Consider the following 72,089-nt stretch of genomic DNA (forward strand, 5'->3'; position numbering starts at 1 on the left):
CAATCATGTCAGAGATCCAAAACGATGTAATCCAGAGCATACAATCTGGCATGGTTTAAATGCTTCAGAACCCACTTCTAGACACCTTTCTACACACATCATGTAATTTCTGCCCAGTCTAGCTACCTCATTCAAATTACATTTCAGTCCACTGATAAACTCCACTGGTACACTCATCATTAAAACTGAGCCTTATGTTCTTTTGATCAGGACTTTCAAACAAACTTGTATAGCCTGCTTCCTTGGGAGGAATTAATGATATAACTAGACTAAACAGCTTTTACTCTTGCCCTAATCTGCACAGGTTAGAAACAGGTATAAATATCAGTTACACACGTTTTTTAGCATTTCGATGTATGTTGGTAGAGAACAATTGCTTATTATCCTCCAGAATGGGTGGCATTTATCAACCTCATAGGGAAAGTAAATTACAGATGCTTTGGGACTCACTATGTTACAAGTGTTCCTATCTGTACATTTTTCGGTTCTGGAAATTTGGATTTGCTTTACTTGGACTGAAGCGCATTACAAGAGTGTTTTGTGGAAGGCATTCCCTGGATAGGAAATGCAGGATGTAATTGACTGGACCCATCTAGTCATTCTAAGGTACGGAGGATCATAACTTGTCAAATCAGAGATAATGAATGCAAACAAGTGAGCCACTACTTACGTTTTTTGGAGAACATATGTTACATCTGAATATTGTAATAATTTTCAGAAAGACTGTACAGCATTTCTAGTTTAATGAAACAGCCCAATTTAAGTTTGGCCGCAAGGAAAGATAGTGGGCATTATTATTGTAGTAAATCAAACTACACTGGAAGTAGGTTCAAGTAGATGTATTCATAAGAAGAACAGCTTGACAACAACAGGTAGCAGGACATGTCTTCATCATCAGCAAGCTAGTAACAGTCCCCAGTCAAGGGAAAACATTCTAAGTTACTTAAACAATTCTAAGTGACATAAGAGGATTCCAGATGACATCAAGTCATGGAATAGCACACACCTCCCCCCCTTAATTAAAAAAAAATCAAAAAACTAAAACCCCAAGAGAAACAAAGTAATACAACAAGAAGTTAAGTTCTAATGTAATCTTTAAGCTTTGAAGGAGCACATTTCACGCGCTCACTGCGTCTTAAAGGAACTTCTTCACACTCTACATTTGATTCAATTTCGACACACGGAACAGGTCGAATATCAGGATTAATCACAACATGAGAATTGTTTACAGACTCATTTTCTAAATGATCAAAAGCTTCATGCATACCAGAAAAACCATTTGAATTATAGTCTGAAATAAATCTTTCTGGAAAAGAAGTTTTCTGAGTGGAAGAAGGAACAGAAGCTTTCTGAGTGGAAGAAGGAACAGAAGACTTGCATAAGGAAATCCTTCTCAAATTCCAGATTCTGCCTCCTTCAACTCTGACAGCTTTGCTAAAAATTTCAATTACTTTGACAGGATCGGACCATCTAGAAACTTTTTTGTGAAACAAACCACCCATCTTAACACGAACTAGGTCACCTATCTTTACGCTGCAAGTATTGTACTTCTTTTTGGTTGAATGTTGGATCATTCTCTCCTGGTAGTTCCCAATTTTATCCTTCAATTCTTTAAAATCCACCTCATAAGGAGTATTACCTTTTAACCACCAGGGAAAAAGTCGAGAACCAGGTTTCCTCCCTCGTAATAACTCAAAAGGAGACAGACCAGTCACTGAATTGGGAGACAAGTTGTTTGAAGAGCTTTCTTCCACTTCAAACCACTTCTTACAGCTAATTGGCAAGATTCCTTGATGACCCTGTTGAACCTTTCAACTTGGCCGTTGGCCTGTGGAAAATAATTTGAGGTTCTTTTATGAGTAATACCACAATTTCTAAGAAAATCCTCAAACTCATTGCTAATGAACTGTGGACCATTGTCTGAAATCAGTTCCTCCGGTAAGCCTTCCCTAGCAAAAATCTCATCAAGGAAATCAATTACTTGCTCTGAAGAAGTTTTCTCAACAATTTTCATTTCAGGCCATTTAGAGAAGTAGTCAATTAGAACTAGTGCAAACATTTCTTTACCAGATTGGTAACTGGAAGGTCCGATAATATCAATACCTAACCTTCGCCAAGGACCATTGGCATACTCGATGGGAGTAATGTCAACAGACACACTCTTCACTGATTTGTCACTCAAAGAGCATGGAGAACAATTTCTGACCCAACGGTCCACCATAGCATCAACACCAGGCCACCAGTAGTGTTCCCTGATCCTTCTTTTGGTGGTGGACATGCCCATGTGCCCTTCATGTGCTAATTTGCAAATTGTTTCTCTCAATTTCATGGGGGAATAATTTTATCAGATCTTACAATGATGTCCTGACATAACATTAAATCGTCCTTAACTTTATAGAATGACACCAAATTACCACAAAGCTTCCTTTCTTCAGGCGAACCTCTAATCAAGAATTGTTTAACTTGATTAAAAATAACATCATTCTCCATGGCTTCTGACCAATCTTTTTCTGAAAAAACCAAAGAACTCTCTTGATCTGAAATTATGTTCACATCTGCAAACGAGTATGCAACATCACAATCAACACTATTCCCTACATCTACACTTGCTGGAAAACGTGACATGCAATCTGCATGAACATTCAAACATCCAGGAATATACACTACCTCACAACGAAATTCTTGTAATTTGGCTGCTAGCCTCGCTAAACGAGCAGTAAGAACTCTTCCACCTTCTGCAGCTAGCATAGTGATCAAAGGTTTATGGTCAGTTCTCAAAGAGAATTTTGTCCCCCACAAAAATTGTCTGAAGTGCTGAGAAGCCCAAGTACAAGCAAGCAATTCCCTCTCAATAGTTGAGTAGTTCTTCTCAGCGTCACGTAGAGCTCGAGAAGCATACGATACAACAAATTCACCAGATTTAACCTTTTGCATCAAAACAGCACCTAAGCCAACATTGCTTGCGTCAACATAGACAATACACTCCTTACCCACTGAGTAAGGTTTCAAAAATGGTGCTTCATCAATTTTACGTTTCAAAATTTCAAAGGATTTCTCTTGTTCTTTGCCCCACTCAAACTTTGCATTTTTTTTTAACAGAATCCTCAAAGGATGCACGATATCCGAATAGTTTTTTACAAATTTACCGTAAAATTCAGTCAAACCTAAAAAGGAAAGCAGTTGTTCTTTAGAGTTAGGAGAAGATGCATTGACAATATTGTGGACATGAATAACTTGGGTTTGATGCCATACTTTGAAATTTCATGTCCAAGATACTCAACCTTGTCTTGTCTAAACTTACATTTGTTATATTTCAGTGTAAGACCCTTAGATCGAACTTTTCCCAAGACACAAATTAAATTCTCATCATGTTCAATATAGTCTTTCCCAAAAATCAAAATGTCATCCTGGAAAGCTATGGCTCCCTTACAATCTGACAGTAATTCTTTCATAAGGCGCTGGAAGACGGAGGCTGCACTCGCCAACCCAAAAGGCATGCGTAGATATTGAAACATACCTTCTGGAGTGACGAAAGCAGTTAATTTCTTTGAGTCTTCATGCAATTCTACTTGGTGGTAAGCGCTAGCCAAGTCAATTGAGGAGAATACGGTAGCACCTGATAACGCAGCAATCAACTCATGTATGTTTGGCAAAGGATGTTTGTCTATCCATATTTCTTTATTAAGACTGCGAAGATCCGCATATAAGCGAAGCTCGCCTGAGCTCTTAAGTGATATCACAATAGGCGAAACCCAAGGAGAGGATTCAATTGGTTCAATTATGTTTCTTTTCACTAAATCATCTAGTATTTCTTTTAATTTGGGCCTATAAGCTAAAGGAACATTTCTTACCCTATGCCTGACAGGAACAGCATTATCATTTAAAATAATTTTGTGTTTGAAGTCAATGTATTTCCCCAATTTGTCATTAAAAATTTCAGGAAATTTTTCAAGTACACCTTTAGTGAAACAATCATTGCTAGATGCATCTAAGGTTGAAATAACCAAAGAGTCGGTAATAGGCTTTGCAAATCGGGGCTCATCAACATAAACTGGTGGAATTGCATTAAGATCTAACTTGATTCCTAAGGCGCGTTGATGAGGCCAACTAAGAATAGACACACCCTTGGTGAAAACAATGACGAGAAATGATGATTAAAAACATTTCAACAACTTAATGTTTTGGAGGCTTATTTAAGCACCCACGGTGTGCACAGAAGACAGGGATGTCCCCAAGTTACATGGGAACACAATAACCACTTACATCTACAAAACGCACGTTGGACGGACGTGCCACCTGCATGTAGCACCCAACCCTCAATAAAGCACAAGAACTTTTTTGAAACCCCAATCAAAAACAGCTGTGCGCTCCCATCCAATCCAAAAGTCAATTCCATTATCCACCCAGCGGAGAGCTGCACGCAATATGCAATACGAAGATATAGCCAGATCCACGGAAGCAAGGGCCGATACTCTTGCGTTTGATGAAGAAGAAACCACGCGCATCTACGCGTTAATCAATGAAGACATAGCGACCAACACCTCCAATCGTACCAAAGAACAGTGTATTCGGCAACTAATGTACCTATCCAAACGAGAAATCAACCAAAAACTCCACGCCACCACGCTGTTAAAATACCATAGATCAATGCGGATTCCCAGAGGGTTACGGCTGGCGTTGAAACCATCACTCTGTAAGAATTCGAAAGCCTTCCAATAAAAATGGAACGCCATTTTGAACAAGTGTAGCCTCGACCTAATTTTGCTTATTGTCCAAGAGCTATCAAACATCATTATTGAACTCAACAAGGAAATCAAAGAAGTAGAGGCCGAATTAACAAAAATTATCACTACTGAGGAGTTAACACAGATCCTGGAAGACACCAAAATACAAATAGAGAAACACGCTAAAGAAATAAATGATCGGAAAATCAGAAAATTCAAAAGAGACACACAGGACTATAAACTTGGGGAGGTATACACGTGGGCAGACGTGTATGCCCAGAGAAGACGTAACAAACCCTTTAACCCCCAGACGGACACATCCTCATCAGAAAGTGACACATCCAATCGACCACCTAGGAGAGAAGGACAACCACGAACCCAGGAGACCGCACAAACAACTGATGATACCACGACTGAACCACCCTCTGCGGTTCCTTTTTTAGTGGAAGGCCAAGACAACCAAGACGACCCAGGAGGGGCCTCAGGAAGAACAATAGAAAAAGAACCTCCACAATCCAACACGAGAGGCTCAAAGAAGACCAAAAAGAAAAACACCTAATTATTAACATCTCTGACACTATTATGAACCCACATGAGATTGAACTATTATCCAAAGGCACATCATTCATACCAACCACTAAAACCAACCACCTGGAACTCCAAGTAAGCACATACAAACTCATAAGGAAGCTCAAGTTGAGACATTTCTTTGATCACATCACCCCACCAACCAGCAGCAGGACCGACCAACTCATAGGATTAAGACCACCCAGTACTTTTGAGGCTCCCACAAGCCATAAAAGCATCGACCTATTTGAGACATTGATAAAACAGGACATATCTAAGTTCAACTACAACAAAACCACCAATAGGAACTTAACACAGAAAGACTTTGACACACTACGCAGGATTTCACAGAACACCAAGATTAAGTGCGTGAAAGCTGATAAGGGAGGCACACTAGTTGTGATGAACTCCAGCATGTACAAATTGAAAATGGACGAACACATTAATGATGAACAATTATACCTGAAACTACCGAACAATCCCACCAACCAATTCAAAGAGGAACTGGTCCAAATTATCAATAAAGCACATGAGAGGACAATCATTGACGACCGGACTAAGAAATATTTGATAAAAACATTTCCCAGAAGCCCGACTATCACAATGATCCCTAAGATCCATAAGAACCTGATGGATCCTCCCTGTAGACCCATCGTCTCAACAAAAGGCTCCCTCCAAGAACCGGTAGGGAAATTCATCGACAGATATCTCCAACCGATAGTAAAGAACATGAGCAGCTACATTCAAGACACCACAGACTTCTTAAAGAAATTGGCACAAATAAAAGTGGGCCCCGGCCAACAATTTGTTCTATGTACTGCGGATGTACGATCACTATACACATCCATCCCCCATGACGGAGGGATAGAAGCAATGGAGAAGGCCATTCTAGAAAGCAACATAGAGAAAGAGATGCAAACATTCCTAATGGAACTAATAATTTTTACGCTATATCACAGCTACTTCCGACAAGAGGACACCTGGTACCTGCAACGGTCCGGGACTTCGATGGGCAATTGTGCCGCACCGACCTATGCGAACATTTATATGAAGCTCTTTGAAGAGGAAAACATCTATAACAACCCTAACTGGACAAATCACCTTGAAATGTACGCTAGATACATAGATGACGTTTTTATTATTTGGAAAAGCACTGAGGAATCTTTAACACAAGCATTAACAACCCTAAATTTGAGAAATGACAGAATGCAATTCACGTGGGAAACCAACCAAAGGACTATCACCTTTTTGGATGTAAGAATCACAATGACAGAAACTGGCTTTGACACGGATCTATTCCGTAAGCCCACAGACAGAAACAACACACTGTTATACTCCAGTTTCCACCAAGGATCCCTCAAGCAACACTTGCCAACATCCCAGATGTTACGAGTAAAAAGGATTATCTCTAACCCCGCAATAGTTGAGATGCAACTGAACGAGATGGGCAAAAGATTCCAGGACAGAGGTTACCCAGATAAAATCATACAAGAAGCCATGCAAAAAGCTCGGAATACCCCAAGAGAAAACCTACTGGCCTGAACCACCAAAAAGCAAGAATACAGGATGGTCGTTGTATCAAGGTTTTCCACACTCAGCACAGCTTATAAAAAGACCATTCTAAGACACTGGCCAATTCTAGCAGCAGAACAAGACTTTGGTGACACATTTAAAAATCCCCCCATCTTTGCCTACACTCGCAGTGCAAACATAAAAGAAATCCTCAACAACGACACACCAACCAAACCACAATACAAAGGTACCCAACCATGCATGGACTGCGGCAATTGTAACTGCATCATCAGAGGTCCTTCCATAAACCATCCAATGAAAGGAAATAAAATTAAACTGAAGGTCAACGCCACGTGTGACACACAGAATGTCATTTACCTAATCAAATGCCCATGTGGCAGCACATATGTTGGAAAGACTGAGAGAAAAATAAAAATTCGTATCAACGAGCACAAGTCAAACATAAGAACAAACAATACAAGATCCAATGTAGCAGTACATTTCACAGAGTCTAGACACAACCTGTCACAACTCAAGTTCCTGATACTTGAAGTTATTGAAAAACGAGAGGGCATAGACAATCACAAAGAACTTCTCAAACGAGAGATGGCATGGATTTACAAATTACAATCAATGAAACCAACAGGATTGAACGATCGTTTAGAATATTCATGTTACCTATAGAACACCTTCTGGTGTCTGGTGTCTGATGCCATATACTGAATGCCCTGAAGTACGATTGGCCAACCACGTGATAATATAATCACCAAACTTTATTTTTATTTCTATGTTGCCATTATTATCTTTTCAACATATGTACTTATGTTTCTCAAATGTCTCTTATTGTTCTTGACGTTATGCCTGTTAAGTGTTCACATTGCACTCGCCCCACACCACACACGCCCCCGTGTAGAATTCACTCACTTAAGATGGCCGCCACCCGCAGTCCACTTTCTATTTTTATGCACCTCCGAAGCAACCCTCACTCACTTCCTGGTCCGCGAGGAGCAGGGACGCTGAAGTAGATCACCCGCATGAAACGGAGCACACCGACACCCCGTAAGTACTGCGCCATGACCCGCGCTGAGAGGTGCCTTACGCACACATTTGACCAACGCAAACTGATAGATTACTAAAACGAATCTGTATCTGTATTTCGCAGAAACCGCAATTTTACCGGTCAATCGTGAGTTCTCAGTACCCCAGTTCAGCACAGACCACTATTCATACCCATAGACCACACGCCATCCGCATGCCACACCTACTATAAAGGAGCACGCCAACCTGGCATTTTATATGCATGAACCTTTCCGCCCCGTTATTTTCCCAGACACACTTATAAACCGACCCGAAACACCTAGTGTAACTCGGCAAACCCACGACATTACTTACCCTCCCCGCATGCTACGACCGCCAGCATATCAGAATATATTTTCACACCCCGCTATGTCTCACTGTTGTTTTCAGAAGCTCCCAGATGAAGGGTATACGACCCGAAATGCATTGGAGCCATTTCAAAAGCGTTTAACTTACGTGAAACTTTATTGTCATGAAAACAATGACGAGAAATGATGATTAAAAACATTTCAACAACTTAATGTTTTGGAGGCTTATTTAAGCACCCACGGTGTGCACAGAAGACAGGGATGTCCCCAAGTTACATGGGAACACAATAACCACTTACATCTACAAAACGCACGTTGGACGGACGTGCCACCTGCATGTAGCACCCAACCCTCAATAAAGCACAAGAAATTTTTTGAAACCCCAATCAAAAACAGCTGTGCGCTCCCATCCAATCCAAAAGTCACACCCTTGGTAGCAACATAAACATTTGCTCTAATATCCCAGCTTTTGAAAGATAACTTGGCCCAAAAAAAAACCCTCTAAAGCAATCTTTCGTCCCGTGTACCCACCAGGATATATGTCTGGACTCAAAAGTTCTCTTTGATGCCATAATTGTTCAAAGATATTTTTACCAATAATGGTGTACCACGCACAAGAATCAACAAAAATCTCAATAGGTTTGTCATCCATGAAAATTGTACAAGAAGGAAAATTCTTTTGAAAACTCTCATCAACAGAAAGTATGCAGTTCAGGCTATTAAGAACTTCCTCTTCTTCAGGGGAAACGTAATTAATTCTTTGACCAGACCTGCACACATTACCAAAATGCCCTTTTTTCTTGCATTTAATGCAGATTTTATCCCAAGCAGGACAACCTTTGTAATTGCCAACATGGTTGGAACTACCACATCTATAGCAAAATATAGTACTTTTCTTAGCAAAACTCTTATTGTCGTTAGCATTTCTTACATATTCTTTTTTAAAGTTGGATTTAGTGTTGAAGGTACTTGAAGTGGGAGGACTGATTTGACTTTTAACAATGGCTACTTCAACCTCAGGAACATGTGTTTTTAGATTTTTCCCTCTGATTTCAGATACAAATATTTCTGAATGTTCTATACCCTTGGCTATATTTACTACTGCAGCTAATGTAGTCTCAGTCCCTAACCAAAGTCTTTCTTGGATCTTTTTACTTTTTGTCTTCATCATAATTTGGTCCCTAAGAACTTGCTCATATGATATGGTTTCGAAAGAGCAAGTGCAGGCAAGTGAACGTAGTGCAGCAACATAATCCTCAATTGTTTCATCGGTTTTCTGTTCGCGAGAATAGAATTTGAACCTTTCCATCACTGTATTAATCCTTCTACCAAAACGAATTTTCATTTGTTTAGAAGCTTTGTTAAATACATCCATGTCACCAGCATCTTCCAAAGGTGGTAGATTATCAAATTCTTTTATTCCTGCGCCACCAAGACAATGTCTTAAAAGGGCAAGTTTTCTTTTTGGCGAACAATCATCTTTTTCCAAAACATCCACATATGCAATAAACATGGGGAAACAAAGGTCCCATTCGATAGGAGGATCACCTGCAACTTGAAGAAAATGAGGTGGTGCTGCAATATTAGACATCCTGTAAGTAAAATTTTAATGTTAGTACACAATAAACAAATTTTAGAACAATATAAATAAATAAACTAAAAAGTCTATATATTTTTTTTTTTAGAAAGGTGTGCAAATCACCGTGGAGATTTGCAGCAAAATATTCCAAAGAGGTGTGCAAATCACCGTGGAGAAGTGCAGGAAAGCGTTTAAATAAAATTCGAGTTGGAAATATTTCGGAATTAAAAATTCTAATGTGCACGTTAAATCGAAGAAACACGAAGTTATTGCTTAGAAACACGAAGCTATTGCTTCAAACTGCACCAAGATGGCCGCCGTGAGCGTGTAGTCATGCGCGATGACGTGCGCGATGACGCTCGTGTCCCAGAATGCACCGCGAATGATCGGTAGAGTAAACGAACTCCGGGATGCTCGAGACGGAAGCTCGAGGTGAGTTCCTTAATGTGTTTACTTTCAAAAACTGAGCGATGATAAAAGCGTACAAGCCTAAAATGAAGGATTTTAAAGTACTGAACGTGAAAACCGCTCGATGAATGTGGTCGAGGAATAGAAATTAGATGCTGAAAAGGTGGATGCCTAAAATAGCGATAAAAATCCAGAAAAAACTTGAAATAGGCTCACTTACGTTTGAGAAGCAATGTCCAACAAGTTCTTTAGAAAGTTCACAGGTATATAGATGGGGTTCCTCACCGCAGAAGAAAACGAAGTTTCTTGTAGTTCGCAAAAGTAAATTTTGCATGAAATTGAAGAAAAGGAAAATAAGTGAACGCTGTCTTCATAGATCCACTGCTCCCAACGTCGCCAGTAATTCTGTAGTAAATCAAACTACACTGGAAGTAGGTTCAAGTAGATTTATTCATAAGAAAAACAGCTTGACAACCACAGGTAGCAGGACATGTCTTCATCATCAGCAAGCTAGTAACAGTCCCCAGTCAAGGGAAAACATTCTAAGTTACTTAAACAATTCTAAGTGACATAAGAGGATTCCAGATGACATCAAGTCATGGAATACCACAATTATTATTATTTTTTAGTTCAAGGCACGAACATATGTTTATGAACAATTCTGTTCTGAGGAGCCATTTGCGTAGCAGTTAAATCAATTAAAAGTTTTGATTAAACTTTACAACGCATGCTTGCCAGTTTCCATGTAGCATGCAGCACATCATGCCACTCCATTTAGTAAAACGTATTAGCGAACGGAGTTGCACTGAGAGCAAGCACAATCTTCTAAGATATAATTAAAGTGCAACAACACAGTAGCTTCCCAAATACATAACACATATTTGAAGTTTTAAGTGCCTAATTACTATATGCAATCGGAGCATTCGGTGCTGCAAGTTGTCAGAATCTCTCTGATGTGCCATGTACCCCGGGAGCACTGCCGGATCTAGAGAGCTGCCCCTTGCCTTCAATGTAGAAAAAAATGGCTCCATTCTCTCCTGGTGCTCCCTCTGCGTTTTATCAAGCAGCTGCCAGTTCGCAAATGGCTGTACGGGCTCTTCTTCCTTTTGCTTTTTCCCCGAGAGCAAAGTGCGAAAAGCAAATCAAGTAGAAAAAAGGATCAATCTGTTTTTATCCTGCCTTTAAATAAGATGTAGATCCTGTTCCTGCAGTGTTTCCTATTTTTAGGGGGTTGCTCATAGCATTAATGCCTTTACCTGCAATGCACTGATGTCTTTTAAGTAACCTGCTCTCATTAGGGGCCTTCGCCTACATTTTTTGGGGGAGTTTTATATAGCGCAAACTAGACCCGGAGGTATCAGAGCGCTTTACATAAGCACCAGTTGAGTTATATACGGATAGACGTATTCATTTTATTAATCTCTGGCTCATAATTACACAGAGTAATTAACAGCCATCAACTGCCAACAGGTGCTGCGATAAGAGCTTTTATATAGCTTTCATCCTCGAAAGCTCAAAAATATCATAACCCCCACAGATGCTTAGGAAGAAAACACCCACGCAAATGCTGAAACGTGATTAAGTTAGTACAAGGCAGTAGCATAACAGGAAGTACTTAGGGGCATATTATCAAGGACCGGTAGTAAAATTATTTTTTCCTGCCGATAAAACGGCGATAATGGGCTTGATAATACGCCCTTGTTAATTCCCATAGAAGCCCATGTTCTGATGTTAACATGGGCTTCTATGGGAATTAAAAAGGGTGTATTATCAATCCCATTATCGCCGTTTTATCGGCAGTTTCCTGCCGATAAAACAGCGATAATTTTAGCACTGGTCCTTGATAATATGCTCCTTGGCACGTTAACCAACTGCTTACGAGTTGAGGCATACATAATGTGGTGAAGCTGATAAGTACAAGCCTCAGCAAGGCCCGTTAGTGCCAAGGGTTCGCCCTTCTGCACACAAAGTCCTCAGACTATAGAAAGAAATTGGCACGGAAACTGAAAATACAAAAACATAGTTTAATAAACCTTTAAAGGTGGTCCTACAGCCTACACAACACTCTACAGCATTGTACAGGGTAGCACAAAGAACTCAGGCACATAGGCCCCTTTTATACACAAAGAAGGGGTTCATAAGTAGGCGGATACAACTCAGAGCATGATTTACGACCATACATGGACATTTCTGAACATGATCAATACATGGGTGGAGTTAACGGTTCTTGAGACCCGCGAAAAGCACATTCCTATCTACGCTGATCAAAGACAGATGTGATTCCTACTGAGCATGTGCTAGACGCACAAAGGGGCTTATTTATAGACTGTTGCTGGGCAGATCTTAAGGGCGACTAATGAAGAGGTAGGACTCGTCGCATGGCGGGCATATGGCAATATGTAGCATACAAATGGAGGACAGAAAAACAATATGGAGTCCGAACATTACAGGGTATGAGTGGGAAAACGCACATAAGAGATATCATATCATGTCTTTAGCTAATGCTTAACATTATCGCTGTTTTATTTACAACAAAGTGGGTATGAACCAGAAAGGAAGAGGGAGCATGAAAAGTATTGCTTTCGCTTTCATGCAGAAGTGGGGAGATCGATGTCACTTTTCATTCCCCATCGGTGTTGGGTACGTTGCCCCTGGTTATTGTCAGACTTCCCTGGAGTCAAGGGCTACCTACTGTTCGGTTGTGCATTGGATTAAGAGGCTACTTCCAACAGACTTGCTTCTCCTGTTCTATGCCTCACGAATCAGCCACCCACTGCCTTCTGTGGCCTCTTGATCCAGGTTGCTTAGGTGGAAGAATGCTATTGAGGCTGTATCCCTGATGCCTTCCTACTTCAAGCTGGAATAACATCCTTCCTTGGGTACCTTTGTTCCTGTGTGTTAGACTTCCTTTTGAAATAACCTACAGGTGCATTGACAACACTGAAGATGCCTCCCCATGAGAGAAAGTTCACGTTTTCCAGTTACCATTTATCCTCATTAATATTTATACTTTGTAGGCGGGCTTTCTTCAAACGTACCGCAGACTTGTTTTGCTGTCTTGTTTCTAAGCCTTTTAAAGCAATAGGGTAGTGGAACTACCGCTATTCATTTCCCCCGAAGGAACTTTCTCGACTTTGAAGAACTCAGTGGAGCATGGTAATCCCTGATGGGATGATAAGTCTTTCAGTTATTTCTACTACTGTTGTTGTATTTCAGGATGGCAGTATAGATCCTTTCAGAGCAGATGAGTATGAATGTTCTGCCTCTACGGCTTTAGAGTTGAAGCCTATTAGAAGTATCATGAATTAAGCTTAAGCCATAGATGGTGGGGTGCTTAAATTACATTTACTCTATTGATTCTTTCTCATATGAATTCCTAATTGTATGTAGACATGGATCTCCACAAGGCTATGAGGAATAATTGGAACTTCCTTAGTTGTCCCCTTCACTGAGTAACACCAAAGCCACATGATTTTACATTGAGAGGAAATATCAAATTGTTTATGATGCCCATAGTAGAAAGTGTTAGACAATCTGTGTACTTTCCATTAGGACAGCATTATCAGCATACAAGTTGGCATTGGAAATCTACCAACCACAGTAAGTTTTGTAAAACATTCATTGTTGGACACGTTATGTTTATACAGGATGAACAATAATGGCTGCCATGCAGGCATCTCTTATGGTATCAAAAGATGTGCTCAGTGTTCCTCTTTGCATGACCCTCACTTCCTGTTAGGTTATTCCAGTTCATAATATCATTAAAATTGACAAAAATGTAAGTCATCTTCACATTTTTCAACTTTGTCCACAAGGATACCATTTCGAATTAGGGATATTCAAAATGAACATTATTTGCTTTTGTGTAATTATGTGAAATTCAGCGAAAACATGCAAAATATACACTTACAAAATAATGCAAATCTGGCATTTAGCACTATATTTTAGCGTGGAATCCGTTGTCTAAAATGTACATGAGGACGCATTTCCTACTAAAAACAAATATCTAAAAAAAACACAAGTGCTGCAAACAACAGGCTCTTTGTTTGGTTATTCATGTTGTTCCCGTTCTTGGATGCCAAAGGTTTGCTGTGAACATGGTGCAGTTACACCCTATGACATAATGGCATAATTACACAGATTAATGTGATAAACGCAGCACAAAATACATTAAGCTACATTTCACAAGTGCTGAGTTCAAATGTGGGCATGAATTTCCGAAATTCTCTGAATACACACATTCATTTGAATGCACAATAAAACTTGCCTGTTGTTGACTGGCTAGTGAAGAAGTAACTTTTCATATTGTGTACATATTTTTACTCTTCTACCCTAATCCTCATAGAGTTCTGGCCAAATTTGCAATTGATAAGTCAATTGGCCTCGAGGATTTCATTATGTCGCATTAGACAGTTTTATGTCACTGGACCAGAAAGCTGTTTTGCCATGACCCTTTTCAAAAAGTCTGATTCTGAAAATATCTGGAACGTTCTGAACAAAACAAGAAGCCACAACCTGTGTAAGTATTTTTCTAGGGACTAAATTGAGGGTGTGGTTGGTCCATTCTGACAATGTCTACAGCACATCATATTTGTCAATCTAGAGAAACCTGTATTGATTGCGGTGGTCTTCCTCATGCTACAGCAAGTAATACTGTGAGTGCTTCTGTGCAGTTTTGAAATGTTGGGAGGGGAATTTACCCTTCATGGTATACTGGTTATAGACCTTGGAAAGCCAAGGTTTATAACTAGTTTGTGACTTAGGAGTACAGTAATCATACCCTCTTTAGTGACATGAGAATACCGTCCATGTCTCAGGTTGTGAACATACAACAGTAGTGGCAGCGCATCAATATTTGAGGATTAACAGCCCTTGGCAGAGCTTTTGTGTCTGTATCAGAGAAGTGCAGCATGCTGGCTCACTCATGTAAAGTCCAGCTAGGAAGAGACAAAGGACCCGTGTTCTGGCATAATATGTGTGTGTAGAGTAGATGTGCAGCACATGTTATAGAACGACTCAATGTGAAGCTTGAGTGTGGGTGTTGTGACCAGTAGGATACATTTAGGATTTCCCCTGGTTTAACAAGCCACAGGGTGGAGATAGTTGCAGTTACATAGACAATGGAAATGTATTGTCTGCATTCTTGTCACTGGAAGGTGGAGGCAGGGACATTGACGTGGGACATGATGCATGGAAATAGGGCTATCCTTAAATATTCTTTGAGGCAATTTTAGAAAAAGGCTGCTACTAGTCCTTCCTGAGCATTTTCTTTTGGTGGTTGATAGAGGAGAAGGTAGATCAGTAGATTCTGGTATTATAAGCTAATAACGTTCTAGGCAGCCGATACATTTTGTCTGTCCCTGATTACTACTACAGGAAGATTGATGACAGTCAAGATTTTTGTATCTGTGTACTCCTGCTTGGAGCCAGCATCATTCCTACCTGCAGTGAGAGCCATCACCTTGCACAAAGGGTGTGTCTTCACCTCATGTTTGAAAGGTTGCCATCCCAAATCAGATCCAGAGTCAGTGGATCCTCATCCCTATCTGGAAAACGAATATAAAAGTGCTAACCACACAACCCACTATGACCAAGGAAGGGAGTGCTCTACAAAGAAATCAAACAACTGTTCTGTGACCAGGATTGACGGTTTCCTAACGACAGTCCCTCAAAGGTGAGTGGGCATTATTTGAAGTCTGCACACCTTACTGGAAACGTCGTGAAAGTGCCTAGAGTCTGGAAGCAAGCCTGCCTGCACAGAGAGGAATAAAGAGGGCCTTGTCCTGATAGGGGAAAACCTTCCAGAAGGATAAGCCGAGCCATGTTACAGTTGGGATGAACACGCAGAAGATACCAAATTTTGAGCTTGATTGTATTTGGTTCCGACCCAGTGTAATGGGTGGTTCCCCAGCCTCATGGTGTGGTTTATTTTGTGAACTACCTGATACAACGTCATGTTTCCTTATTTGTGTGTGATTTGGTATCTCTCTCACTAACTGAGGATTTTGCCTGCTGCTGACCTGTGTTGAGATATCAGCGCCACTGCAGCTGAGAGCTCCAGAAAGCATGTGGGCTGCAACCACAAATGAGAGACAATCACTGATGCAGGCCTGTTGCTCAGCATTGCTGTCATGACTTGAGGGACATGCCTGCCACCAGGGATGATTTTATCACTACTGTAGCTGAGGACATCTTCGACAACCCAAAGGCTACAACTGCCAAGGATAGATGGCTGGTGAATCTGGTCTCCTATACCATAATTCCAACGTGAGCTGAGAGGAGGCACCTTCTCCTTAACAATGCTGCCCCTTCTGAAGGAGTCTGCAGCGTGACCATGAAGAGTGCAAGATGACCGCTACAGTGATGGTAAGTGCTTTATACAGGTTGATAACAAAAAACTGTGCCTGATAGACCAAGAGACTGTTTCTTACCCTTCAAGTATGCATTTAAATCTGTCTTGAATTTTTAGCAAAATAAAAGACTGAACAGACTTATATGGCCCCATAATGTACCATTGATCATACAGCTATAAAAATGTGCTCTCCCCTGGGCTGATTCTTGCCTGAGATTTCCCAGAAGTAGATGACATGCATAGGTAGGTTGGAGCTACAGCCATAGCGAAATAGTGTTTGAGTAGGTCAATGATCACCACCCCTTATTAGAACCCCAATGTTTGCGGACACAATATGCATTGGTTACAGCCCAAAGCTATAAAAGAACCCTGAAACAGAAACCCTTTACTGCCTGCATTATTATGTTTTGTTGTGTTATTAACATCTCTTTTCACAGTAAAACCCTGGAAAGGGCAGCATTTCATTGTGTCTGATGGTTGTTTTGTCTTTGATTGCTTGTGCTGCCAACCCCGTCAGGTGCAGAAAGGGAGTACTTGGCGTAGTTCAGAGCCATGGTAGGATGGGTCCCAGAACACAATAGCCCACAATCATTGTGGTTGTGGTCATGTAGCCCCTTCCTTTCCTTGCCCCATGGATTGGGTGTGACACCAATGAATAAAAATCAGGTTGTGCAGGTAGTGATGATATTAATCTTAATCATGTAAGATTTTGAGCTGTAATGCAGTGTCTGTGTGAAAATGTTGCCATATGTTTTGTAGGAGATTACTGAGGATGATTGTGATGAATGTCAATGCAGTGTTGGGGTGAGGGCATTGCGAAGAGCCTCACAGATCCAATTGGTCATCAAGTATTACATTAAACTCACCACCCATAATATTGATCCAGAACCTAGGCCAGCAATCAACCATCAAACCTCCAAAAAGAAAATCGGGTCATCAGCATTGGGTAATAGACTGCAAGTTAAAGAAAAGGGTGAGGGACCAGGGGCAGATAAAGGTCCATCACACAGGCCCCCACAAGAACTACACACAAATAGGGTATGCAGTTCCTATCAAGAGAGAATATCATATTTGCAGAACCAATACTCACTGGTGTACCAAAGGTCAAATGTCAGTGAGCATGTCTAGCGGCCGACCAACCTCTTGTCCGGTACCTACTGGACATGGGGTAGGCCGCACACTAGACACACTCGCCAACATTCGATCTTTGGTATACCAGTGAGCGTTGGTTCTGCCAATATAACTGTGGCTCCGCCCCCTCTGTGATTTGGTCGTATTTTCCCCTTAAGGTATACTGTATACTAGTATGGTCTATCTAGGATACGGCATTTTTCACATGTACTTTTTTCCGACTCTTACGTAAGTATGTTAGGACTTTGGTCTTGGTGAAATGCCATGATCTTCATGACAGTAATAGGGCATTAAACATGTTGACCTTCTTTTAAAATATCACTTTGGGTTGGCTTGGATCATTGATTATATCCTTCTCTAGCCAGATCATGTTATTAATTATAACAAAATAACCAAGTTAATAAATAGTATTTTGATTTGTTTTATTTATTTTTACTTCACACTTTTTGACCAATCTACTCCCTTTTCACACATACCATCACACCTCACTTTTCACATCGGCAAAAACAAAAGAACTCCAGCAAAGAGACCCCCTGCTGTGAGCGTTGGGCATTGTAGCACCAGCCCAAAGAGGAGCTGCCCGATAATGAAGCATGACAACATGGGGTATCTGAGGGCCCTTACTCCTAAGGGAACATATCCACTGCTCTGCCTCTTTGACAGCCTTCGAGCTTCTCTTCTGATAGGAACTGCATACCCTCTTTTCGTAGGGCCTTTGACTGCAGCCAGGATTGTTGACTATCCCCCAGATGCATCAAGAACCCATTTTGCTATTGCTTAATAGCGAAAAATAACGATTCGCTATTAAGGAATAGCAAAATGCAATGCATGAAGAAATCACAAAAAAAATAGCGATTTCTTAAAATTCCTTAATTGCGACTCGCAAATTGCGAGTCGCATTTAAGGAATACCTCTCCATTCATTTCTATGGGCCTAGAGGCCCATAGGAATAAATGGGAAGACATTCTCAAGTTGCGAATCGCAATTAGCGAATCGCAAATAGAGAATGCGATTTCAAGGGTGCCACGGTGTCCAAAGGACACCCTGTTGTACCCGTGAAATTGATCTGTGCACATATGTCGCGCACACACATGCCCTTTGGCCATGTGTGTGCGCAACATGAAACTTTGAAAAATGCTCTTTAGTGTTCAACTTCATGGTAATTTGCGAGCCCTATTAGCGAAATCTCTATTTTTTAAACTTTAATTCATTGCATTTAAGGAATCTCAATTTGAGATTCCTTCAATGCAAGTAATCGCAATTTAGCGTTTTCTTAATTAGTGATTTTTGCATTTGGGATGATGAATCCCAAATGCAAAAATACCGGTCCTAAAGTGGCAGATTCTGAGAATCTGCCCCTTTGCGAGCGGATTTTACCTTGATGAATCTATGCCCAAGTTTTGTGCCGGCAAGATTAGCATAACACCCTCCATTATCATATAAGGCACAGTGACGTTGCCATTTTATGCTCAATGTATTAAAACGACAAAGCCACAGACATATCCCAACTGCAAAGAGGAATAGGAGTAACAGTCCCATCTGGCACGTAGCCCCAGGTCAGAGGAATGTGTTAGGTGGATCTCCTGAAAAACGCTGATGTTAGCCTAGTGTTTGGCTAAATATGTATGAATCAGGCATGCTTTCCTGCGGTCGCTAAGCCTGCAGATGATCCATGCCAGACATTTGGTGGTTGTCATGGCATTTTAGCGAAAGGATGTAACGAGTAAAGTTTGGTCAGCCGAAAAGTATATGACGTGCAATTGGGTAAGGAAGGGGACATACTCACAGTATATGTCCAAGGAAGGACACACTGCAGTATTAGAGAGCAGTAGAAAGTAACAAACCAAATCCACCTCCCTCCCACTCCAACCACCGAACATGGCTGAATTTCACAATCCCACCCCCAACTGTCATATAGCTACTTCTTTTCTATATATTGTGTTAAGTTAGCATGAGTTTATTAAATGTTTGCACGCCGTTTTTCATTCTTGTTTCACTTTTGCACACGACACATAATTGTTGATTTAGCTTTCAACCCAGTAGAACTTCGTGATTTACTAGAGAAATAATATGTTATTGCTCTGATATCAGTTTGTTCTGCACTCTGTCTGCACACTGACTGCTGAAGACTACACGGATAACTTAACCCAGTGTTATTGTAAGGTCTGATCTTCGCACCCTTATAGACATAATACACATGCTGCTGCCAAAATCTGGATCTAGGCGAGTTTTATATTGTGATGCTGCACGCACAAAAACACACTTGATATGCTTCACATGCAGAGAGCTGGTGGGAGGTGATGCGATCGTCCTGCCACTGAGATTTTAAGGTATGGGCCCGCCCTGCTAAAACCCAAATGAGACCTTCATAGATACAATATACTATGCTAACTATGGAGAGTGTGAATTAGACATTGTTAATTGCTATTCATTTCAGCATAATTAGTATTCTCTCACCATTTGCCTTTTATGGACTGATAACTATGCTGATAACTTTGTTGCTTATAGTATGTTTGTTAGTATTATACAAGATACTGCGTTTGAGAACCTTGCATTAGAAAATAAACATTTCAAATGTGCACGTGTCCTCTTTTACTCCTCGTTCTGGTTTGTGATGATTATATAACGAAAGAGTGTTCATGTTTTCCATGATTTCTGAGGTACTCTAAGTTCATATTCTGGTCTGTCTAAGCTTTGGGAGTTTGTTATGACCAATGAGACACTGTAGCTAGCTCGGTAAGGGGATTTTGGGTACTGAGGTGAGTTTTGGGCCATCCTAATTCGCCGAGGTTCCAGGTCTCTATGCACAGTTCTGTAGGAGAAAGGAATTTCCGCTACACAACCCCAGCATCCCAATATGAAATTAACAATAAATCTAGTTGACATCCATTGAGGTGGAGAAGAGCCAGGTGAAGTACATCTTTGCTTGCTGACCTATCCACTCTTGGTTTAGATCAGCAGAATAGCTGACCCACACACACAGGAGGTCACTTCCTAGATTTGCTCTTCTCCAACTGCTCTAAATTACGATGTTTGCCCACTGTTCAAATTAACTGGTCTGACCACTTTATAGTGGAATTTTCTCTATTAGGAGTGGATAGACCCTTTCAAAAAAACACCCTCCCTCCTATTTGGCGTCGACAGTGGAAGCAGCCTATTCCTCTAGAGAAGGACAGTGTGGAGTCCGCACTGGTAAAATTTAACAACTCTCTCACAGAGGCAATCGACAAACTAGCCCCTCTGAAGCTACATAAACAATATCCTACTGTCAAACAGGAAGTATGGTATACTGAATCACTCAGAATAGAGAAGCAAGGATGCAGGAAGATAGAAAAAAATGGAGGAAATGCAAACAGAGGAAAGCAAGAAAGCATATTGTGAGGCCCAAACTAACTATTATAAAAACATTAAACTTGCGCGGAAGAACAGCCTCACTCAGCAACTTGCAGAGGCGGGTAATTGCTCTAAGGAATTATTTAAAATTCTCCAGGCATTTGTAAAACCAGTCGCATGCGAAAGCCCAGATGATTTTTCTCAATCATTATGTGACGAAATCTCTCTGTTTTTTTAAAACAAGATCAACCTGATCTATGAAAAAATTCTGAAAGCTTCCAGCCAAAAGAGTAATATTCTCACTCCTTTTACTCTGTCCACACGGAGAGATAGCTCGCTTATGGCTTTCCCAGCAGTCAGCAATTAAGATCTACCCTCCCTCAGGAGTCACATAAAATCGGGGTCTCCAGATGATTTTCTGCATGCCAAAATTGTTGCCTCTCTGAGAACCATTCTCTCAGGGAAGGACATGTGCCCATGGAGTGGAAAAAAGCGGTGGTGAACCCTATCCGCAAGAACGCAGCACTTCCATGGACGGACCTCTCAAACCTCCGACCCTTCTCCCTCTTGCCTTATCTTAGCAAAATGACCGAGAGACATGTGAACACCCATTTGTCTAAGTACATTGAGGCAGCGGAGGGTCTAGACTTTTCTCAATATGGTTTAGACCCAATCACAGCAAGGAATCTGCCCTCCTCTCAGTGACCGGATGGAGGGGGCTCCATGATTCTGGTGCTGTTAGATTTATCCGCTGCCTTTGACACGGTGTCACATGAGATACTTCTTGGTCGTCTGAGGGAGATGGGCATAGGAGGCATGGCGCTATCCTGGTTGGAGAGCTTTCTTTCGGGGCGCCTACAAGGTGTCAGATTGGGCTTCCATCACTCCATCTTAAGGGAGCTCAGCAAGGGAGTGCCACAGGGCTCATGCCTAAGCCCCACACTTTTTAATGTGTATGTGGCATACTTGGCAGACATAGTAAGAGCACATGGGTTCACCCCTGTGTCGTACGCTGACGACCCTCAGCTCTTGTTCCCCTTTCAGACTCCGACGCCCACAATACAAAAATCTTTTGCGGACGGAATGAGGGCAATATCGGACTGGATGGCTTTAAATTGCCTCCAGTGCAATGTAGGCAAGACAGAGGTCATGCTGTTCGGGGAGGCCACCCTTCTGTGGTCTCCAGAATGGTGGCTCCCGGATCTGGTCAAGCACCTAGTCCCAAACAGACCGTAAAAAATCTCGGTGTGCGGCTAGACAAGGATCTTTTGCCTAAAGAACATACAAATCAAGTAGCAGGATCCTGTTTTCGGATCATTGGACTGCTACGACGTGTCTTTCCATTTCTATCCGACACCTATAGGAAAACACTTGTCCAGACGTTGGTAATCAGTAGACTAGACTACTGTAATGGCTTGCTCATCTCGGCCAATGAGGAACAACTACAGAGACTACAAGTGGTCCAGAATACCGCAGCAGGACTTGTTCTCAATGCTCAGCCAAGGACTGCCTCACGTCCCCTCCTGGACAAACTCCATTGGTTGTCTGTTAGGCAGCGTATAAAATAAAAAATCTGCTGCACAATACACAAATGTCTGCATGGCAATGGACCTAAATACCTGAAAGAAAAATTTGTCCCCTATAATCCCAGTCGCACCCTGTGCTCTAGTAGTCAGCAACTGCTCCAGGTCCCAAGGATTAAAAAAGCTAGACAGGGAGGTTGAGCCCTCTTTTACAAAGGTCCCATTCTATGGAACTCACTACCCCCCACCTTGAAACAAATCACCAATTTTCAATCCTTCAGGAAGACCCTAAAAACGTATCTATTTCCGGCCTGTTCAGATATCACCACACTGACTCCCTCACAGTTCATGATCATTTCTAGGTTTCCTTGTTAAAGCATAAGCACTGAGATACCCCTTCGGGGGTCGAGTCCTGCGCTATACAAGAATATAAATACATAAACGACCTAGTCATGTAATGGCGAGGGAGTTGAGGGTATAAAACACACATCTATAGGACAGCAGTCGATCAAATCTGTCTAGCATGTCCATGAGTGCAACAACCTCTGTGGGGTGCAACCAGCTAGCTCGAGTCCAAGAGTGTGAGTAATAAGAGGAGACATGCAATGGTCATCATGAGATGATATCTAGCTTCACATCAATGGTTTTGAAACTGGTTTTGACATCCACAAGGAGTTCTTTGAGGTCGATATCATCTTGGGTGGCTCCTCCCATGTGGGCAGGCACATCTACCGGTGGTGATTCTGTTCAGCCTGTTGAGTGTATTACTTACCATCAAAAGTAAGCTTAGACTGGCTTGTGTCCTGTTAACCCATAGTTATGGTGCAGTTCAAGAGAGACCAGGAACAGCAGTATCAGCAGTTCAGTAGATGGCAGAGGCCAACCGGATCTCAGTGATGCTGGGGTCTACAATAGCAACCAGTTCAGCAGGGTGACTGTAGCACCCCTCCAGCAACAAAGAGCAGTCTGTGATAGTTTCTGAGCCATACCACTTCCCAGAGGATGGTCACCCATGGGGGGTACATGCAGGTCCCAATTATGCAGTCACACGTGGGGAGATTAGAAGGTGCTGCAGGAACAGCTACTAGGATGTGATCTGCCCTGTCACAGTACAAGAAGGGGCCCACTGGGAGCGCAACATCAATGGCACTGTGGTCTGCAGGGTATTAAGAGCAAAGGCGGTGGTGATGTCCATCACAACCAACAAAGAGTAGTCTTAGGGCTCCAGTCATGTGGAGCACAGGAGTCAGATGCGAAAAAGCCAGAGAGAAACAGTGTTGCACACTCACCTGCGGCCAGAGGGTATTCAGGCTTGTTGCACACGGTCTCAGCCCCAGCGGGCCAAATTCGAGGTCGATGTGGCGGTCAGCAAATATGGCATCCAGTAAAGGAGGTAGTTTATCACCTATGCAGGAGGCGAAGTGGGGCCTGACTGGAGCTGTCCACAGGACCAGGAGACAAGGCCCAGGCCAAGACAGGCAGGGCTCGCTGCAGCGGGGCCCAGCACCTGGTCTGCCAGTCACGTAGGCTGCACCCTGCCCAGTGAGTCAGGTCGTCAGAGTGCTGTGGGTCAGCAGGGGCCAGGCAGTAACCACCATGTCCTCCCCATCTCACCGCCACAGCCAGGTTATTTACAGCAGTCCAGAACTGTCTGTTGAGGTCCCATCTTAGAATGGGCTGGGTCACAAGTTTTGGGGTACTGCAGCAATCCAGGGCTGGAAGACTTGGCCAATAGCAGCCCCAGCCGATTAGGGTGCCCATGGTGGTAGATGACTGGTGTGATGATCTGGGGTGACCTGCATTAATGCAGGATAAAGGATTCAACTGGCAGAGCCCTCTCAGCAACTGGTCATCTTGCACCCCGGCTAAGTTCCACCTCCAGAGGCATATTCTTCTTTAGTGTGAAGGATGACACATTGATGTCCTCCGCCTTATTGAGGTGTTACAGTGGATGTCAGCATGTCATCTACAGCGTTAAAGAGAGTAAAATACCAGTCAGCTGACAACCAGGCATGTACATTATCTTAAATTAGCACTTCCCAATCTCACTTTATTGGAACAATTGATCCGAGGTGAGCAACCTGCACCTTATACCAAAGTATACTGAATTTATTGCGTGCAATGATCATCACCTATAAAATTGGCCGCACAATGTGGACTTGGGTATTGCCCCCACCAAAGTATGCATGTCCCACTGTCTACTAGACCTCTAACCCTAATAAATATTTTTTATAGAACCCAGTATATACAGTTGTATGATAAAACCGCAAAACTCAAAATTACATTATGTAGGCATCGGACGTTATCAGGCCATTCGTAAAAAGGGTCTTTGACACACATCAAGCACACAGACAGACACGTATATACAGACAAACACACCATTATAAACTTTGACCATTCAGCTATACCATATTTAAATACCTATGACGTACGAGGCAATTATTGCATAATATTGCAATTGTTTTAATTTCTAAAGGCAAAAGAAAACTGAGGAAAATGTAAAACATTCAGTGACTTATTTTCTTTGTTTGAAATGAATGGCCGTTAAAATAATGTAATTGCTGCCGCCACTATTGAAAAATGCATGTCCTGGAACAGAGAAAAAAAAGGCGTGTTTCGCTTATCTGCTAAATGTAATCCTAAAATAGTTGCAGCAATTTTGTGTCGTTCTCACTCATTGCAGGCGATTTTATTGGCAATGGCAGATGCCGTCAGCCATTCCACTCATAAACCAGTTTTTTAAATAAAAGATTAAGTACGTGATTTTGCTACAATGTTTCCTTTATGCATTAAATTTAGTATTCTGCAGTTGCCACCACAGGAGCTGCTGAAAAACCCACCCGTATCTATATGCCTTTCTGTAACATCTGCTATATTATTCCCCTCAGAAACTTCATTTTGAATCTCCATTGCTGCTATCTATATTTTTCTTCAAGTGTACAAATAGCCATGTAAATAATAAATATCTTCTACCAGGTGGGTATGTCACATAAGACTGAAAAAAGTTGTCGCGGAAGTGGAGTACATTATTTTTGTTTTCACAGCAAGATCTACAGAATAGGCAAATCTGTGTAAACATATGCGCTGCAATCGCTCATGATTGCGCATTGAAATATGAAATCACATTAGTAAAAAAAAGCACTTCCAGAGCAATAAGTCTGTTTTTCAGGTTCTAAAATATATTGAGTGCGAAGTAGTGCTCATGTCTCGTTGGCAGGGAGCATAGAAGCAGCAGAGGAGTGTTAGTATCAGTGGTAGTTGATGGCATGAAGAGGACAGCGGCATGACTGATATGATGGCATGCTATGTTAAAGATAACTGTATAGCCACTCATGTCCATCAGTACTACCTTGCAGCACTTTCTGGTTCTAAAGAGCGTAAAATGGAACTTGGACTTTGTGCAGTGATTAAAACACATCCTCACTATGGTGGTGTGAGTTAGTAAAAGGCTAGTATGAGGTGGAGTACTGGGGATGTAAAATGTGGTTTTGGTCACAGTGTGGTTCTTTCAGAAATGGCGCAATATTGGGCCATGTGAGTGTGGTGCTGTGAGGTAGTAGGGCAGTGTTGGAGGTAGCGGACTAATATTGGTAGTGCAGTCGCAGCAGTAATGGGAAGTGAAAGAGTGGCACTGAGAGATGTTAGGGTGATGGTAAGTGTTAATATTTGGGGGGTGGTATTATAATGCTGGTGCACTATGATGAGTTTTGTGAGGAAGCAATTTGTTACCTGGGTTTTAGTGAAGTGTTAAGAGTGGGAGCATTGCCATGGTTGTTGAACTGCAATGCTGTGGTGTGACTAGAGTTTCAAAGATGTTCTGGTGCTTGAGCTGGAATATTAAAAATTTATAGTAGTAGAGTAGCGTCCACTGGATTTGAGCAACGAGAAACAAACCTATCGTGTTGGCTTTTGCTGTAATTAAAATAAGGCAACAATGTAAGACGTGAAGGAGTTGAACACTCATATACATGATGATGTACTAAACAAACTCTGTAAGCCGATAGAAAAATGGGGTGTTTTAATATATAAAGAGAAACCCTGAGGAGTTGGTTACTTTTATATAAGACGATGGTTCTAGACTAACTCTGCAGAATATGAGAAAAATTAATTGTTACAATGTATTACCTGTTTGAGAAACTGAATATATTGGTCAAAATGTAAAAAACTGGTGACCAAACAGCTGTCGGCAAGTGAGAAAATATCGGTGTCCCAAGTTGGAACTGGATATCTATAAAGATATAGGAGTGTTCATATTAGCTAACATAGCACAGTATTAGCCAAAAAATAAAAATATAACAATCGGCGACTATTCAGATATAGGCACATGACTTACTTCTAATAGTTCATCATGGAAAGGCAGGAATAGAATGTCCTGAATGACTGGTATTCTGCGGACTTCTGATATATCTTCAAATTATCTAGAATAAGATCAAACCCTAGACGAGTTGCACTCAGTATTGTAATAGATAATGTGGAATGCTGGAGTGAAGCTGCTTCAAACACTGCATCATCCACTAGTATATGGTCTTCGATCAAAGTGTCCTATAACAGGAAACCAAAGAGTAATATATTTTTATTTTTAAACCAAGTGATAATAGATATGCGAAGAATGAAAGACGCACATAGGTGTTGGGAGTAAGAGCTATATCTAACTGAATATACAAAGAGATGCAAGCACCTGAGAAGCTGAAAATGGCTTCAATTTCGAGATCCCGGATAGAGGGTGTCTTGAATGAAACGGCGTCACAAACTGCAAAGCCCCATTCTGTGTATTCTCTTGACGAGGTATCCTGTGATAGGAAACCAGAGAAGAATGTTTAAAAAAATGTGGTTTAAGAATACGGGCGGTTAGAGACAGCCACCGGGAGTAGTGGTGATGGAAAGCAGAGCTTACCTTTGTATTCTAAATCTGCATGCGATAAGAATGGAAAGGGACGACCATTCGGTCCCCCCGAACGTATGGCAGGGTGCCCAGATCCCCCCGGGAAAACATTTTGGGCGGGGGCGTGTCTCGGCTGGTATGCCCGAAGCGGCGTAGCCGGGGCGCGCCTTTTCCCGCCCAAGAAGGGGTTGTCCTAGACACCTACACCGTTGGTCACGCCCCGGAGGCTTATCAGAGGAGGGTACACGCCCTCCCAAAGAGGAATAAAAGGAGCAACAATCCAGAGAAGCATCCTCTTGTTCCTGTGCTTGGAAGCTGCACCCCTCGTTGCACGTGAGCCCTAGACGGAACAAGGAGCAATTTTTCAGAACTTGTAATTTTTGTGTTTCTCTTCCAGGAGCCTTCTCTCCCAGTATCGGCGGACCTCTGGAGCCAGGACCTCGTCGAGCAGCGAAGCAGCAAGGGTCAAATCTCTGACAACGATGCCTGGCAAGAAGGTCGGAAAGAAGGCTGGGATGGAGCAGATGCTCCGCATGCTGGTGAAGGACATGGCGAACATGAAAAAGAAAATGGCGGCAATGGATAATACGGGCAGACCGAAGAAGGTTATCGGACCAGCATTGCCGGGAGTAGTACCTGCAGGGAGAGGTAAAAGGGCTAGGAATAGGGCGGCAGGGGGGGAGTCCCCAGTTCCCGAGTCACCCCTGGTAAGCCCAGTTAGTCCAGTCGAGGCCCCGGTACCTGTACCGATCCCGGATGCAGGCCAGCCGATTCCGGTTGTAGTTACGCCCACCAGCGGGGAGGACATGCCTCCGGAGTTGGCCGCCCAGTTGGCCGCGTGGCTCGGAAAGAATTCTGAGGGTGCAGCAGCGCCCGGAGACACGGCCAAAGAGGCTAGGTTATTAATGAAGCAGTAGCGGCAATCGCGAGATGCTGCGAAGGCGAATGTTCCTTTTGTCCCCTCACAGATCCCCACGGGAGAACCAGCGGCTGGCGGTGGAAAATCAGCAGGACCAGCTGTGGAGTCTGGTAAGAAGCCTTTGCCAATGGCAAACGGGGGGTCTTTGCCCTCAAGGAGGGAGAAAGTAGTTCAGCATATTCCTCTGGCCACGAAAGAGATGATTTGGGCTGATAAATATGTAAATATGTTTTCGCTCCTGACGGATCATCACGAGATTGAGTATGTTAAGGCTCAGAAGGATTTGTTGCATCCGAGTGTGTGGCGCGCCAAAATGGCGGGCTTCAGGGTGGATGAGACGATCTCTAATTGGGCCAAGGCCTTTGGGATGTTTACTGCTATTATGGGTGAACGTAAGCCAGAGATTATGACTGAATTAGCCTGTTATCAGACACGTATAATGGATTTCTATGAAACATATGAGGGCGATCAATGGAGGGGTTATGATAGTAAGTTTCGTAAGGCCAAGGAGCACGATTCGTCTCCGACGTGGGACTGTCTCGACTCCGTTACTTGGCAGAAGCAGCTGTTGCCGGGCACGACGAGATCGTCCTCGCTTGGTGAGTATGGGTCGGCGCCTTCCCGCCATCAATCGGCGGCGCCCTTTCGAGCAAACCCCGCAGGGGATCACCAACCCAGGAGTAGTGGGAATGGGGGTAGAAAAGGAGTTTGCTGGAATTTTAACAGAGGCAAGTGCACCAGGCCACATGGGACATGTAAGTTCAGGCATGAGTGTGCAGGTTGCGGACATTCTTCACACCTGGAAAGTTCGTGCAGAGCCAAGAATGGGGATACTGGGGGTAGAGGAGGTACCAAACAGGTCTAATATCGGCCAAGGGGTACCACTACCTACCCCCGTAGATATCATGGCAATGATCCCCTGGCTAAACGAATACCCTGATCATGTCTCCGCTGGGGTGTTACGGGACGGTTTTTCGAATGGTTTCCACATCCCGGCGGGGGATTTTCGGGGGGACTCACTGTGCAGAAATCAACTGTCCGTTCAGCAGCACCCAATGGTGGTGGAAGGTAAGATTGCGAAGGAGGTTGCTCGGGGCCGGGTCGCCGGCCCATATAGGCACCCGCCGGTTCCCGATTTCATTTGTTCACCGCTGGGAGTGGTCCCCAAGAAGGACCCAGGTGAATTTAGGTTAATTCATAACTCGTCGGCTCCTAGGGGTCTTTCGGTAAACGATGCCTTTGACCCAGGAGTCTGTTCGGTACAGTACGCATCCTTTGATGAGGCCGTCGCCATGTTGAATCGCCTGGGGCCCGGGGCGCTGATGGCTAAATCGGATATTGAGTCAGCGTTCCGGTTGCTCCCGGTACATCCTCAGGATCAGCGTCTGTTGGGTTTTGTGTTTCAAGGACGCTATTACATGGACAGATGTATGCCAATGGGTTGCTCCATCTCTTGTGCTTATTTTGAGAAATTCAGTTGTTTTCTGCAATGGGCGTTCACCAGAGCTACGGGCTATACGCAGGTTATGCATTATCTAGATGATTTCTTGTTCTCGGGGCCAGCCGGGGACACGGAATGTGCACAGGCTTTACTTGAATTTTGCAATCTCATGAAACGATTCGGCGTGCCATTGGCACCGGGGAAAACCGTTGGGCCATCTACTTCACTCGAGTTTCTTGGAATTGAGCTCGATTCAGTGGAGGGATGCTTCCGTTTGCCCAGTGACAAAGTCATGAAATTTAGGGCCTCGCTAGAATTATGCATTAGCAAAGAGAAGGTAACGCTCCATCAGTTGCAGAAAGCGGTGGGCCAGCTTAACTTCGCCCTCAGAGTGATACCAATGGCCCGCCCCTTTTCCCGCTCTATTGCACAAGCCATGGTCGGTCTCAAGGAAGGACACCACCGCACAAGACTGTCGACAGAAGTTCGCCAGGATATGTGCATATGGCTCGCATTTCTGGCGGGTTTCAACGGTCGAGTGGTATGGAGCAAGCCACCAGCGTCCTTGGACGAGCTGGGTTTGTGGACCGACTCGGCAGGGAGCGTGGGATTTGGCGCCATCTTTGGTAATCAATGGTCGGCGCAGACATGGCCGACGTGGTGGCACACCAGTGGGCTAACAGGTAACATTGGTTTTCTCGAATTGTTCCCCATTTTGGTGGCCCTGAAGGCATGGCCGGACGAGTTCCGTGATCGGTCTGTGGTATTTTGGTCCGATAACATGACCGTGGTGGAATGCATAAATAACCAGGCAGCACGCTGCAAGTTGATTCTGAGATTGCTGACGGAAATTGTACTATTGTGCATGAGACTGAACGTTCAGTTTAGGGCAAAGCATGTGCCGGGTGTACTAAACCAGGCGGCTGATGCACTCTCTCGTTCCCACATGCAGGCTTTCAGGGGTTATCTACCTTCTGCGGATCTAGTGGCGGCACCATTTCCCGAAACTCTCGGGTCACTCGGTGCCCTGGATTACAGGACCTCGTGGGAGCCAGCTTAGCCCCCAGGACAAGGAAGGCATACGAAGGAGCGTTTCGTTCCTATTGTGCATTTTTGGGTCCGGCAGGAGGGGATAAGTGGGGAGAGGAAGAGTATGTGCTGAAATTCTTAGTAGCACTTCACAAAGCTGGCCGATCAGCAGCGACGGCCAATATGCACCGGGCCGCCATTGCATTCATGGTGCAGGCGTACGGCATTAAGGACCCTACATCGTCCTTTTTGGTTAAGAAGGCATTACGAGGGTGGCAACGCCTCGAGGGTCATAAAGTAGACGAGAGGCGCCCGATTGGCTTAGAAAGACTGTCCCTGTTGATGGCAGTGCTCCCCGCGACCTGTTCCTCCCAGTCCGAAGCAGTGCTGTTCCGGGCCGCTTTCGCATTAGCGTTCCATGGAGCTATGCGGGTGAGCGAGCTGGTGGCAAGAAATAAGAAGGATGTGGGGGGAGGTCTATGTCGGGAACACGTTCAGATCAAGGGTGATTCAATGGTAATCACAATAGCCAGGTCTAAAACTGACCAGAGTGCGATGGGGGACAGTATTGTAGTCCAGCGCATGCGAGGGTCCCCCATGTGCCCGGTGCAGTGTGTTGAGGAATACCTGGCGCAAAGGGCGGCAGCATGGGGGGGAAGCTTGCTGAGACACACCGACGCCACCCCACTGACAAGGTTTCAGTTCCAGCGGGTGTTAACGTTAGCAATCGCGGCAGCGGGCTTGGACCCGAGCGATTTTGGGACCCATTCCTTCAGGATAGGGGCTGCTACAGAAGCTACAGCCAGGGGTCAGAGTGTGGAAACGGTGAAACGATTGGGACGATGGTCCTCGAACTGTTATAAAAGGTATGTGCGGTTGCACATGTTGTGAAGCTAATGTCATGCACTCACGCTTCTTGTCTTTTGTTTGGTTTACAGTTTCGCGAGCTTGCGAGGCGGGGCAGACTGTGCAGTTGACCCGACACCTGGGAACCAGCGGTCAAAGATCACCGGCTGAGGAAAGAGTGGTGTGGGTCGTTGGCCACTCATACGTGAGGCGTGCCGCGGACGTATTCAAAGCAGGTGACATGATTCACGCAGCTGGGGAATACGGGTACAGGGTGACCTTCCATGGAAGGGGCGGGCTCTGTATTGACCGGTTTCAGTGTTTTGTCGAGGAACTGTTAGGGCGGACAAGGTCACCGCCGTCTATAATCATAGTGCATCTGGGGGGCAATGACTTGGTGCCGCTTGGTCGGCGAGTACTCCTCGAGCGTGTTCTATCCACTGTTAGCTGGTTGGCGAAGAGGATTCCGAGGTGCACGATAGCATGGTCACACATGATTCCAAGAAAGGTGTGGCGGGGGGCCCTTTCTGTGTCAGCTTTGAATCATTCAGTAAAGAAAGTTAATAACAAGCTGGGTAGATTGTTTCGTTCAGGACAGTTGCACTGTATTCCGCATGGATGTATCCGGGGGGATAACATGTATCTCGAAGACGGGGTTCATCTGTCCCGGGAGGGGAATGTCTTACTCATAGGAGACTTCACAGTATGGTTACGGGGTTTGTATAGTCATGACCTTTAGTAGGAGTGTGGGGGGGCCGGATAGCCGGTCAACTATCCGGCCTGTGGCGGTAAGGTCATGATCGGTGAGCAGTAATTTCAAGATCCCTAGAGGGGGCGCCACCCATTATGGATGGGAGCGCCCGGGGGGGAGGCGGCCATTGGCCCCTCACATTGGGGAGGCGGCACCCATTAAGTATGGGGTCGCCGAAGGGAAGGTGGTCATAGGCCCCTCCCAGGGGAGGAGGCGGCTCGATGCCCCTCCTAGGAATTTCCCGGGGCCAGGATATCCGCGACGGCGGATATGGTGAACAGTGTGGGGTGGGAGGGGGGTCCACGCTACCTTCTAGACACCTCACACGAGTCCTCGGACGACCACTAAGATGGCATCGAGTTAAATAAGGGGCCCCCGCTAAGACAAGGGAAATTGGAAGTTGGCACTGAGGTACAGTCCTCTGTGCGACCGCCCCTCACACCGTGAGGGGGGAGTTCTGGTTGTAGGGATCTGACACCGGTTACGACCTTGCCGTTGGCCCGTAATGATAGGATGTACAATTTTTAGAAAGTATACATTTGCAGGATGTTTAGACTCGGCTAGGAGAACCTTTGTATTAGAGATTTGTTAAGGTTAGCCAATAAACGTGACTGCAGTGAAATGTATAAATGAAAATTGTACATGATATGAAACTGTTAATTTAATGTTTTAATTTTGTTTCATATTTTTAATAAATACGGCCGGGAGGGTAACTCCCTCCCGCCTTCCAAAAGTTCAGAACTGTGTCCGTCTTCCCATCCTTGGGGATTGTGTTGGGAGGGGGTGATAGGCATCCCGGCCATATGGAAAGGGGCGACCACTCGGTCCCCCCGAACATATGGCAGGGTGCCCGGATCCCCCCGGGAAACCATTTTGGGCGGGGGGCGTGTCTCGGCTGGTATGCCCGAAGCGGCGTAGCCGGGGCGCGCCTTTTCCCGCCCAAGAAGGGGTTGTCCTAGACACCTACACCGTTGGTCACGCCCCGGAGGCGTATCAGAGGAGGGTACACGCCCTCCCGAAGAGGAATAAAAGGAGCAACAATCCAGAGAAGCATCCTCTTGTTCCTGTGCTTGGAAGCTGCACCCCTCGTTGCACGTGAGCCCTAGACGGAACAATGAGCAATTTTTGACCCACCCACCAGCCCCTTATGGCAACGTTAGTAAATGCAATAAAGTGATTTACGTTGATAATATCTTTTTTCCAAGGTTTTCTAGTGTGTAATAAAGATGTCATTGTTTGAACTGCAATAAAGTGATTTGCTGCATAACAATGTTCTCATCCAGTTGAGCGAAGTATCACAGTCTAATTAAATGTGCAGCATGTGTAGATAAGTGGATGAATAGTACAATGTCCAGTTTACCGCTTTATCCTCTCTTCATTAGGTCAAAACGTCGTATTTATTTTGGTCGGGCGGTAAGGTCATGATCGGTGAGCAGTAATTTCAAGATCCCTGGAGGGGGCGCCACCCATTATGGATGGGAGAGCCCGGGGGGAGGCGGCCATTGGCCCCTCACATTGGGGAGGCGGCACCCATTAAGTATGGGGTCGCCGAAGGGAAGGCGGTCATAGGCCCCTCCCAGGGGAGGAGGCGGCTTGATGCCCCTCCTAGGAATTTCCCGGGGCCAGGATATCCGCGATGGCGGATATGGTGAACAGTGTGGGGTGGGAGGGGGGTCCACGCTACCTTCTAGACACCTCACACGAGTCCTCGGACGACCACTAAGATGGCGTCAAGTTAAATAAGGGGCCCCCGCTAAGACAAGGGAAATTGGAAGTTGGCACTGAGGTACAGTCCTCTGTGCGACCGCCCCTCACACCGTGAGGGGGGAGTTCTGGTTGTAGGGATCTGACACCGGTTACGACCTTGCCGTTGGCCAGTAATGATAGGATGTACAATTTTTAGAAAGTATGCATTTGCAGGATGTTTAGACTCGGCTAGGAGAACCTTTGTATTAGAGATTTGTTAAGGTTAGCCAATAAACGTGACTGCAGTGAAATGTATAAATGAAAATTGTACCTGATATGAAACTGCTAATTTAATGTTTAAATTTTGTTACATATTTTTAATAAATACGGCCGGGAGGGTAACTCCCTCCCGCCTTCCAAAAGTTCAGAACTGTGTCCGTCTTCCCATCCTTGGGGATTGTGTTGGGAGGGGGTGATAGGCATCCCGGCCATAAGATCTTTATGCGCCAACCGTCCGCGTGATGGAAAAACGCTGTCTACGACGCGAGATGGGGCAGCCTAGTGCTACTTAACTGAGAACAATTTCGCGCCAAATGTTTAAAAAAAAACAGAAAAAGAAAGAAGTGCCGAGTCTTAATATCAGGTAAGAATAGAAAGAGGACCGGGTAAAACATAGAACTACCATATACGTTTGTCGCGTGAAACTGATAGGTAAATATAAAGAGTAACTATTATGGATACAGATGCATAATCTTGTTGTAAAAAGTGAAATAGGACTCAAAAGAGCCTCTCATTAAACACGAAATGGCACCCACTAGCCACTATTAGTGTATGTTAATAAGCCAGTACTAAAGTTTTCACTGGTGTTCAAACATGAATGATCAATAAAATTGGCAATTCTGGAAATGAACCACATAATGGAAAGGAAACTGAACTATCGTTTCATACGTTTGCTGTATATACAACAGTGTCAATGTCTTTACTGTGCAGCAAAAAGGTAATCAATATTGGCATACGTTCTCGGTTGCTCAACTCCAGGAGACAAACCAATTCTACATGGATAGATTACGCTGCCCTAGAAAGTGGGAGAGAAAAAAACAACAATCATAACATAAATATGACCATCTTTTTGAACTGAGTTCAACAATACAGTGACTGAATATTAAACTTAAAATGTGCCATATTTACATAACTGGACCTTTTACTTCACATTATAGGTAACAGGGAAACGAGACATAACAGTTTTAATTAATTACAGCCGCAAATTACTTGCCCTTTTCCCATAGTGTTTTTTATCAGATAATTGCCTGATCCGATGGTATTTCTGCATTGAGGCCAGTCTTTTACAGTATCTAAGCAGAAAATATAATAAACCTCCTGCTTCCTTCTAATTTTGTCTATACAGATCCCTGGCTTAGGAGTGATTTTTTCTAAAATAAACCATTTTATATCATCTGTAGAGTGGTTGTATTCAACAAAATGGGAGACCATTGGTGAGGTGAGTTTTCTGGTTCTGATAGCTGATCTGTGCTCAGTTAGGCGCACATTTAGGGTCCGCGAGGTCTCACCTACATAGCCTTTATTGCAAGGACAGATTAGCAGGTATACAATATTTTTAGATTTGCAATTGCTGATACCTTTGCTTACAATAGTGTGTCTATTGTAGCTTAGTTCTTTGGACTCAATGGTTAGTGGGCATATTTTACAAGTTCCACATCTAAAATTTCCGTCCACTGAATTGTTACCTACAAAGCTGCGCTGTGTTGGTTCTTTCATTTGGGTGGGCATCCGAGATTTGACAATAATATCTTTGATATTTCTATTTTTGCGATACGCAAACATTGGTTTCGGAATTGCCGCGCAATTAGATTTTTGAACATTTAACAAATGCCAGTTAGAGCAAATAATCTGGCGAATCTGTTTATTTAGAACTGAATGTCTAGACACAAAAAATAAGATTTGGTTGTGGCATAGTGGGATGCACACCATCTCTTTAATAGCTCTATCATTCTACTTCATTTCATCATAAACGTACTCTCTCAATTAAACTTTGTCGGCGTGCAAGCTTTCTTCACGCTCTGTACACAAAAATAAGATTGTCATCTTGTTTTTTATTAGTGCCCTGAAGTGAGTGCTGACCGTTGTAAAACCTCGCACGTTTGTATGCCTCTCTAATCACTCGGTGAGGATAACCTCTATGGAGAAACTTGTTCTTCATCTCCATAGATTGTGTGTCATAATCACTGAGTTTTATGCAATTACGCCGAAGGCGCAAACATTGCCCGAAAGGAATGCTGTTTTTTGTTTCAACGGGTGGAAACTATCATGATGTAGGATAGTGTTACGTGCTGTATGTTTAGTATAGAAATCTACATATATTTGGCCGCAGTCACGTTTGATGGTCAGATCTAGAAAGTCGATTTGTAAATTGCTACAGTGTGAAGTAAATTGTAGGTTGGAATCACAAAGATTGAGCCAGATAATGAACTCTGTTACGGTGTCCTCATTATCGTCCCATATAAAGAGCACATCGTCTATATATCGCGACCAATTTAGGGTACATTAAAAAAAATGGGGCTACTTCATTAATTACAAATTTCTCTTCAAATTGGGCTATGGTCGGAGCGCATGAAGCGCCCATGCTGACTCCTTTCGTCTGTCTGAATAGGTCCCCATGGAATTGCAGCACTATGTCTAGACAGTCAATGATAGTTAATGATAAAATCAATATTACAATCGACATTGTATGTGTCAATGAACCATTTGACTACAGTGAGTGCTCCTTCGTATGGTATGTTGGAGTATAAACTCTCAACATCCAATGTCACAAGCCATTGTCTGTTCCAACTGTAGGGGATCCCTTCCATCATTTTGATCACCTGACAAGTGTCTTTTATATATCCAGGGATGTTATGTTATGTACATAGGGACGTAGGATGGCATCTAAATATTTGGAAATGGGTTCGGTAACTGAACCAACAGATGATACGTCTTTGTGTAGTTTGGGGGTACTGTATAAGCAAGCCAATTTGGGATTGTCAATGTTAATATAATGGAATTCTTTTTCACATATGGTGCCATTGTGAAATGCTTTAGCAGTCAATCGCAATATCTTCGTTTTAATTTTATTAGTAGGGTTAGTTGAGATTCTGGAGTAAAATATTCTTTGCTGGTAATGTTGTAAGGTGTCTTAGGTAAATATTTAGTAGCAAAAGAGAGTTTATTATATACAACTTGCTCAAATATTTTTACTTCAGGTGCTATTTGTTCAGTTGTTGGCGTGAAGGTGGATTTTAATGCCAAACCTGATTTGTTTGTTTCTGGTATGTCAAAGTCCTTATCTCCAAAGAAAAATTGAAGACGTACTTTGCGAAAGAAAGCCATTAAGTCATTGAATAGCTCAAATGTATTTACCCCTGAATGCGGTACAAAGGATAGCCCTTTCAACAATAGGGAGTGAGTGCTTAAATTGAAAATGGGGATCTGCGTTACTGTCTCCAGTAACGTGCATTCCTGGTCTTCAGGTATTGGTTCTGATTTACCTCTGGAGGGCCCCGATATTGTGGCTGATAGTGGGCACGTTGTTGATATTGCCCTTGTGGTTGGTAATTGGGGCGAAACGGTGGCTGGTAACGAGGTCGCCAATTGCCTCTCTGTTGGTTGTGCCTCCCTAAAAAAGGGGTGTAGACTTGAATGAACCGAGGAGTACATCTCATGCCTCTCTGATCTTGTGCATATGAGCTTCCTTCACTATCGGAATCAGAAGTTTCAGAGAAAGTTGTAACTTTTTTATGAAAAGGCCTCATAGGTGGTTGATAGGACATGGTATTATACCCGGAGTCATCAGATTGCCTGTAATAGCTGTCTGTCAGATATGGATAGATTTGCTCCCTACTGAAGTATCTGATGTCTTTTTGTAATTTGTCAGTCTTGCGTTTTGCAAGATAGTCATTATATGAACTTAATTCAGATTCAATTTCATCTAGGGCTTTTTTAGCATCTTCTATAGCAGTTGAAGATTTAATTACACTTTCCAATTCTGAGATTTCCTTTAAAAGCTGTAATAAGAGGTCTTTGGCTGTCTCCACTGTAAGCATCATTAGGTCTCTGGAACAGCAGTTGGCTATTTGGGATCATCTTTCTAGAACCTATTTGATGTGTGTAAATAGGCCAGGGATATTTTTAATTTGTAATCCCTGTGGGATTATTTTAGCACGTATGTACACAACAGACTTGACTAAATTGTGTGGGAAGAAAATGCAAATAATGTTATGTGATACTGCGTTATTCTGGGATAGAATTGCTTCATTATTTTGAATTTTGTTGTACACAGTAACACTGAGGAAAGATTTCACCTCATCAGTACCAGTTTAAAACCAAAATACAGCAATTAACATCAGAAAGATGTCTAGTCAACCTTTGTGATGGGCCTTCCACTCCACAGGAATACGCGCTGCCACATTAGAAGCTCACCTGGACGGGAGCAGCAGGGGTCCCTTAAAACCCTGGTGGTCTTGTGCAGAGTTAAGGAATTTACCCATGCTGCTTTCAGCTCACCCCTCCTTTCCATCCCTCTCTCCTCTCCTCTCCCAATCCCGGATCCCTCTCTCACTTTGCAGGCCATTTTCTTTCACCCCTTTTTACAACCTGTGACCTCTCCCCATTCAACTTCTCACTTCACCCTTAATCACCTCTTGCCATTCTGTCTTTTCACTGCCCTCATCTCTAACAGTCTCTCGCATTTATCTCATGGCCTCCCTGGCCCTGTCACCTCCCGTGCCCATCTGCACTTCTCATTCACCTCTTGTCTCTCCATTCAAATTGTTGTCTATTTGTATCTTACACCTCTCCAGTCCCCCATTCATCTTTCACATCTCTCCTTTGTTCTTCCACACCTTCTTGAACCAATGCCCCTCTTCCCTGTTACCTCAGCACCAGTGCTTAATTTGAGCAGGTGGTTTCCGGTGCTCCGCACTGGCACCTAATTGTGCACATTGGCACTATAACTGTCTGGCACATGGTGACTCTGTCTGTGTAATTTAGAGATGAGCAGAACAGCTGTTTATTAATTCACTATACATTAAAAATGATAAACTCTTGACATCCATGGCATTCTGATAGCCTTGGAGGCTTGAAATAGTACAAGTGTTATGATTGATAGTTGCATAGGTATTGTCATTGGCCGCACTGGCAAGGCAATGGGTGGGTGGTTAAAGTTGCAGTAGCCTACTGGTGAGGTCCCTGGTACATGTGTTGTTACAAGTTAATCACTGCTCAGCACCCACCCCAGTACTCCCTCTCTTCCCCGATCTCTGCGGTCCCTCACCCATGTCGCATCAAAATACTTTTTAGGTCACAGATCATCTCTCAGCTATCTTCTCTCACAGTTTAACAGTAGCCCTCCTCTGTCCCCTCAACTTTACCTCACACTCACTTCTTGCGTGTCTGCACTTCTCTTCGGCACTTCACATTTCTCCTCATCCCTGACCTCTTCAATCGAATTCTCTCGCTCCCTTGCATTGCTTTCTCATCTTCTCATCTCTCCTCACTGAACACACTTGTTGGACCCGTATGCTCCTCTTGGCCTGTTCCACTCAGCTTACTGTTTTAATTCAGGAAGGCACAAATTGTTGGTCATGCTGTTTTGGTGCAAGACAAACAGTTATGGAACGTGCACCCTCCTTTGCTTTGCTCCACCAAGAACCTACTATCCTTTAGGAAGATATACAAACCTGGCTCTATGAACTGTAGGTCACCCTATTTGGCTGGTTCGCCTTCCCATTCTGTGTGTTTCTCATTTGCCTTCAGGCAGTAGATGGCTATTAGCCCTTGGACACCTTTTGGTAACAGTAGAACACTACAAATGTAAAAAATAATAGTAATAGGCAGAAGCAGGGGAGCCACAAGACCCAAACTTCGCGCAGGCCTACAGTCCAAGGCGGGCCTGGCCCTAGCACTTGTCACACACAGTGCAACAGTCTTTTTTGGTGCCCCCTCCCCAGTTTCCTCCTCCATAAATTCCCTCACTACCTATCCCCAACAATGCAGCTCATCTCTCTGTAGCACCTTTCTGACAAACATTAATTTTTATTTATAGCGCTACTCATAGTTTACTCACACTCAGTTCTGTGATCTGCATAGTACATGTTCTTTGTAGCAGGCACATTAACCCTCTGCACTCTGTGGATGACAAGAGTGACCATGTGAGTGCACGGTGAGCGATGCAACAGTGTGAGAGTAGGGAAAAAGGAGTGACTGCAGGGTGAGTGAGGTGACCATATGAATTTGGGTGCAGATGTAAGTGCAGAGTGGGACAATGAATGCATGGTTAATGATGGGCTTGTTTGAGTGAGTTGCAAATTGAGCAGTGAGGGGGCAGGTGAATAAGGTGTCACATTAGTGCAGGATGAGTAGTGTGACTGCAGGGTGAGGTACAGGGTGAACAGCGCAAGTGCATTGTGAATGTAGAGTTATCGCTGTGAGTGCAGGGTGAGCGGGTGAATGATGTGAGCGCATGGTGATCAGTGTGAGTGCATTGTGATCGCTGTGAGTGCAGGGTGAGCGTGAAAGTGAAGTGTGAGAATGAGAAGTGTGTTCTATGAATGCAGGGTGCATTTCTAGACACTTGAAGTAACTCAGCATATTATTCACAGTGGGGTAGGGTTTCAGATATAAGTTAAACTATTGCTATATGGAATTGCTCAGGGTTTGAGGGTGGAGGAAATAAATAATATGCTGATCGGGCAACACACTTCCAGTTCTAAGGTGGGTTGCCTGCTCATTATTTTGATGTCCCAGATGGTACAAACATAAGCAGTCACCTAAAGCTGTATTTTTCAGCACTCATCTGTGCATATTTTGGATAGCAAATATGAATAGAAAGCACTTTTAATTGTGTTCTAGGACTGCCTCAATGATCCATGACTGATTAAAAAAGGGAACAAAGACAGAAAATTCACATTAGGAATGAATGCTTATGATTTTATTTACAATCCTATTTAGTGTCAAGAGGAAGCCTTTCTTTGCAGGCTCTTTAAACATCAAATGGCTGGTATTTTTTTTGGCAACCCTACTTTATATCTCTTTTTATGAAATACGTTCTCATACTACTGCAGTAAATTTAAAATGCCTATTCCTTACATTTGTAGAGTGGGTGCCCATGGGGTACTGGAACTAGAAAAACAAGCATTGGCATAGCCAATAGGTCTCGCTTTTGGGACCTTATAAGTATTCAGTTATGCAGCACAAAACCATAGCTACTGTGTCATGGGCCCTGGTGAAAAGGAGGAAATATACGTACTGACTTCTGCCTGAATTATGAAATTCATAAATATTCATGGTTCTGTGTGCCCTCAGTCCTCTGGGCCCTGGTTCACTACACCTGCTGTACCAATGGAAGCTCCTCTTCATCTCTATGTGTCCTAGTGCTTTCTTACTATCTTGGACAAATTATAAAAAATCAGGTGCCCACTGCATTATTTTATTATCTTATGCAAACTGAAAAACGTTGAAAATTATTTGATAGGTGATAATAATTCTGGTGTGACCGGTGGAGGCCAGATCTTTGAGGACATGGGTCTTTCTTAATGGCATTCTATCCTCATGTGTGTGAACTGTAGACACTTCTCTCTTAAATCGTAAATATGCTTCTTGAGTGTTTACTAAAGTTTGAAGTAACGCATCCCTCTCCCCTCACTCATCACACTAGCTCTCTCCATTTCTTTCCTTTCACGCATTCTATATACAAGACCTCTATCCAGTTCTCTCCCTCATCCAATTTCCACCTTAGCATTTCCATTCTGTCCTTCCTCAGAGCTGTCCCTTACGTTCAATATGAGGATGTTAAGAAAAAGCCCCAAAAAAGCTTTAAACCTCCAGCTTAGGAAGAGATTGAGATATTTTCCACTTTCCCTGAGTACAAACTCATGGACAGAAGGATTTATCCGCGAATTGCAACAGGCAAAAGGAAAGACCAGTGCATTTAAATGTACGATGCATGTTAAAATCACAACTATTATTGTTCAAGTAGCTTTAAGCCTGAGTCTAAGATGAGACGCCTGAGCCCACCCTTGCTGCCCTCCGGGTGTCAGATCTGTGGCATCAGAGATTCCTTCTTCCTATTCTTGGAAGCAGGACCCATCCCCCAGTCTGGAGAGTAGAGTGACTTCCCCGGCTTTCAGCACTCGGACCTCCTGACGTGCTCATGGCACTCTTGCTATGCATAGGTGCGTCTGCGTGAATGTGGCTGGCAACTTGTGTGGGTTGCCTTCTCGAGTTTCCTCTCAAGTCAGATGAATTTAACATCCCTGCTGCTGAACTGAGGGCGAGGCTTCATTTACAGGATGGGGGAAATAGATTTAGCTTAAATTGCTCCTAAAACGCAATGTGGGGGAAAATGAATTAAGAGGAGAGGAGGAGGCAGCAGGGGGAGAGGAGATGGGAGGAGGCCTGCGCCTGTTTCCCTTGCAGGAAAAACTAAGCCTCAGTGACCAGTTTACAAAAGGTATGTAAACATGCAAATGGTCTTTAAAGACCTGTGAAAAATTCTGGCGTGCCGTGCTGTGCTGGAGATAAGACTGCAGGCACAGCCCAGTGGAGCCCACAGCAGCTAGAGCTGAGACACACTACGGGGGAGGAGGGGGGCTGAATCCCTTGTAGTCCTATGGGCCTGGGCAGAAGTGTGACCAGGATTAAGCGACCCCCTTTCCATCCATTCATGCCCCCCTGGGGGTCACAACCCACACTTTGAAGAACCCTGGTGTAGAGTGATGCAGATAATTTGACATTGTGCCAGTTAGAAGTAGTGGGGTTGTGTGATAGTGAACATGCCGTAGTGTTGAGAAGAAGTGTAATAGTAGGAGTGGTAGACTGGTCCCTGGGTTGTTGGTGCTGTCCTGAGGTGAGATATTTTACCCGGGGTCGGCCTGTAAGTGCAGTGGTTTTAGTTGTTAGTGTGATGTCTAGCAAGAATAACAGGAAAAGGGACAACAAAGCTGTGCTAGAATGGCAGTGTGGCCCTGGGTGTTGCAGTGTTTTGATGGGTGGGATAGTACAATGGTGTAGGAATCTGTGCAGTGGTAAGGGGGGACAATGAATAGCTGTGTGGATGATGGTAGAAGATGATAGCCTGGGAGAATGTAGTATGATGATGGATAATGTTGCAATGCTCTGAGGTGGTTTCGTGATTACATGGCTTAAGAGCAATGTGGGGTATGGTAGTAATAGTGTGTTGGGTGTGGCTGGTATTGAGGTGTTATGAGACACCAGCTTGATAGCGTGAGGTGGCTGCACAGTTGCATTGGGTCATGAGGCAGTACAAGGGTGTGTTAGTAAAGGAGACGAGGGGCAGTACTTTGTTAAAAGTAATAGTGATACATGGTTTCATAGAATGTGGTAGGTGGTTGTGAAGTTCTGTAGTTATGTAGTAGGTCTTTTAAGTGGCTGTTACTATGAAGGCATAGGATTGTGATGAAATGTTATGCATTAGAGAAGTCTCAGCTGCTGTTGAGTAGTAGTAGTAAATAGAGATGATTGTATTAATCACTTGATCACAATTGAATACTATTCAAAATAATAATAGTATAAAACATTTTGCAATTAAAACTTACAAATCTAACTTACAACAATCAAGTTCAGTACAAACACTACAAAGTATAAGATTCTGTATCTTCCTGACTTATGCAATGATCTACATACATTATTCGACCATCTCCCACTGCATTACCATCATCTTTAGTTCGGTCTTTTATCTTATAATAATAAAGTGCTAATGTGCCAAATGTGCAAGGTAAGTGCATCTAGCTTCCTGCAAACTGATTCAGTACATACAGCTCCTAGTATTAAATGCTATTTGTATTCCAACTTCTAAAGTCATTTACATATATTGCTCAACTATCTGCCACTACATTAACGATCTTTTTTATCTCAGTCTATTACTTTCACTAATATTCTAAAGTGCTAATATGCCCGATGTGCAAAAGTGCCTACAATTCATTGCATTTGTGCAGCTGGCCCTTTGTCTCTAAATGAAGGTCTAATTCTATGTTGATTAAAATCTGTGTTGCTTCCCATTGTATATAAACAATTACACAGATAATGCTTTATAGTCCTGATATAAACATGTGATCATAATTATTATTGCACTGTCTTCTCTCAGCTTAAAACAGTATCGACAGCATTGATTGTTGATCTTATTTTAGCATTTTTAAACAGGGAATATAAATATATCTTTGGTATAGACAACAGGTTTTGGCAGATACATATAATGTGTATAAGAGATGCAAATGTAGTTCCACAGAGGCAACAGGTTGGACTGCGTTCAAGAGCTGGGTCCCATTTCCCTTCAAACTCCCAGATCGGAATGTAAAACAGTCTAAACATCAGAAATTTTCTTTTTACATGGCCAGGTAGATTTAGACCGAAATATTCTTGCCACTGTGTAGCATAAGTGTCAATTACTAACAGCCTGATTCATCAACGGGCCGTTTTGCGAGCCCCTAATAGCGAATCATAGCGATTCGCTATTAAGGACTCGCAAAACGGTAATCATGCAGGAATCGCATAATAAAATGCGATTCCTACTGATTCCTTATTTGCGATTAGCAAATTGCTAATCGCAAATAAGGAATAACTCGCCATTCATTCCTATGGGCCAAAAGGCCCATAGGAATGAATGGGGAGTATTCCTTATTTGCGATTAGCAATTAGCTAATCGCAAATAAGATTGCGATTTGAAGGGTGCCAGGGGTGTCCACAGGACACCCTGTAGCACCCCTCAAATGAAATTTCACACAGGTGTTGCACACACACATGTCCAAAGGATATGTGTGTGTGTAACATGCAACTTAGAAAAATGCTTTTAAAAGCATTTTTCTAAGTTTTCTCTAATAGAGATTCCTTAAATGCTATTCCTTGCAAATTTGCGAGTCTCTAAATAGCGATTTTTGCATTTGGGATGATGAATCCCAAATGCAAAATTTGCACTCGCAAAGGGCCAGATTCTCAGAATCTGGCCCTTTGCGAGCGCAAAAAAGATTGATGAATCAGGCGGCAAGTCCGCATGAATGTATTTTATATCTTGTAACTGATCTGAGGCCCACTGCTTGGTAGTGCATGCGTTGCGAATAAGATTTTTTTATTTGGACATAACATTTCATTTGCCCAAGCGCTTGTAGATCAGGCAAGTCATAAGATCCCATTATACAAAACATTGGTCCCTACATATGGACAGGATAAAGTACAAACCAATAATCAAAACACCTAATAAGTGTAATGTCTTTTGTCCAGCCGGACAAGAAATTTTTATTTTAGCGTTCTAGTTGGTAAAACAAAAATGTAAAGACACTATAATAACAAGTGGGCACAGCCGTGACCCACAACATTCAAGACAAAACAACGAAAGGAATGGCCAAAAGGGCAAAGCTAATATAAGTCTGTGTACTTGTATTCAGTGTTACAGACGCGAATTTTCATAACCACAACATTGCATTTTTACAATATTTCAATATCATATTGCATGAGGGGTTTTTTAAGGTCGACGACGTTTCAATGCCTTATTTACATATGGAGCATCATCACCAGGACAAAAAAATCATCTTTGTTGCCTTTTTTCAAACATTATTTTCACTATGCCTTTCCGCCTTACTTAACATGTAAGAATTACAAGGGGAAAAAAGGAGGGAAAAAGAACAAGTGATGCATAAAGTTAGGCATGTTGATTCAAGAACTTTCATCTTCATAAGTTGTTAAAGCCGAGGTGTTTCTAGGACAGTGCCAGTGAGGGCTAAAAAGTTATAAAACCGCGCATTTAACAGTGTTGTTGTGAGGGCAGGATGCGGTGAGAATGAAGCGCAGTGCCAATTAGGTCAGGACGACCAAAGGTGGATTTGTGGCTTATTCGCTAGAACCTTATTGCGTCGAAAATTCAATTGTGAACTAGTTGATAATGACAAAGTGAAGCGAAGCCGGTTGAGCCACTGGGCGTCAATTAATCACAGTAACGGTGAATAAGGAATAAAAATTGCTAAGGCTGTGTGCTAGGGTGTGGATGGAGTGTTGGACACGGCGCAAATTTTATCTTGGCTGAAAATAGCACATGGTGAGTGAAAACATGCACAAGTGATTAATGCGGCACGCGATAACACCAGTCATACCTGCGTGCATGGTTGAAACGGGTCCAAAGATCTATTGAAAGAATAATATTGGCTGGTAGGAATATCTGGGAAAAAATTAAAGATTGAGAGGCAATGTAAAAAGATCCGGAGTGACCGAGGTGGCGGTCGAGAGTGCGCAGTGCTGGAGATAACTATATTTACCCAAACAGCCACGTCCAGAGTGTAGGTTGTCTAGATCCGAGGGCCGGGCTGAGCGTGATAGCTCGATCTATAGGAGAGGGTGGAGGTATATTAGCGGGCTCCGTGGGAGTAGGTCTGCAGAAAATAAACTCATTTAAACCGGATCGGCGCTTGGCTTACTTGTAAGGCTGGAGGCTCTCTGGCGGGTACAGCAGTCTGGTGGTTACTGGCAGTGTACCGGGAAACAGTGTTTCTAGCCCACGCGGGCTGTGGACAGCAAAGAAGGACTGCGCTCCTGCATGTCATGTGATCGACCTGCACAAGTGAAGCGGCCATCTTAAGGTGGTGATTTAGTGAAGTGGCTCTGATTACAAAGGGGTGCTGGGTGCAGTGATTAAAATAACGGCGCAAGGGATTTCAGAGAATTGCATTTAAACAATGGCATATGTACAAAAATCACAATAAGGAGGTCCAATCTTCAAGGCGGTTAAGGCCATTTCTGATGCTGTTAGTTTTGACAATCCAGTAGAGTTCTTCTTTATTGAGCAATTGCGAAATGTCTGCTCCCCTAGGAGGGGCTTTGATGATGGTCAAAACTGTCCAGAGTAGGTCCTTTTCACTGTGGCCTTTTTCAGAAAAATGTTCCACAAGTGGTGCATTGGCCGTTTTGCACCGGATCCTGCTTCGATGTTGGCCGATTCGTAGTTTTACTTTTTGACTTGTCTGACCTATATAGATAAGCATACAGGGAAATATAATGGCATATACCAAATTTGCAGAATTACAGTTAGAAAAATATTTTCGCTCAAATTTGATGGTGTCATATTCAAAAGTTTTGCCTTCAAGAGTCGCAGCATACACAGTTTCCGCATTTTGTATGGCCCAAAAGGGGACGGAGGCCCCATGCATCATTTAGTGTCGTCTTGAGAAGAGGCTGTGGCAGGGATGCTCTTACTAGGTGGTCTTTAATGTTCTTGGCCCTTTTAAATGCAAACATTGGGCGGTCTAGTGTGAGTTGACCTGAGTTAAGGACTGGCCAATGTTTAAGCACACTTTTTTTAACAGCATTTGAAGCAGGGGAAAACGTGGTCACACAGATAAGTCTGTCTTGTTCTTTTTTTTGTTTTGGTTCCAGTAGGGCTTCCCTTTTGAGAGAGCGGCGCACCAATTTTGGCGGATAGCCTCTATTTCTAAGTTTTTTGCTGAGGGTTTTTGCTTCAATTAAATAATCCTCTTTGAAATAGCAGTTACGTTGGATATGCAAAAACTGGGAGAAAGAGAGAGAGTCACTCAAAGCCCTAGGGTGGTGGCTGCTGTTTGCCAACAGAGTGTTGCGCTCTGTGGGTTTCCGGTGCAAGGAGGTAGTAAGGCGTCCATCAATGTGTCTTATTTCTAAGTCAAGAAATGGTATTGATTCAGTGCTACTGGACAAGGTGTATTTGAGACCCCCGCTGTTGTTATTCAGCCAGTGTTGGAACAAACGGAGATTTTGCGAGGTTTCAGTCCATAGAAAGAAGATGTCATCTATATATCTTTTCCACAAGGCAATGCCAATGTGGAAAGGATTAGATACATCTAGAATGGTGTTGGTTTCCAGATGGTCCATGTACAGGATAGCCAGGTTAGGGGCAAAAATTGCTCCCATGGAAGTACCCCTTACCTGGCCATAGAACTGTCCTGCGAAAAGAAAAAGGTTTTTCGTCAGGCAAATTTCTAGTAGCTGGAGGATAAAAATGGATGGGACATTGTGTGGGCGTATTCTTGTTTCTAGAACCTTTTCAATGACGCTGAGGGATTCGTATTGTGGAATGTTGGTGTACAATGATTCCACATGAAGCGTACACATGGTGCTGGATGTGGGATCAAATGGGTGTTCCTCAATCATGTTAATCATGGACATGCTGTCCTTGATGTAACATTCAGTCTCGGGTACAAAGGGTTTGATAAAAAAATCTATGTAGTGGCCCAGTGGTTCTAACACAGAGCCGCAGCCAGAGACTATGGGGCGGCCAGGAGGGGATAGTGGGTTTTTATGGATTTTTGGGAGACAGTAAATAACCGGAATGCAAGGACATTTGGTATTGAGAAAATCAAACTCTTTTTTAGACAGGAAACCTGAGTCAAGTCCTTCAGTGGTGACTTTAGTGATCAATTCTTGAATCTCTGTCATGGGACTGCGGGGGAGTTTGCAATAATGCTTGGTGTTGCTAAGTTGGCGTAGTATTTCTTTTTTTATATAGGTCAATATCTTGAATCACTATGCCCCCTCCCTTGTCGGCAGGTTTTATTATGAGGGACGGTTGTTTTCAATATTGTATGCAATTCTGTATGGCTATGTATACGTCACCCCAGCTCTTCAAATATTAGATGATTCAGGTAAGATGGATTGGCCTTGACACATTCAACAATATAATTCACACTACTCCTGTAGTGGAAGGATACCATGCAGTGTAGTTCCTTTATCCCTAATCGGCTATGCGCATTGGAATAATATACACTATAGATTTGACTTAGTACTGAGGTCAGTATGTCTCTATCGAGTACATTAAACTTAATTGTGTGTGCTAGATTAGAGGTCACTAGAAACTTTCTCGAATGAACAAGAAGGGATTAGTCTCTGACAACTGCATAAACATGACAACTTTGTTTCCCTTAGAGTCGGAACAATATTTTCAGAGTTGTGGCAACAATAGATAACTATTTCACTCAGTCAATCGTGCATGCTTCATTTCTACAGAGTTGCACAGAATTAGAGAGACAGGCGTTTCAATAAAAAGAGTTCATTGAACAGTATTCTTTCTCATGCAAGAGATATGAACTGCTACAATCGTAAGACAGAACATGAAGTATTATGTGTACAGCGTAAACAGTAATATACAATAATACTGTAATAGCATGGTCTGTTGCCATGACATATATAAAAATACATACATAAATAACACAGGCTAAAATACTCAACTGGTGCTTCTAAAATACGCCTACCCCAATATACCTAAACTAGGTTTAGTACGAGGGAAGAAGTAGGTGCTGGTTTAGCATAGGTTTAATTTTGCCAAGAATTGCCAAAGGTTTCTCTAGGTTGTAATCAGCTCCATACCTTAGAATGAGAAGGTTGGTATCTCTTTCCTGGGACTTGATTCCCAACACCCCCTAAAGGGAGTCAGAAACACTGAAGCTGGATTCTCGGCAGGAGGATGACATGAAAGCAAACATGAATGCATCATAAAAATATACATTTATGAAATGGCTTGAAAATACAGAAGAAAAGGGCAGAGACCATTTCATCTCAGATTACATAGAACTGTTTGTTTGTGGACAAGGTCATATATTGTCTCTGGAAGTATTCAAAGAATTTTTGTTCTCTATGAAAAGTTCTACTTTGAGCACATTACTTTGTGCCAAAGAAGAAAAAATACAAATTTGTGAAAAAAAATTAATCATAGGAAAAAGTTCTTTGTTTTCTAAAAAATAAGGTCAAATTTAAAGTCTCTCAGAACACTGTGGGCCAAAATCAAAAGTCAGTGTTAGTGGTGGAAGAAAACATGAAATCTTCTATGTCTGTTGACAAAAAGTTGTCTACCATTGTAGGCCATAGTTGGATTACCTCATTCAGAAGATTAACAGCTCATAGATGTAAAGCATCGCCTTCAGCATTGGTCGCATCGCCAATGTTCGAATTGGATGGTACCTGCATGCCTCTTATTTCCTCTTGTACCTCAGCATCAGCTTTTTGCATCTGTGAGATCTCAATGAATGCCGTCATCAGAATTGGTAGCAGCTGTGAATAACACAGAGCATGGGCCGTTATGGGGTCCAGCAAAGTGTCAACATCCGTTGGCATGACTGATGGAAGTGTCAGACAGGTGTCTAGCACGCATTCTTCTCCGCATAGCAGGCAGCGTAGAACAGGTAAGATGCAATCTTGCCAGATTGGTCTGAATGACAGAAACCATGTGTTATTTAATTCTCGTAGAGGAAGTAAACCCAGAATTTGAACATTGCGCTCAAGACATTTCATCGTCAGTAGAGTTGTCTCCATGGAAAACTGGGTGTCGCTGGTGATTTGGCTTGCCATATCGGAGCAGTAGAGCAGAAATAGTATCTGTATCCCTGCAACACATCCACAAAGTCTGCCAAACACAGAGTGCACAAAGTTGGAAAATATTCCAAGGACTGCTTGCAAAGTTCTTAACAGTCCATAAAATACGTTCTTAAATAGATGTACAATACTGCTCGTATCAGACATGTTTAAGATATGTTTAAGATATGACTTATCATTTCTGAGAAATGTAATGGGCAGTTTGTATTGAAAAGGGCATGTATCTCGGCAGAAGTCCTTGCGACTTGTAGATCATAGGTGTCTTTGGCCGAGGTCAGTGGCACAGTTTTTTGCAAAAGAATGGCTTTCATTCTGCTTAGAGTATCAATTCATATAGAAGAGATGTTCAGTGAAGGCCATAGAGGTGAGTCTCTGACTGTCTTAGTTTTTTGAAACAATACTTGCATACAGCAAGTGACCCTGGATGATACAGTTACTAGATATGGTATACCTGGCAACATGCCACGACAGATGTGATCAACATGATGTAACTCCCATTCGAAGGTTGTCCAAAAATGAGATCAATCACTGCAGGTGGCGAACCTTGCAGGTGTCAGGATAAGTTGTTAGAGGAACCATCACAGGCCCCATGTAAATTAATCCCCTGACAAAGGAGAGAACCGCTTAGTGCATTTTCACAGTTTGGGGTGGACTGTCCACATGAGGCACACAGTCAGACTGATTTGCATATGGCCATGTCTGAGCTGGGGTGGCAGAGTGGGCTAAAGAACGGTGATGGATTAAACCCAGATCTGTTGACTGGGTGTGAGTGTTTGATTGGTTCAGATGCTCTGTCCATCACCACCCCCTTTTGTACCGTATAGTTTAGTATCGGCCACATAGTGTGGTTTGACCAGGTTGATAGACACAAACCAGTTCTCCTTTTTATCAGCAAGGGGCAGCAGCAAAACTGTTCTTGATCCGTGGGTTGCTAGGACAGGTACTGGTTTTCTGTAAGAAGGCCCAAAATTCTTCTTGTCGCGATCTTTTCTCTCACTAGATCACCAAGACACTTCATCGCCAGTAGAGTTGTCTCCATGGAGAAATGGGTGTCGCTGGTGATTTGGCTTGCCATATCGGAGCAGTAGAGCAGAAATAGTATCTGTATCCCTGCAACATGTCCAAAAAGCAGAGACAGTCTGCCAAACACAGAGTGCACAAAGTTGGGAAATATTCCAAGGACTGCTTGCAAAGTTCTTAACAGTCCATAAAATACGTTCTTAAATAGATGTACAATACTGCTCGTATCAGACATGTTTAAGATATGACTTATCATTTCTGAGAAATGTAATGAGCAGTTTGTATTGAAAAGGGCATGTATCTCGGCTGAAGTCCTTGCGACTTGCAGATCATAGGTGTCTTTGGCCGAGGTCAGTGGCACAGTTTTTTGCAAAAGAATGGCTTTCATTCTGCTTAGAGTATCAATTCGTATAGAAGAGATGTTCAGTGAAGGCCACAGAGGTGAGTCTCTAACTGTCTTGGTTTTTGGAAACAATACTTGCATACAGCAAGTGACCCTGGATGATACAGTTACTAGATATGGCATACCTGGCAACATGCCACAACAGCTGTGATCAACATGATGTAGCTCCCATTCGAAAGTTGTCCAAAAATGAGATCAATCACTGCAGGTGGCGAGCCTTGCAGGTGTCAGGATAAGTTGTTAGAGGAACCATCACAGGCCCCATGTAAATTAATCCCCTGACAAAGGAGAGAACCACTTAGTGCATTTTCACAGTTTGGGCTTGACTGTCCCCATGAGGCACAGAGTCAGACTGATTTGCATATGGCCATGTCTGAACTGGGATGGCAGAGTGGGCTAAAGAACGGTGATGGATTAAACCCAGATCTGTTGACTGGGTATGAGTGTTTGATTTGTTCAGATGCTCTGTCCATCACCACCCCCTTTTGTACCGTATAGTTTAGTATTGGCCACATAGTGTGGTTTGACCAGGTTGATAGACACAAACCAGTTCTCCTTTTTACCAGCAAGGGGCGGCAGCAGAACTGTTCTTGATCCGTGGATTGCTAGGACAGGTACTGGCCCAAAATTCTTCTTGTCCGCGATCTTTTCTCTCACTAGATCACCAAGCTGTGGGATCCTGACAGGCCTTGCTGGGATGGATGGTTTTTCCCCAGTGGTGGTTGGCTTCAGGAACATATTGCTGTCTTTCTTTCTTGGTTCATTTAAGTCCTGTACAACAGCCAAACAATCTTTTGTTCCACCACTCATGTGTGACTATCAAGGTCCGAGACCAACATTCTTGTCCCATAAAGGATCTTGTACGGAGTGATACCCCCTAGAGAACTTCTTGGCAAGTTGCTAAGACTACGTTGGACACTTATTAGATGTTTGACCCATCCGTCGCCCAAACCTAATACCCTAGCTGTTATAGATTGCTTTATGTCCTGATTTTCTCTCTCCCCAACCGAATTTCCATCAGGATGGAATGGACTAGAATACCACAATGCAACGCCTAAACTGGCGATGGCCTCTTTGTAAGCTCGAGAGCTAAATGCAGGCCCCTGGTCAGAATGTAGTGTGCCAATTGCGTATGTGCTCATAAAGATTCACAAATCTTTTTTTTATGACAGTTCGAGCGCAGCCGAGCGCTGAGGCCTCATTCAAGGAAACGTTATCTTAACATTCGTGGGAGCACATTTGTCCACAGGGACGTCTGCGTGTAGAAAGTCTAATGCTGTCTAACAATGATGTCTGTACTGGGCTGACTATGCTGTCAGGTATCTGGTGGCGTTCTGTGCTGAGATCTCTATTGCAGTCTATGCAGTTAATGGCATAGATGTGAATATGTGCATTCATCCCTGGCCACCAGTACATCTCCTTTAAAGTTAATATTGTTTTAGAGATCCCCTGATGTATCAGATCCTCTCCCAAATGTGCTTCGTAAATCAAAAACGCTCTTCGTTCCATGTTTGGAATGACCCTATCTCCCACTCCAGGGATTTGAGCAAATGGAATCCTTTTCGCGTCAATTATATATGAGCATTTGGGTGGAAACCCTTTAGGTAACACTGCACTGCTGCCTTTGCTGGTAGCATTGACAGCCAGCATTATTTCACTGTCTATTTTCGTTTTTGAACGAGTGATTGCAGCTATCTAAGCTGTTAGCACAGCTACCTTTGCGGCTTTATCAGCCCATGAATTCCCTTCAATGTGAACGCCATCACATTGATGACGCAGCGTGTGTATTACGTGAGTGTTTTGTAGTCCTTCTCGTAACTGAACTGCTTGTTCCCAAAGCGTTTTATGCTTGATTGTGCCACCTTTTGCATCTTTGAAACAGTTTTGAAGCCAATTCTGTAAATATTCATTGTAAATTTGGACATAATAGAAAGAATCGCACTCTATGAGTGTGGGGAATTTGCGATACGTATTTTCAAGTGCCATTTTGAATCCTTGTAGTTCAGCTCGCTGAGCTGTACAATCTCCTAGAGATTGCGTTTTTGTGACCAAAGGTCTGAATTTGCCATTGCGCATACAACCATTAACAATCGTGTATGCAGCACTATTAGCTTGTTTACCCCCCATAGCGGGTTGTGCTGATCCGTCAGTATAAATTATTCATTCATACTTGTCTAGAGGCAGAATTTCAGTAGGCAGAGGACATACTTGTTCGTATTGTAGAAGTGCTTGTGTTTTCAAATAAGGATCAAAAACATATTCAACATCAGTTGCAGTAAGAGAAGTAACCCATTGTATCCATCTCGGATGTAAAGCCTTAGCATTTGGAATGCTTGTTTTGTCACTGCCTCTAAGGCGGGTATAGGAGTTACGACTATAATGCGTTTCCCCTTGTGCTAGCTGTCAGAATTTTTTCTGTAGAAGTGAATTTAATTTCTGCTTGTGTGTACAAATGTGATTTGTATGCTGTTGGTACTTTTTCACCTAAGTTTAAAGTAGGTGAATCCGCATTGACCCGGAATGATTCGGATCACTAGATTGCGTACGTTTACGCGTGTTTGTAAATGTTTGGTTGCTAACATGTCTGTTTGGAGTAAACACAAATTTCTGTGTGTTCTTTTTTCCAATGAATGATTTTAAAATCTGGTCTGATTAATTCGTAGAGATGTTTAACTCTTTCTGCGTAGTTCAGAATGTAAGTTCTTCCGAAATTCAGTAATCCTAGAATCAACTGTACTTTTTTTAGTGTTTTTGGAGGTTGGAGCAGCGCACACTTTTTTAAAACGTTGTCTGCCAGGCTTTTGCCTTCACTTGATAGTTCATATCCTAGAAAGAGGATGTTGAGATTGGCAATTCTCGATTTTTTTAAATGAATTTATACCCTTCAGAGTCGAAGCCAAGTATAATGGTGTTCACCCTGTTCAAGTGCCTATCCAGGTCATCGTCTGTCAGATATATATCATCAACATATGACAATGCCTCATCATCATAAGTTTGTAGTAACTCTGTTACCATTGCTGAGAATAACCCAGGACTATTCTTGAATCCTTAAGGGAGACAACAGAAGTGACGCTGTGTTCCCATTATTGAGAAAGCGGTCAAATACCTACTTTCTGTTGCAATGTTTTAACAAATAAAACTATTTGATATGTTTAATGTGGTTTTATATTTTTTCCGCACAATGTTATTAATTATTGCTGTACTGTGTGCATTTTGCACTGCAAATGTTTTGCAACAAGAGTTTATATGTCTGTAATCCAATACTAGACGATATGTATAGTCTAGTTTGGAGATAGGAAACAAAGAATTGTTCATTGATGAGGTGCATGTTTCAATCACTCCTTGATATTCAAGTTGATCTAAGATCTCCCTGACCTGTTTTTTAGCTTCTTGCTTAACTGGGTACTGCCTTTCTGCAGTTGGTTCATTTTTCATTTGGATTTTATGGTGAGGAGAATCCTCATCCCATCCTTCATGTTTTTTGTATAATGCTGGGGCTTGGTAGACTGCCCATTTCCTGACATAAGTATATTTTAATTGTATTGGAATATGATTAGAAAAGGCTGGCATTATGAGGTCTTCTCCATGAGGGCACTCCCCGACAAATTCTGGAGGCCAGTCTTGTTCAGCTAGAAGTATATCATAGCCTTTAGGAAGCCGCTCCCAAAAGAGTGTTTTCACTTTTCTTTGTATGTCCCCCTCCATCGGGAGTGTTATTTCATATAACCTATGTGGAGAACTAACCCTGGTATCTGCAGTTTGACCTTCAATATCCTCATTCAAGTCCACTGTCTCTAAAAGTCCCTTCAGGTTCTGGCGAGCTATTGTTACTTCTGCTGCGCTGTCCAACATTGTCTGAGCCCATTCTCTGTTCTTGTGTTGTGTCCACAAGAACCTCGGCATGTCTGATTTTTAGACCTGCTACTTTGTTTTGGTGAATTGAGGTTTTTTGTTTTTCTGAACGTGTTGATCGTCTTTGGACTTCACATGTTCTTCCTTGTTTTCTAACCATCCCCTTCCTTCAGATTTCTGTGACCTTGTCGGAAAGGTACTAGATAAACGTGTATCAGTATCTTGATATCTATCAGGTTTTCTAAAATTATCTCTATTCCTGAGGTTGTACCTTTTTCAGAGGGCTCCTTTTGAGGAGACCTACCTCGGGAATGAGAACGCTTCTCTTTTGAAGTTTGTTTGCTATTTTCCCACTTCTTTTTAGAAGAGGTAGGAGTGTTTTTAGAAAAGACATTTCAAGGACTTTCTGACTGTTGTGGTTTTACTGTATCCTTCTACTAATCTTTGCATTCTGGTGTGTAGCCGGCTAAGGCCGACCATGTTGCTCCTGATCTACCTAGTAGACCGAGCCTGATAATGTGATTTAAATGTTTTAGAGCGCCGTTAAACCAGAGCTCATGCTCCTGGTATGTGAGTGGAATTTCAATATCCTCAAAAGGAGTATATTTCTCTGGTGGATCATCTTCTTTGTAGAAGTAAAACGTACATGTTTCTGGATTTGCTTCAGGGAAGACTATCCACAAATAGAATACCTCTGGTGATATTCATGTGCCTCTATCACAAAAACTGCCCTACCATCTCTTGATGTTAGGCCGTGTTTTATTAGTTCCTTAAATGTTGAGGAATGATTATAGCATTCGCATCAGTTTCTTGGAAACCTGTAAAGTTAAAAGCTGTTTCGGCGTTGTTGCCTGTGGCTCCACCCCTTGCTGTGGTATCTACGTTGGCCGTTTTGAAATGAAAAATGCAGAGCAAGTTTCAAGGGAACAAAGACAAGGTGCACAATATTTTGGAACACTGTATCCTTCAACGTTGAAAAAAAAAAGCGAATACACAGGATTTTTCGTCCTACTCAGCTATGGCGGATACTATCCCTTACCCACTACAGACGTCTATTGGAGTATTATGAGTAGGGGTTCTCTGAGAAAAGCAAGACTGAGTTACTTCAGTATCTAGTGTTAAATTCGTGTCCTACCAAATGTTGGCCTCCATGTAGTTTAGTTCCTATATCCATAATAGGCTCTGCGCATTGGAATAATATACACTATAGATTTGACATAGGACTGAGGTCAGTATGTCTCTATCGAGTACATTAAACTTAATTGTGTGTGCCAGCTAACTCAGAGGTCACTAGAAACTTTCTCGAATGAACAAGAAGGGATTATTCTCTGACAACTGCATACACATGACAACTTTGTTTCCCTTAGAGTCGGAACAATATCTTCAGAGTTGTGGAAACAATAGATAAGTATTTCACTCAGTCAATCATGCATGCTTCGTTTCTACAGAGATGCACAGAAATGGAGAGACAGGCATTTCAATAAAAAGGGTTTATTGAACAGTCTTCTTTCTCATGCAAGAGATATGAACGGCTACAATCGTAAGACAGAATGCGAAGTATAATGCATACAGCGTAAACAGTAATATAAAATAATACTGTAATAGCATGGTCTGTTGCTATGACATATATAAAAATACATACATAAATAACACAGGCTAAAATACGTAACTGGTGCTTCTAAAATACTCCTACCCCAATGTACCTAACCAAGGTCCAGTACGAGGGAAGAAGTAGGTGCTGGTTTAGCATAGGTTTAGTTTTGCTAAGAATTGCCAAAGGTTTCTCTAGGTTCTAATCAGCTCCATACCTTAAAATGAGAGAGGTTCGTATCTCTTTCCCGGGACTCGATTTCCCAATACCCCGCAAGGGGAGTCAGAAACACTGGAGCTGGATTCTCGGCAGGAGGATGACAGATTCTGGTCAGTGCATCAGCTGGGGAGTTGGCTTCCTTCGGTACTTGCTGTGGCGAGCTGAGTCGTACAAGTAGGTAGTCGAAGTGCACCGAACTACACCGTGCTTTGCCATATCAAGTGAAGGAATATTTATACCTTGAAGGTGTTTAGGAATGCCAGTATTGATATAAGAGTCTGGCATATGAAGGTAATTAATAAATCTCTAAGGAATAGATGTTCATGCATAATAATGAGTTTCTTGGAGAAATCAATATTCAATCAAGGGGATGTCCCTAACGGCTTAAGAGTCTGGTTTTCAAAGAAATCGTGGTGACGTAGATGAACGGATGCAAGTAGCCATGCCTGTATTTAGTTAGCATGGGCTATGACTAAATAAGGATTGGGTTTCTATGCCTATTAAAGGCAATGTGAATTGTACCTATATAAGGGCATGAATCAGGAAATGCATACAGAATCTAAATCGATACACAACAACCAAGGACTTTAAATCAATCTCCAATCTCATAATATTGTGAGGAGTTGCCAGCCGTACATGCAATAAAATGTATTTACATTTCATGAATTTTTTTTCAAAGCTGAAGATGACCTTGTTGCCCATTACTGGGGATGCATGTAATAAATATGGATCTATTTTTATATGTAATCTCTTTTCCTCCAAACATATTTATTAATCTTAAAACCGATGTGGTAATCACTGTTAATTTCTATTTTCTACTGGCCAGTTGGTTTGACCAGGATAATTTAATATCAAAAATCCCTCCAAGGCATTCATACTAGTTCGCTACTTCGATCGATGTTGCTCCTAATGCCCACCCTTTAGCTTTTGTTTGCAGTCCAAAGTTCACAATTTTTGTTTTGGACATATTGGCTATTAGTCTCCTCTCTGTATTATAAATATGTAATTGATTTAGTTGATGCTGGAGTCCTTTCGGCATATGGGACAAGATCACTAGGTCGTCTGCTTATGCCAGATATTTTATATTTGTACCTCCTAACCATGGAGGAATACCCTGGTCAGACTTTAATGACATATCCATATCAGCAATGTAGAGGGAGAATAATAACGGAGCAAGGACACAACCAAGCCTAAGGCCGTTGTTCAGTGCAACATTTAGGTGATAACGTAATATCAATTGTTAGCTTTACCTGAAGCCATGTTTCGGAATGCAGTTCGACTATAAAATTAAAAAGGTTTGGGGCAGTTTCCCTTGCTACAAGCTCTTTCCACAGCCTTTGCCAATTAAGCTTATCGAATGCTGTGGAGTAATCCACGAATCAGGCATATAATGTTGTTTTCTGCATATATGCTTTTTTTTCTCCATGTAGAGTCAATGTTGTGATGTTATCAATTGTTGAACATCCGAAAAGAAATCCTGTTTATGTTGTTGAAATTAATAATCTTTCCTCTACCAAAAGCCTTAGTTTATTTTGGAGGTGTTTAGCAAACAGGTTCCCTTCAAAATCTAGTAATGCTATTAATCTGTAGCTGGTCGGATCTGATTTTGGACCTCCCCTATATATCCGATGTGCAATCACTCCTTTACAGGAAGATGTCATTTTTCCCAGCTTGATTACATGTGAAAACAGTCTTTCTAACAATGAGCTCCAGAAGGTTATATTCAACTTAACTAGATCTATAGGGATATTATTTAGTCCAGCTCTTTTGAATGAGCGCAAACCTTTTATTAGTTTAGATACTTCTTTCTTCATTATGTCCGGAAATATTCCATTAACATTTGGCAGTGTTGAGGTTCCGTGACGATTTGAACCCGTGTTTTCAATATTGTCGGAAATACATAATATTAGTATCAGTGAACCGCAAATGATCCATTTAGCATATCCTGGTGTTTTCGCTACGCTACGAACAAGAGCACTCCTTTTATAAACACATTTCTGATCTACCCACGGCATCCATCTTAGATCATGGCCGCCATTTTGTGTTTCTTGCCCTCACATACGCAATAACCTCTGATCACCTCATTTCGATTAAGGACACGTAGCCTTAGCCGGAGATTCACCTCTTTCATGACACGTGCACCTTAAACCAGATCACGCTGTAGCTGCATGACTCGACAAAGACTGCCTCCCCTGCCCGAGGCCAGTCCTGCCAAACCGGTCTTCATGACCATTGTCCTGATCATGATTAGGTGGCCGAAGCCGGTAGCCTTGCCCATTTACGACCCACAAACATCTCTTATCCCGTTTTCCTGTCTTCCACACCTGGCTCAGTTTCTTTCTTTCTGTATCTTTATTAGGGGGAGGTAACGAAATTTACGATGAGGCGGTCCGGCTCTTGAATGCAATATTGACAAGGGATTGTGATGAACTAGTGGGAACCCCTCTTCGTAGATGTTTTGTAACAGATTTTATCAACGGTTCCTGTGTACGCCAAATATTTATTGTTTATGACACAAAGGTTTTGGGAATGTACCAACATGTGAAGAATTCGCCTGAAGGCCAAAATTTAGTATATAAGGAGCAACCCTCTTTGTACAATTTGAACAGGCTCCTAGTTACTGCCCATGCGTAGTTTCTGTGACTTCTGTGTCCCTGCAGTAATAAACCTTTGGTCTTTGACGCCACCATCGAGAAGCCCGTGTTTCTGTTCATTTGTGCGCCAAGGCAGGTGGAACTCCGGGGTCTTTGGGTGTTGTTCCCTGACACCTCTGGACGGACCCAAAAAGTCCAGAACTCCAATTGGCGCCCAACGTGGGGCGACGTCATTCGGTACCGGTCCAAAAGCCTGAAGAGTTCGAGAGACTTCGTGTGAAGATTCCTGAGGGAGGCGCCCCACTTCATCGATCCCGGCATATCGCAAAAGTGGCCCGAAGTTCTCTTCCACGAGGGTTCCCGTTCAAGACGGCTGCAGTGGGCCGTTGCCTTGACCGTCGCCCTGTCTTGGACCCGAGGTGCAGTCCTTAGTACAGCGAAACGTGACGGGTTTCTCCTTGGTGACGTCTTCAGTGCCTCAGTTAAGTATTTAGTGGTTGCTAGCTGGTTGCTTAGTGAGGGTTGTTAAAATCCTTTTTGGTTCTTGGTTTGGTTTGGTCTCATAAAGATTATCACTGGTTGTTCTGGTTACGATAATCTATTTGGTTTAGTTTGGGTATCGATACATCAGTTCGTTTTGGTAGGCCTAAGTTCTTGGTTCGAGTGCACATATCTGTTTTCGTATTTTGTTTGTTTTGTGTTCCGGACTGAAAAATGGTAAGTCGGAGAAACTGTATGTTGTCATGCTTTGGTTGTAACCGTGACTCACGATTGGAGGACTCATGTCTGGTTCCTCCGATTGGGACTCCCCTATATGATTTGTATTGTAAGCATGGTGTGGGTCCTATATCTTATAATGAGGTGTGGGTCCGATACACTGAGAAAGATGGTGTCCTTAGTTGGCCACTGCATAGTAGTTTTGAACCCGAGATTCTCGACAATTTAGAAGCGAAATTGTTTAGGAAGAAAGCCCGGCCGGCAATGTTTGATTCTTTCCGTTACTGGCGAAAAGAATCCAAACAGAGAGAAATGAGGAGGTTAAAGAAAGAACAAAAAGAGCGAGAAGAGTTGACTCTAGAACAAGCAACTAAGCAGTTGCAGGATAATGAGTGTGAGAAAGCCATAGAAGTGGCCATTAGAGAGCACAATTTAGCGATTGACAAGTGCTATCCTGCCTTGCCATCGAAAACAGCTAAGATACTGGAAGATTCTGAAAACGATCCTCTGCTATCTTATTTGTTAAGGTCACCTCCACCGTATGCACAGGGTGCTACGGCTCCACCTTTTCCGAATGTACAATTGCAGGTTGCTGGACAACCTGGTGCTCCTGTCCCTCAGAATCAAGTTCCCGTACCTCCTGTGGCCAATGTAAATGTTCCTACGGCTCCTCCTCTTCCTGGATTGCCGACTTCTATACCTGTATCTGTCTCGCTTGCATCTTCTGTTCCACAAACTATTTTTCTCGATACTCCTACTGTTCCATTATCTGTTCCTACATCTACTGTGTTTTCTGCGTCTGCGAGTATGTTGACTCCACTTTCTGTTCGTCGGAGAATCACTGATTCTGTGTCTAATATGCTGTCTCCTTTCTATAAAACCTTAATCAAGACTCCTACTTCTGACTCTGTTCAGAGACGTAGTCAGCTTCCGAGCACTGAGGAACGGGGAATCTTAGATTCCACGGCTCTCAGATGGATTTCGAAGAGTAGGAGATATAGTACGAGAGATGTGCTAGAAACCTTTATGCAGTGGAAAGAGCCAACGCAACGGTATGTCTTTGACGAGATGTGCTCGTTGTTACGTGAGGAGATAGAAGAAGACGATGTTGATTCAAATTTAGAAGACTTAATTAAGGTTCAGAAAGAGTTTGCTGCTGGAATGATAGTGGGTGAAAATATAGAAGAAGCGATGGAACTGATTTTAAGTTATAGGAATGATCCATCACTTCGTTCACCAAGAGATTTAGATAAAAGCAAGACGAAGCTAAGTCGCCAATATCCAATGAGGGAGGTTCCTCCAATTTGGCGCGAAGCTGTGCAAGCTGATCATAATAATGGTATTGTAGCTGCTCCAGCGCAATTCCAAAGAGTGTGGATACACATTCCGTGGAAACGAGCTGAAGTGCTAGCAGTGAAGCAGGCCTTGCCAGATCCGCGTAAGAATCCTGCTGGATACTATAAGGAATTAACACAGACAGTTGAGGCTTGTATAATGAACCTAGCAGACATCGATATGTTATTTGGCAATGTAGTTCCGCAACCAGTGTGGGCTAAAATTCGTAGAGAGGATCATCAAGTTGCCTTAGGTGGTGATTGGGCAGCTATAACTGCAGCGGATGGTCAGCAAGTAGGTGGTGCAAAACCTGAACCCCTAATTGCTAATCTTCCAGGTAGAATAATTGATCTAATGAAGACTCTAATGCCCGCATTGCGTGTTAATTGGGACAAGTTATCCGCATGCAGACAGAAGAAAGACGAAAGTGTCTCCGACTTCTTCACGAGGTTCGAAGAGACTTTTGTAGATCACAGTGGTCAGGATATGAGCACAGAAGGAGGACAGAGACTGTTTGTCGATAAATTTGTGCATAATTTGTTACCTGAGTTATGCAATAAATTAAAGGATTCAGAGAGTGCGTGGGCTGTTTCTACAACTGCGCAAATACTTGCGACTGCACAGTACTACGAAAATAGGGATAAGGAGGAAAAGGAAAAATCAGAAAAGAAAACGAAAGACTTAAAGACTAAAGTTCTTTTACAGCAGGCGTATCCGCCTCGCACGAATCAGACTAATACGCAACAGGGTTCGTATCAAAGGACAGATTATAGTTCAACGAGGCCTCAATATCAGTTGAACCAATGTGCATATTGTAAGAAAGAGGGTCACTATAAGAATGAGTGTCCGATCTTAGCGCAAAATAATGCAGCAGCAGCCCAGAGAGGTCGTGGTGGTTTTGTACAAAATTCTAGAGGTCGAGGACGAGGTACTATGCCTCCACAAACGAATGATCGTCCTTCAAATCACTTTGATCAACGAAATGGCCAGTCTACTCAGCAAAATAGGTCTCAACAATATCTTGTTGAAGATTATTGTGAAGTGGATGAGGGATTTCAGCAAAATGGGTACTAGGACAGCCATGGACAGAGAGAGGGAGTAGTATCAGTTCCAGTGGATCAGAGTGGGCCTTATGTCGCAGTAGCAACATCAGGTGTAGTCGAACTGTTTCTGATGGATACTGGTGCCGCAAAAAGTTCTATCATTCATGCGAAACTCCCTGGCGCACCTTTGTCCGGCTCAACAAATGTTTCTGTAGGTTTTTCAGGCGCCCCTGTTTACAACCCGATATCTGGTCCTTTGTCTATTTCTGTTGGACCGTGTCACTTGAAGGCACCCCTGATTTTGACGACGGGTTGTAATGAAAATCTGCTTGGTTTAGATTTGTTAAAACGGCTATATGCGACATTGTACTGTTCTCCAGAAGGAGTACAGCTTACATTGGGTAAAAATATCACTTCTCCGATGTACTTGTCAATGGATGCACTCCCACCAGAGCTGCGTTCACTCCCTGATTCTCTTTGGGCGACTGGTCCTAATGATGTAGGCCTCTTAGAAATACCACCATATGTAGTGACTTTGAAAGCAAATGTAAAATTTCCAAGAATTCCGCAATACAAAATATCTAGTGAAGGTGAGCGTGCACTTTTATTGATTGTGCAAGATTTGATTAAGAAAGGTGTGGTTGAAGAAACTAGAGGAAATGTCTGTAACAGTCCCGTATTACCGATTTTGAAACGAACTGATCCTACAAAGCCTCCAGTATATAGGTTTGTTATCGACCTTAGGGAAGTTAATAAGATTGTAATTCCGCAGTTTCCTGTAGTTCCAGACATGACTGCCTTGTTAACACTGATTCCTGCTACAGCCACTTGGTTCTCAGTCATCGACTTGAAGAATGCATTTTTCAGCATTCCGATAGCCGAAGAAAGCAGAGATATTTTCGGCTTCTGTCTAGGAGGTCGAAGTTTCAGATTTAAACGCGCTCCACAAGGCTATTGTGAGAGCCCATCTATTTACAGTCAAGCATTAAAAAGCCAGTTAGATTCCTTTGTCCTTCCTCCAGGTTCTGCCCTAGTACAGTATGTAGATGATCTTCTAGTGGCTGCCGATGACAAGGAAACTTGCAAAGCAGCTACGATTTCGTTATTGCATCATTTGTCTAATTTGAATCATAAGGTGTCACCTTCGAAAATGCAATACTGCTGCCAAGAAGTGACCTACCTAGGTCATCTCTTGTCAAAGGAGGGAAGGAAGTTGACCCCAGAGAGAATAAAAGCAATTACGCAGATGAGTGTTCCACGCACACAGAGAGAAGTACATGCCTTCCTAGGTATTACCTCTTACTGTAGGCAGTGGATCCCAAATTTTTCTCTTTTAGCAAAACCATTGGTAGCTTTGACTGGGAAAAATTTTCCGAGTCCGGTGCCATGGTCTGATGAATGTCAAAAAAGTTTTACCGAATTACGAAAAGCATTGTGTTCAGCTCCTGTATTGGGTACACCTGATTACAGTAAGCCATTTACGCTCTACGTTCACGAGAGAGAAGGTTGCGCGTTGAGTGTTCTGACACAGAAGTTTGGTGATAAACAACGCCCTTGTGCGTATTTTTCATCAACATTAGATCCGGTAGCTAGAGCGTTACCTAGTTGTTTGAGAGCTACAGCGGCAGCTGCGGCTTCCATTCGACAATCTGCTGGTTTGGTGATGAACAACATGTTAGTGGTCATGGTTCCTCATGCGGTGGACACACTCATGAATCGAACGAAGACACAACACCTTACCAGTGCGAGATTATCTGGTTATGAGCTGACATTATTAGCGAGTCATATTCAGATCAAAAGATGTAATGTATTGAATCCAGCAACGCTGTTGCCGACTGATCAAGAGTCGAGTGATTCCGAACCACATGATTGTTGTTTTAAAACGGAGGAAGAGACAAAAGGACGCATCGACCTAAAGGATACTCCATTATCCGATCCAGATGGCACGCTGTATGTGGACGGGTCATGTTTTAAATTGGAGAATGGTGATGTGACTGCTGCTTACGCAGTAACGACTTTGAAGACGATTGTGGAGACTGCAAGAGTGAGTCAAAATTCTGCCCAAGCTGCAGAATTAATAGCTCTAACAAGAGCGTGTGTTTTAGCTAAGGGAAAGAGAGTGAATGTTTTTACAGATAGTCAGTACGCATTTGGCGTGGCCCATAGTTTTGGCCGTCTATGGAGAGAAAGAGGTTTCATTACGTCCCATGGGACTAAGATTCAACATGGTCAGCTAGTTAACGACTTGTTGGAATCTCTAACCTTGCCGACTGAAGTTGCGATTGTAAAGTGCAGTGCTCATAAAGCAATCACAGATGATGTTGGTCGCGGGAATGCTTTTGCTGATGAAACTGCTAAACAAACAGCTAGAGACACGATGAGCAGAATGTATGTTGCTACGTCTGCGAGATGGATTGCTGAGTCTGGAATGTGTGAGGATACTATGGAAAGTGTGAAAGAGATTCAGAAAGAAGCAACTGAGGAGGAAAAACGTGTATGGAAAGAAAGTATGGGCAAGTTGGATTCGAATGGATGTTGGATTGATTTGACAGAACAGCAGCGTTGGATGTTGCCTGATGCGTATGTGCTTGCAGTTGTGACAATGGCGCATGGAGTAGCACACATAAGTTCTAAAGGAATCTGTAAAATGTTGGCTCCAGTCTGGAAGAATGATGGAATTAGTAAGTGTGCAGAGAGAGTGGTGAAAAATTGTATGGTATGCCTGATGCATAATCCTGGCAAGGGAACTCCAACTCCAGCTGGTCACTTTGCTCCTCCTTCCTGCCCCTTTGAAGTGATTCAGTTAGACTTCATTCACATGGATCGCTGTAATAATTTGAAATATGTCCTTGTGGTAGTTTGTGCTTTCTCCAGGTGGATTGAAGCATATCCACTAAAGGACAATACTGCCCTATCAACTGCCAAGATTCTTCTCAAGGAATATTTCCCTAGGTATGGAATGCCACGGATTGTATGGTCAGATAACGGAAGTGAGTTTATAGGGAAAGTTATGCAGAGTGTGTGTGCCGGCCTAGGTCTGAAACAAAAATTCCACAGTGCGAACCATCCCCAGTCTGCTGGTTTAGTGGAGGGTTACAATGGCACCCTCAAGCTGAAGCTAGCTAAAATACAAGCATCCACAGGTTTAGCTTGGCCAGACGCACTTCCTTTGGCCTTGTTATCAACGAGAGCAACTGTACATTCTAGAGTGGGGCTTAGCCCCTACGAAATAGTTTTTGGCCGTCCGGCAAATATTTGGGGTGTGCCGAGGCCTAAAAAGTTTTGTTCTCTAGAATATCCTATGTTGATAGACTACTTGTACGACTTGACTGCTAAATTGAGTCTTATTCACCAACAGGTTTTCGATGCTTTACCAAAGCCTCCGGAGAGTCCAGGGCATCAGCTGAAACCAGGCGAGTTTGTGGTTATCAGAAATTTTGCGAGGACGAAGAACCTTCAGCCGAGATTTGTCGGCCCCTTCCAAATCCTACTTGCAACGAGAACAGCAGTTCGTGTGGCTGGACGCAAGCATTGGGTGCATGCATCCCATGTAAAGCGTGTGCCTTTGCCACTTCCTTACGACGACTGGGTGAAGAAGGGAATTGGTTCCTCCGAATTTGAAAGCACGCGAGCGGATTGTAGAAGATGGAGCTTCCTGCGCTGCAACGAGAAAATGTGATTTATGTTCGCAGAAACAGACTTTACAGAATCCTTCACAGCAAATGCTTTTTGATGCAATGTGCCATTACATTCTTGATTGTTTTGATAACGTTGGTGGGTGGAATCGTCTTCAGTATAAATTTGATTTTTATGCCAGTTACTACAGTACCTCCCCTTGATCCTGCTACTTCTACTGTTTCTTCTATAGACTCTTTTCACTCGTTTCCCGAACATGAGCAAGCCCGACGCTCAGAGTTCATTAACAACACTTTTGTACAGCTCTTGCATCAACACCAACTGGTAGTTAACACTACAGACTGCTGGGTGTGTGGCTTGATACCCCACACTATGGATAAAGGCATTCCCTATCTGGTTTTGCCTTTCAGCTATAATGGATCATTTCAGGCCCTTCAAACCATCTTTGCTTATGCCCTTGAAACCTATCCTCCACGTCCACCACGTTCCACAAAATATAACTCTGCCAACAAAGCTTTAGTCCAGGGAATTATTGACATGATTAAGGACGTCAATAACACTCCATCATACCCTAGAGACGAACTGCGAGTGTATTTAAGTTGGAATACTTCAGAGTATCGCCTTAGTTTAAGAGAAAGCAAGCGTAAAAGCTCAACTCCAATCTGGGTCGTACCTCACCGAGGTCAGGTCTGTTTGCAAGGGAATGGGAGAAATCCGAGAGCTCAGCTAGGGAGGAGTGAGTGCGTAGAGACTTATGTGTTTCCGGCTAACTCTTCCCCTGCCTTTCTTACTGCTAGGGGTACCTACTTCATCTGTCGAGATAGAGCTTATACATGGTTGCCTGCCGACTTCACAGGATCATGCTATATTGCTCGATTGTTGCCTCCAACGTACACTGCTTCATCTGATTACCACAGAACCAGAGTAGCGAGAGGTGTCTTCAGCAAAGAAGATACTGCTGGTCAGGAAGCTGGAGACTTCTTCAAAGGCTTCCTTCCATTTTGGGGGCCTATGGCCAATAGTAGAAACATACGTCAGCTAACACGGGTAGTTGAATCTACTATTACCGAAACTGCTGGTGCCCTTAGCAATTTGACAGCTGAGCTTCAGGCGGATAGACTCATGACGTTTCAGAACCGTATAGTTCTAGACGTTATCCTTGCAGATCGAGGTGGGGTATGCAGAATGATCCAATCGAGCTGCTGTGTCTTTATTCCTAATAATGCTCCAACAGTCTATGAGGCGATCTCTAAGCTACACAAGATTTCCGACTCTATTCACGTAGACAAGGGAAACTGGTCCTTCATGGAGTGGTTTTGGACTCTGATCTCAGCGTGGGGATGGAAGGTTCTTATGGTCATTGGTGTCATCTTGGTATTCCTGTTCTCATGTTGCCTGATTATCCAGTGTGGTCCTGCTCTGTGTAGTCTTTGTGCTGCAAACTGTTTTAGAAAACCACCTGCGTTTGGAGAAAAGGCACGAGAAAGGATGATGATACAACAGCATGTCACTGACCTGATGAGTATAGAATTAGACTCTGACATAGACTGAGTAATTGCCTATGTAAGGGCAAAAGGAGGGCCTGAGGTTCCGTGACGATTTGAACCTGTGTTTTCAATATTGTCGGAAATACATAATATTAGTATCAGTGAACCGCAAATGATCCATTTAGCATATCCTGGTGTTTTCGCTACGCTACGAACAAGAGCACTCCTTTTATAAACACATTTCTGATCTACCCACGGCATCCATCTTAGATCATGGCCGCCATTTTGTGTTTCTTGCCCTCACATACGCAATAACCTCTGATCACCTCATTTCGATTAAGGACACGTAGCCTTAGCCGGAGATTCACCTCTTTCATGACACGTGCACCTTAAACCAGATCACGCTGTAGCTGCATGACTCGACAAAGACTGCCTCCCCTGCCCGAGGCCAGTCCTGCCAAACCGGTCTTCATGACCATTGTCCTGATCATGATTAGGTGGCCGAAGCCGGTAGCCTTGCCCATTTACGACCCACAAACATCTCTTATCCCGTTTTCCTGTCTTCCACACCTGGCTCAGTTTCTTTCTTTCTGTATCTTTATTAGGGGGAGGTAACGAAATTTACGATGAGGCGGTCCGGCTCTTGAATGCAATATTGACAAGGGATTGTGATGAACTAGTGGGAACCCCTCTTCGTAGATGTTTTGTAACAGATTTTATCAACGGTTCCTGTGTACGCCAAATATTTATTGTTTATGACACAAAGGTTTTGGGAATGTACCAACATGTGAAGAATTCGCCTGAAGGCCAAAATTTAGTATATAAGGAGCAACCCTCTTTGTACAATTTGAACAGGCTCCTAGTTACTGCCCATGCGTAGTTTCTGTGACTTCTGTGTCCCTGCAGTAATAAACCTTTGGTCTTTGACGCCACCATCGAGAAGCCCGTGTTTCTGTTCATTTGTGCACCAAGGCAGGTGGAACTCCGGGGTCTTTGGGTGTTGTTCCCTGACACCTCTGGACGGAACCAAAAAGTCCAGAACTCCAATGTATAGTAACAGATGATAGCTGATTGAAACAGAGCTTTAAATTATGTTTTCCACTTATCACTTGGGATAAATAGATCATCTGGCTGCTTATAGGAAGTTATACCATACCTCACCCGGAACCAATATGCTTGTTTGTTCCCAGATAAAATAGTATGCTATAACTTTTCATAGGCATTTTCCTCACTGTCCCGCATTATTTGTATGTTTCTACTCTTAAATTCCCGCTTTAAGCCTTGCAACCACAGCTCACGATCCTTAGAGATTGAAAGTTTTAGTTTATGTTGCACTATGCTGCTGTATACTCTCTTTGATTCAATTAATTGCTGAGTACTGGGTGAGAATACTATATATATTCTTGATGTCTGTGATTTGGTCACCAGGATCAATAGTATGTTCTTTAGTATGGATTGCCAGGTAGTCATCCAGTCATCCCCTACTTCCAACAATGCAAAATCTTTTCTAATGTATGATGTCAGAGCTACCTCTAAGTTAGACACCTTTTCTTTGAACAGGTTGTTCCAAATAAGCCTACCATTACCAGCAATAAGTCTATCACTGTTAGCCGTTACAAGGGCCTTCCACAGATCATGTTTAACGTTGAGAACTAGCCTTTGAGGATCATTATCATTCCCGGGTCTTTGTATAATAGCATAGTTGTTCAAAAAATGGAAACATGAATAATGCGCAAATGTCTAATCTATGGTGGTTGAGACCATAGGTTCTCTTAAAGTGGATGCAGCTGGTGCTCTGTATCCTGAGTCTACCAAAGGATTATATGTGTACCTAGTTAGAGTATTGGTACTTTTTTTTTTTTTGTAAAGAGATTTTTGGATGAGAATCAAATAAGGTTCCTCTATGCTTGCAAGTTTGTTCACTGATGCCATAGGGTTTGTTTGAAGTCCCCTATTAAAATGACAAACAAATTGACCATATACAACCATTATGTGCTCCGATTCCTTAAGTGTTGTCTGCTATCTGTGCTTCTTTTTCACCAGTTGCGGAGAAAAGTTAGATGTTTATAATAGTAATAGTGCAGTATGGTTTGATAGAATGTGGTAGGTGGTTGTGCAGTTCTGAGGTTAGTAAGTATTTTAAGTGGGTGATAGTATGATGGAATAGGATTGTGATGCAAAGTTTTGCAGTAGAGAAATCTAAGTGGCTGTTGAGTAGGTTTTGGATGGTGGTGCCCTGATGGTAGGTGATAATTTGGTAACATGTGGCTCGGGAGTGGTTGTGCAGATCTTTTTGTTGGAGTGCAGTAATAGCATGCTATTTTTTGATGAACAATTTCTAGTGCGGTAGTAAAGTGCTAGATGGTTGCAGTTATTTTGTTGTCATAGAACAGAGATAGGTCAGTGTCAAAAATGGCAGAGTAGTATCGGGGATTGTATTATTGTGCTGGATGTTGGCCGAGTGTCTAACACCATGGTCATGATTTGCAGTGTGATGGTATTGCTGTGCTGGTTGCTGTAATACAGTCCTGGAAGAGGTAGTGATATCCTGTCTTCTGGGATGGTGATTGATAATATGGTGCTGTCAGTGGGAATGATCCTGGCAAAATGACAGTCCTACTAGTGGCAGTGCATTGTTGAAACTGGAGTGCGGGGATCAGAGTGCAATGGCAAATGGATTGTAGTGAAGGGATTTTGATGATAAAGTGGTACAGCATTACAGTAGTGTGGGATGCCAGTGCACTGGCTGTAATAAAAGACCATCAGCAGTTGTGGTATTTTCATGTGCTGTGGTAGTCAGCTGTTAGGATGTGATAATGAAGTAGTGAGAAGAGCTAGTGTGCTGCAACAATGTCAGACTTAGCGTTCAGTTCAGTTCATACACAGTATTCGATTTTTTGGTAAACAATGAAAGACTCACACACAAAAGTACAAGATATTAAAGAAATATGAAATATGTAGAAATAAACAAGAGCAGCTAGCCAATGTACAATTCATAGATAAAACACTATCGATTTTCAGCTGCATCAAAACAATTTTCCTTTTTAACTCCTTGCATGCTGGTGACGGCTCCCGTCCGTCATGGCACAAAGTGCTCGTGTGCTGATGACGGCCGGGAGCCGTCACGACCACGCTCGCGATCGGAATGCGCCGTTCAGGAGCGGAATTCCGGCCACGGGCAAGGGGTTAAAATACAAAGTGCACAGTGCCATTTGTTAGTTCAAAGCTTTCCTGGCTAGCAACAATGTATAAACAGGGCATGTAAACTTTAATAATAAATAGCATAATAACTTTTCACAGAAAATGACAGGTTTCAATCAAGTGTAGTACATTCTCCTATTGTCATTGACTTTCAGGTGAAATTTGAGATTTGGCCAATGAATACTACCTTGAAAGCAGTCATTCTTAAAGTGCAATATTGCGAATTTTATTAAATGTCAGGAAAATTAACATATCAAATTTAAAATCCTCCACGGGTTGCAGGCAGGTAATCATTTTTAAACAATCTCAGATGGTAAAAGACTAAGCATGGGCGAATTTTGCGAATCTGGCGTTCGCGAATTTGCGTATTTGCGAACTTGTAATCCGCAAAATCCGCGAACTCTCAGAATTTGCGGATTTTTTTTGTGTTCGCAAGGGTTTCTGCCAGTTCGCGAGGGTTTTGTACCAGTTCGCAATTGCGAACTTACTTGTCGGCTCGCAACGGTCGCGACTTTGTTGTTTCTACGTCTG

This window comes from Lissotriton vulgaris, chromosome 5, assembly GCF_964263255.1.
Source record: "Lissotriton vulgaris chromosome 5, aLisVul1.2, whole genome shotgun sequence".
Taxonomy (NCBI): Eukaryota; Metazoa; Chordata; class Amphibia; order Caudata; family Salamandridae; genus Lissotriton; species Lissotriton vulgaris.